General features: G+C 36.9%; 2 long non-coding RNA genes across 3 annotated transcripts; one reads left to right on the top strand and one right to left on the bottom strand.

Moving 5' to 3' along the window:
• The first annotated feature begins 13,675 nt into the window (after positions 1-13,675).
• Positions 13,676-47,248, top strand: LOC112986056 (uncharacterized). Of its 2 annotated transcripts, none has more exons than XR_003259912.2 (4): positions 13,676-13,750; positions 39,304-39,390; positions 43,885-43,996; positions 46,804-47,248. It is a non-coding gene; the product is annotated as an uncharacterized LOC112986056 (long non-coding RNA). The 2 variants fall into 2 exon arrangements; XR_003259911.2 differs by lacking the exon at positions 13,676-13,750 and adding an exon at positions 29,764-29,831.
• Positions 44,038-50,565, bottom strand: LOC135327296 (uncharacterized). Its single transcript, XR_010387399.1, has 3 exons — positions 50,388-50,565; positions 47,269-47,352; positions 44,038-44,555 (listed from the first exon to the last, which is right to left on the bottom strand). It is a non-coding gene; the product is annotated as an uncharacterized LOC135327296 (long non-coding RNA).
• Positions 50,566-72,089: the final 21,524 nt, after the last annotated feature.

The following is a 72,089-nucleotide window of genomic DNA, read 5'->3' as shown; positions in this document are numbered from 1 at the left end:
TTGAATCAGGAGGATTGCCAGTTGATAGCTGTTACCAGTGGATTTTATTGCAACTTCTTGTATTTTTTCTCTCAAATGTATTTTAACTTCTTTCTGAGACAGTATTTACATATCAAGGAATAGCTAAGTTTTGCCTGTGGTCCTGTGCAATAAATGCACTATACCAGTATTACTGTGTAATCTGTTTTTCTATCACACTGATTTAGTTTGCAATTCAGCAACTGCATTTTTATTCAGACATTTCCCAAGTCTGTTATGAAGGTATGAGGGGTTCTTTGCTTTTCTTTGTCAGGCTTTTTTGGGGGGTGGGAGGAGGGGAAAGGAGGGGTTCAGATTTAAAACAGGAGAAGTCCCTGAAAAACTATAGTGACAAGGCTGGGTGCTGTTCAAAATTTTCACTGAGCAGTTTCAACAGGTGAAACATCATGGCAGAAATAGCAAGTTGTGCAGTAAACTGAGAAAGGAAAACTAAGCAGACCGCCAGAAATATGTTCCTGGCTGAATGACAGACACCCATTCCAACATGCATGCAAGCATGTGAGTAACTACTCATGTGAGCAGTGTTGCTGAAATTAAGGGAATGTCTCAAAAGGAAAGTTACGACAACAAAGATTTTTTCAGGCTTTCAGCCTTCAGTCTGTAGAATAGTTCAGCTTTTACAGGTAAGCTTTACAAAACACTTTAAAGAAAAATATTGAAGTAAGAGAGATGGGAATCAGAATAATCGAGCAATATAGCCTCTTAAATGTATATGACTCGTAAGATTCAAACTACGAAAAGTATGTGAAGCCTTAAAAAAGGAGTGATGCAAAACCTATTTGTTTCAGTTCATTTTTTCCACCAAGAATTTTGAAGAGTGAATGATTTCACATTTCTTTTCTTATATTTTAAGGAGGAAAAGTGATTTCCACCTCCACCTTCACCACTTTGCTGAGTGAAGGCTAAGGACAAATGCAGCAGCAGAAAATCCTGGAGACTGTTTTCGTGGGCGTTGCCAGTAGCCACTAGGAGAGGCTGACTGCCTTGAAGAGAAGGCAGTGGATTGATTTACTAACAATTCCAATAAAAAGTGTTAATAAAATGGGTTCAGTAATAAAAGTAGTGCTAAGCTAAGATAAAGCTGAAGCATTTATATATTATTTACAATGGTTACATAATAACTTGTGGGATAAACGCTCTGTTTAATACTAATGTACTTCCAGGCAGCAAAGATATTCGAAGGCCTGATTTAAAAACAAAACTCAGCACACTGTCCTCTTCTAAGAAATAGGATCTGATTCATGTCAGTTCCATAAAAAGAAATGTCCTGTATTTTATGCACCAGTGGGAGACACAGATAAAATATCTGATTGGATAAGAAAAAGAAAAGATCTTGGTATGGCTGAATACCAACGCATGTTAATGGTTTAAGGAAAGGCATAGATTCTGTCTGGTTAAGCCAGGTGGTCTTGTTCATAAGCATGGATCTTGGACAAAACAAATTCTGTTTTTCTGTAATAGCCTTTTTTTCTGCATTATAGTCTCTTTACATATTTAATACCATAAATAAAATAGTGGCCTAGAAGAGAATTATAAATAAAACACTGTCACAGAGGGGATATGCCAAAAGTGATCTCTCAACTTGTTTCTTAATACCAGTGCTATAATTAAAAGAAAACTCTATTCAGTGCCATACTGAAATGAATGAAGGAACAAGTATTGGATACCTGCCCTGCAGACGGGCGCAATGGCCTGAATTGGAAAGTTACAAATACAATTGTTCTTCCTGATTCCTATCAATTAAGGCTTTTTCCTTCCTCCTTCAGAGGGAACTTACTGCTCATGGAAGATGCCAGATTGTTGATGCTGAACCATCATTAATAGGCGTTTTGGAAAAGGTTGCATACTTCAACCGGAAATCAAGTGCCATGAACAAGATAAGAGGTATTGCTTCTCTACCCTAACTTACAAGACTGGAAATGAAGAGGTGTGTTTGGCCCATGGTTATAATCACTTACAGTCTGTCTGGCAAGGTATAATTTAGGGCAAATGCATCCTGGAAATAATGTCTTTTCTTGTTTAAAAAAAGAAAGAGAAAATTTAATTTTGGAAGATAAATATGAAATAGAAACTTTTTTTTCCTTTAATTTTATGAGAATCTTGAAATCAGAAGTATTGCTGCTGCAAACAGTGGGCCAAGAAACTTGGTGGAGCAAGGTTCATTTTAGAGCTATGGAAAATGAAGAAAGGAAGAGAATCCTAGATTATCTAATGACAACTTTCAGTGATGATAGAGAAGATTGCTATGAGAAATTGGTCAAGAATATTCTTCTTTGGATAGAGGATTGTCAAGATCATGACAAAAAGGGACGGTATTAGTTGACCATCTATGTATTTTCAATATTCAAGGATACATTGTGGTGAATAGCAAGGTTTTGCACAGAAATGTAATTATTATTGGTACAAGAAACCGGACTCATATTTCTTTACAAGCAAAGCAAAAAAGTTAGGGCATGGTTTTAAAACAGCCCTTTGCCCTGTAAGAGGCAAGTTTCTGCCAATCAGCAGAATCTTGTTTCTAAGCAGGAAAGAGCTCCCACTCCTACTGAGTTCATGCAGAAGGGATCATCTGCCTAATATAGGTTGTCCTGTGACTTCAGTGCTGACTTTGGACTAGACTGAGGAGGGCTGCGAACTGCTGTCTTTTACATATGCAAATTCTTGACTTGGGGGGAAGAGGCAACTCGGGGTATCAGTGAGTTCAAAATACCAGGGTAACTAGGAGCTAGGCTCTGCAAAGAGGCAAGTGTCTGCTTTCAGAACTTGTTGGGAGCTTGTTTGAGGCAGTGTCTTACCTTTGAGAAAAAGCGGATAGGGGCTGCCAGCTCCTGCTTCATTGTCAGCTCAGCTGAAGTGCTGCTTCTCCTAGAGAACTGTCAAGGAATGCTCAGACCTTGCCAAGCTCAGAACTGGGTTAACCAAAGAAAGTTGCCTTTTTCAAGGGCTAGATTTTGCCACACTGAGAATTTAGAGACATGGTCTCACAGTTTCTATTTTATTGGGATTTCAGAGGAGCTGGGATGTGGGATCTAATTGCTCTCACTGTGCAGTATCTTGTTGCTCCGAAGGGCTTTGCTCAAGACTTCCTCACTCCTGCTGAGGTCGGGAATCCATTTTAGAGTAGCTGCTTCATGCAGAGGCATGATTTCATTTATGTTTGGGGAAGGGATCCCCTCTCCTGATGAGCTAGCGATGCAGCAAAAGCTGGTAGCTATGGAGAACTGCCAGGAGTGGCAGTGGGTCCTGAGCCATCCCATGGTACTGACCCCTAATGAATTTACTCAGATATTCTCGATATAGCTGTTTCTTCACCAGTGGCAATGTATGGAAGCTTTAAGTAAAAGGCTGCTGATACAGCATACTGTCCCACATCAGCTATTTCACCTACAAACCACAGCTGCTTAGGAGAATTCTTTGAAAAGTTACATCACTAGAAATTCAAAGATACAAATCTAGTATCCGGACTAACCATTTTTGAAAGGAGAAAAGGAACAACATGTTTTTCTATGTTTTGGTGTTTCCCAGCCATAGGAAACTAGAAAGTAGACCATTAAGTCCTGCATAGTGAGATCATATGCTCAAGCTAAGCTGGCTAAACTGAAACACACATTATGGGCAAAAGCAATGGCTGGTGTAATGCCAAAATTATTCTTTTGTTGTGAGATCTGAGAAAAGGTGTCCTTGATATAACTTGGTGCAGAAGCACGTACTTATCACCGAGCACACAAGATTCCCACTCGCTCTGTTGCCTGACCTAATGCAAGGGTACAGATTTAAGGTACTTAAACATAGTCCTGTACTGCCATTTTAGCACTCTCTCCTGTTAGACCTTGTGTCACACATGACAGCCTTGCGGGGAAGCATCAAAACCCCCAGATTGTCTAGAATGGCGCTCAGCTTCTGTGGAGTCTCCCATATTAGAATTTAGGTAAGGTGCTCTCCTGAAATGACTGGTGTGTTGTTGGCAGGTGAAAATTACTGACCCCAGATGTGGTGACTGAAGGATTTGTCATCTCTGGCTACCCCATGGCAGAGCTGGCAGATAAGAACATATCTGGGACACTTCAATCACCTGAGAGAAAAGTGGTTTGCCTAAAACTTCATTGGCTGCTCGAGTTAAGCAGCTGGTCTTTGAAGCATGAAGCAGTTGCGGGATGGGCATGCGTTGCACTCCACTGGTATGCAACCTGGAGGAGTTGTCTTCAGAACGTCTATCTGTACCTGAATGGAGTCCTTCTAAAAAGAAGAGCATTTTGCCATTTGGTAGCATAATTTTCCTTCCATAGAAAGCACCCATTTATTGTTATTCTGAATGAGCTTTAATTAAGACACAACAAAATAAGAAAGAGAAAATGATCTCCATTAGAGAGCAACACTTATCCTTTGGGGCTAAATTTACTGTTTTTTTTTTTAGCATGACACCATCCCCTGTGGATGGCAAAGGTCCTTCATGCAAAAGTGTGAAGAAAATCAGAGATTATTAACTGTAACAGAAATAAGCCATGACAACTCTGCATTGCTCTTTGGGTGAGGTTAAGAGTTTACAAAAGCTGTCAGCCTTATTTGGCTTGGAAAATCCCTTATTCTACCTATGTATATTTTTATACATAAGTTTTTCAAAATGAATCTCTCCCAGCCCAATACAAGCATATTTCTTTCCTCTTCCATCTGCCCTACAGGCAGGTGCTGTATAACTTGACAAGCTCTGTTCTGCCAAACTTTTTGGCCCTTTCTCTGCCAAAGAAAAGAGGGCAGCTGGGATAAAATCAGATAATTAAACTGTACTAAAGTCCAGTGTCAACTGTAGCTTATATGACTTTAGTCTAACACAGGGTTTTCACTGTTACAAAGCTCAATTCTGCATCTGTTCATATTTTCATAGACAAAAATGTTACTTGTTGACATCCATGATTTAAAACACCCTTGGCTTATGAACTTTTACTGGCACTTGAAGAAATAAAACTTTTAAAGCAAATACAACCTTTCTTGTGTGAAAGCTGCCTATTATAGTTAATGATCCAAATCCTAAATTCTTTGTGGGCCTTACTCAGTTAAAGCTCCTACTGATCTCAGTGAAGGCTGAATTACTGGCTCATCAGTATTAGTAATAGCAATCCTAAACACTGTTATAAGAAATCAATGCAAACTCCCTGATAAATTCACCATGTGAGCACATAAAGCTGATGGTTTGATAACTTGGGAAGTGTCAACCTTTTCTGCAAATGATCCTTGGTGCCACAGCCCCTATTGTATTTGAGAAGAGGCCTTTTAAGAAGCCAGGTAAACTTGATGCATCCAAAATCATTAAACAACTGTTCCATTAATGACATGGAATTTGTCCTGTGTACAATTGTAGCGGTTTCCACCAGACAGTTCATCTGAGAGAATTGGGCTTAATAAGGAGGGCAGAGGTTCTCAACTAATGAGCGAGTCAAGGTTCTGATCTATTAGGTTAGATAGAAACTACCCTGTCTTTGAGACTTGAAATAAGACTGGGGCTTTGGCCTTGTTTTCAAACATTTATTAATCATCAGTGGCTTAATCCTGCAGAACTATTCACCTGAAATCAGTGGAACTATTCACAAGAGTAAAGACTGTGCTATTGGGCCACAGCACTGCAGTATATCCCCCGTGACATCATTAAATCTTCCTCAACCCCTCAGCCCCTCTTCCTCAACATGCTGGTTCATCATCCAGGGAGGAAGAGTTCAGTCTTGGTTCTCTTTCACTATCTTAACCTCTCCTTTAAGTCTGCAAGAAATATAGTAATTGGAAGAGTGAGTCTTTGTAATCTGGATTCTTGACTACTAGAGGAGCGAATGGATTTTTTTTCATGAAAAGTTCTGTTCTTTGTAAGGCCGTGGCTCAACATGCTTCACTGAAATTTTTCTGCCAGAAATGGCAATATTATTGAGTTTGCCACTTCTCTTTCTGGAAAATATGAATAGAATGCCTACAAAGATTATTATTTTTATAGAAGAGCAAACAAATAGAAGGAGAAAAAATTCTAGGAAATATATTTTGCAAATTGTAGTCTCCATGTAAATAAAAAAAGACTTAAAAAATACAAAAGATTGACCCTGCGAAATACCAATTAACAGAGTTTGGGCACTGTGCTGCGGTGGTGTGATTCTGGTGCTGCTTTGGTCGCTGCTGGTTTGTTCTCTGTGTTGTGATTTCATTTCATAATGTCTGAAACCTAAGTCCTAAAAACAATAGCTGATAATGTGTCTGTGCTGAGAGCTAGATTTTTTCTGCTGATAGTGTTTAGAAAGAAACTTGATGGTTTAGAGACTTGATGGTATACTATAGTTGGGAATATCCTAATATTTTGAAATCATTAATATTTTATAGGAAGAGTAGAAAGAAGAAAATGAACTGGAGCTGCACGCATAAATAAATGGTGGTTGCTGATAGAGTGATCATAGACCCACCATACAAAAGACTCCAAAACTGAAAGTTGAACTAAAAACCAGACAGTGTGGTTAGAAAGTTCAAAAAAGACATCTTTTATGAATCAGGCCTAGTAAGGTTGATGTGATATATAGTGTTTGGTAAGTCACATGTAAATGCTTGTCCATTGTTGAACAATGTCTGAACCTCCACTGATTTCTTAATTACAATGAGCTCTTCAGCTAAGGGAGCACATGGGATGCTACAGTTTTTCTATAGGCAGCAGAAGTGTCCAGAAATCACACCAATATGATCTATAATTCTCTTAAAAGTTGTATTTAAACAAAAATGGGAATTTTGTTTTTCTTATTAATTCTCATGTGTTTGCATGTAGTAGCCCCCTGAGTACACAGCGCTGTGCAAAAATTTACCATTACCTTGCATTACCAGGCTTGAGGTGCATTGCTCTTCAAGTGCACTCCTTTGTGTTGCTATCTTTTGCCCTTAATTTGAGACCTAGTCAGTGCTAGAAAAGATTGGCTGGCAGAATGATACTGCCATACTTTCCTAATAACAGTATAATTTCCATCTCCAGAGAGTGCTTTTGCCTGTTGCTTTCATGCTGACAAAATAAGGTATACCACAAGCAGTATCTGCATGTTTTATCAGTGTAGCCATCTAATTAGAGTGTTTGCTAGATAAAAATGTTGTTAAAAATTAACCTTTAATCAACCTTAAAACTTTTGAGTGTCAGCCTAACTTCAGAGATTTATTTGCTGCTGGCCTAACTTAACATTTGCTATCAATAAATATTGTGTTATCTCAGTTTGTTGCAGTTAAGTAGAGTAGTACCATCTCCTATATTCATAGGATGGCACAAGTTGGAGACTAGCCCACCTTACAGGTATGTACTCATGCCAAGTAAAAATAGCTAATGTAGTGGCAAAGGGTTAATTTTATTTTGTATTGCTTGTCTTACATTCTTCTCTGTTCAACGTGTGACAAAAGAAATCTTATTTTGTGACTTCTAAGACTTAAAACAGTGCAAATTCTGTTTTCACTCAGTCTATTAGGCAACTCTGCTTTTAAAGTGTAAGGTAGCATTGCTCCAGCTTGTGCCAATATAGCTGACTTTGTTGCTACTCTGTACGAAGTAGTATGTATTTTTCATCTTTGTAAAGGGTTAAGAAACAGTTTGCTTTTTCTAGGCCATATCGAGCCTTCTTTCAGAACCTGCTGACTGGTGCTTCTCTGACATCAACGGCAGCTCTGCTAAGGCAAAGTAAATGTCATAAAATGTTTTGTTCTACAGCAGACACTGGCAAATAATTGGCATCTGTTTTCTGTTGTCTAGCTGCCATTCTGTTTTCTGAAACAGAAGCTTCCATTTCTCATCTAATTCCTTGTTGAATTCAATCTCTTAAGGGACTGAAAAAATTGTTAAGGAAAAAATGTGAAACATCCTGTTAAAAGAAACATAAAAAGTTCCATAGTGATTTCTATCCAGTTAATTGTTCAGATTAGCTTGGATTTCTTAAAATAATCCAAATAAAAACTCAAGAAATATTTTACCTTGACAAATGATAAATTCTTCAGCTGAACTATATAATTCATTCTGTCTTCATCTGAAGATTCAAGATAAAGTTGGAATACAGTTATTTTTGTTGTGAGCTTTAGTATTTTACCAAAATACAACATACTGTGTGTACAGTAGGTAGATTTTTCAGTTGTATCCAATTAACATTAACTGAAATTTCATATAAGAAATTTACTTACAGAATATAAAATACTTTGGAAATACACAGCTGTATTCAACTCCTTATTGCTAATGCTTTAAAGCAGATAAAATACCACTCTCACTTCAGGAATTCTTTTGGCTGAGCATAAGACATTAATACTCATTAACATGCTTTCAAATGTATTGCCAGAGTGGTAATAAAATCAACACCTTCTAATTTTTATATTGAAACTCCGCCAAAGTGCATTTGGTCTTGACACTACATAGCAATGTGCATGATACTTAAGATATCAACATAAACACTGAATAAAAGCATAATTTCTTTATTAAGTGAAAACATGTTGCAATTTTATCATAAACTGATATTATTCAACTACATAAGCAAAATGCATGGTAAGGACTAAGAGGAAGGCAATAGGATAAGAGATGAGATCAGCTTTTATTTTCATGCTTAAATGTTTTCATGGTTTGTCAGTGTTAGATACCAAATAACATCCAGAAAGCTTATTCCAGTTTTTATACTTACTGCTTGCCATTTAGATGAAGTCTCAAATAGTCGCTTAAGTTTATGGGCAATATTTTCCTAAGTAATGCATTATCAGATACATTTTCTGATCAGACCAACATACGTACATTAACAATGGAATCTGCTCACAGCATACTTAGTTTCAGTAAAATTCAAATTCTACAGCCTTATAAAATGAGTTGCAAATTTCATCACTGCTGTGAAATGAAGAAGATACAGTTGCAGATAGTGTGAACCTCTGCATATTTGTAAGCAGTATCACTAAGCCGTTAGAAGATTAAAAAAAAAAGACTGTAAACTTTTGTTTACAGATCCCTGAACATGCAAGATTATTTATCTGAGATAAGCTAGAATTTGTTGTGGGATCATTGTCTTTTCATGTGTAGTATATGTGAGACATCCTACTTTACAGCTATTCAGCAGCCTGTATGAATTATCAGATTCTTGAGTCTAGTCCCTAGTAGATTTAGATCCTTAATCACTGCAGATCCTTATTAGATAGTTTACTGCAATATCACAATTGTGGGCAAGGACTGATTGGCTGATGAAATGCAGAAGAAAAGCACAGTTACTCTCTGTGTCAGAAATCCTTGGTGCTAGCAGTGTAATTTGAAGAAGTTTTGCTTTGTAGAGCCCTTAACCGTACCAGTTATATAGGAAAATGCCAGTAATTTCACTCAGGGAACTGTGAATCCATATAATTAAAATAATGTGGTCTCTCTCAAAGTAATCTTCTCTCTCTCAAACCTCGCTGTTTTGCTTTTGGTAAAGAATAATTGCCTGATACTTCATTTTAGAGATACAGTTGGTTACCAGCATCCTGAGGTTTGTTCTCCTTCTATTTCATTCCCAGTCTCTATTTATAATTCTACTGTATGCTACTGACCTCTTTTATTCTATTTTGCTTCTTCCGCCTTTAAAACTTCCATTACCAAATCATTATGCTCTGTCTCAAGTATATTCTTTGTCAAATATTCCTTATAATGCTTTCAGCTCTTCTAATGCTGGAACACAAAATGAGTAGTTTTAAACTAATTTGATATATTAAGAATTTTTCCTATGTGTGTTTTATTGTTCTAGTTCAGTATTGAGAAGAACAAAGAAGAACAAGAACAAAAACTGTACTATGAAGGAAGAACAGGTGTTTCTTTCCGTTTTTAAAATATTTTAATGATATCCTTATAGTATGCCTTGTCATTTCTGTTTGACACCTGAAGAAGAGTTTGGTGACCAAAAGTTTTCTATTTTTTTTTCAGCCTTACCAGTCGATCTGATAAAACCATGGTCTAAATGACCTTTTATAGCAGTTTTTGAACTGTTTTGTCAGAGCACAAACATATCATTACCATTCTCTCCATCCCAGAAATAGCTGCAATCAAGCATCATAAAAAAGCTTTCCCTGTAGCAGAATCTTATTCTGTGTAAACAGTCTGGTCCATTGAAGTTTGCATATTTTTCTATGAAGTGCAAAACATGGGCAAAAACTGTTTCTATGCTGTGACTCAATAACCATTAAACTGCAGTAGGCACTTGACAGAGTGTGCTGGCACAGCTTACTTTCTAACTCAGTGAAAAGGCAGAACCTGGAGTAGCTAGGACGTCTTCAGTTTATTGAAGGAGAACTGTCTTTATGAATTTTGAGGTGTCATCACCTCTTTATACATTGTAAACGGTTTTAACAATATTATTTTTGTAATGCAGAACCTAAAACTGCTCTAAAAAAATTCTGTTAGAATATTAACCTGATGCATACTGCAGTTTATCTAGAATTCACTTTTTCCCACTGAAAATATTATAGCCCCACATGTCAGTGTATAAAAGAAATGAATTATTTTAACTCCCCTAAAACTTCTATCTGTGAATCAGTTCAATAAAACTATTCTTTTATCATGGTGCATTATTTGAGAAGTTGCTGTCTATCCCTCCGCCTTCACTCTTTTCAGGTTGTAGTCCATGCCATCTGAGTCTCCTGGAAGGCTTATAATCTTATTTCTGACTGAGTTGTAGGCTTATTCAAGGGAGTCATATGAATATGTCAGTTGCAATTGGGTAAGGTTTCTAGTGCATTAGAACAAGTTCATCAAGATTCTGAATTAGGATTTCCACAAGTGTGCAGCTATGAGAAGATGTGCCTTTAATGTTGAAATAATTCCAGACAGAGCATTTTTTATTATTTTGACCAATGTGGAAAAAATAAATTTTAGAAATTTCTGACTATTTTGTTTTAGATTAGAATATCACAATGAGATGGTTGCTATTTCCGTGTCAAAAATTTCACAGGTTTTGAAATTTGAACCTTTCCTCACGGCTTTCAACAAGGAGAGATATTGAAATGATAACATTTTCTCAGCAGCAGAGCTGAATGAATTTTAAGACAGAATGTTTTGGAAAAATACCTTTGTCCAGAATAGAACTGTTCTGTGGAGGAAGTGATGATTTAATCTGAAATTTCCATGAAAACATGTTTTTCTGCCAACTGTCTTGCCTCACCTTCAGCTGGCCAGCTGCAAGCTGCTTGTGTGTCCAGAATTTTTTAAATTTATTTTTATCTTTTCCCAAATTGGTGTTTTTCCAATTTCTTTTCCAGGGAGCTAAACAGGGTTCAATATGTTCTGCACTTTTACTCCCCCAAATTAAAGCAAACTGTTCAATATTTGAGCTTTATCCACTGTAACCTGCATTTTGGTTGTTTTGACATTATTATTATATTGTCTGACTTATTATTATTTCCTGCTGCCATCTGAAATGGATGAGTGAAGATGAAGCTTCATTTCTGACCCCAAGTAAATTCCTTCCTTTTCTGATATCTGTCTTGTAGATCAGAGTTCCAATATGGCCATTCTCTTGAAAGGGAAGCACTGAATACACAGCTCATTTATCAAGGCGAAAGTGTTTAACTATGACCTTAGGCACATGCTGCTGCTTGTTAGTTTAACTGAGGCTACACAAACATGATAAAAGGTAACTGACCTTTATTCTGTGCTCTGGGTATCTGTTTGATGATGATCTCACTTTGTCCAGAGGTTTAACAAGTGTTTATTTTTTAACTATCTCTCTGATTACATGATTCTCTTTTCCCTGACTCTCTTCCTTCATCATATGATACAGCTTTTTCTTAAGTCTCTGACATTTCAAGTGAGGGTCACTGTATTTATGCAGTGCCAAGAAGTAGGAACAGTGTCTTATGTGCTGAGTGTGCTCTTCACCATTGTTCTGCAAATTAGTCAACATGAAACCAAATAGTGATAATGTGTTGTTATGATTAAGGTTAATAAGCTACTGATTATCTCCATAGACTGCAGTTGCAGACACATTATTTAAATGGATTGCTTTGTTGAACTAATTGATAAAAGATCCAAATTTCCCTTTGCTGCATTAAAAGATGTAAATTTGTAAAGGGATAGGGGAATATCACGCAACAAAAGCAGTTTAATCTGTCCAGTACATTACAGATTTGTGTTATGGTCGGTATACTACACCATAACTCCAGGAGACATTGTCTGGTAACAAAAAGATGCTCCTCTGAGGCTAAGACATCCTAAAAAAAACAGCCTTAAGCAACCTGTTGTTACCTTCCTGATGCATACAACAAATTTAACAAGCCATGGAGTTCAGTTAAGCATGCTTTCTAGCTTTTACCAACGTGCAAGGCCACTAGTTGCAAATAATCTGGTCTTTCCTAGCAATGATCTAAATGTGAATTCAGTAGCTAGATTCAACTATCTTTCAGTAAAACTATTGAAAGCAGGGCATTTTGTAGTTTTCATGCTGTAGATCATTAAGCAAAACTATTGGCTTTTCATGGTTTTATTTTCATTTTAGTTTACCTGATGTTAAGAACATACTTTTCCCAACTTTCAGTGTAGAGTTCTAGCCATTTCTGAAACCCTGAAGTTAATGATGATTTCTACAGGCTTCACAACCATTTAAAAGGCTCATTCAATTTCATATTCACTATGCAACCACTTAAGGACTAGTTAAAAAATATATATATATATATATAAAAATGTAAAACAAACCAAGAAAAGCCCCAGTTACTCAATAGAGACAGCCTTCTCAGAAATCACATATAGAAAAGAGACATTGCTCTAGTTTTCTCAGGTCAAAATGTATTTGCCATCAGTGAATTTTTAGGCATGATTTAAAAGGAAAGAATGCTAGAATTCGAGGTCAAGAAAACCCAGAATTTGTTAAAAACAAATAAACAAACAAGCAAACAAAAAAACCCAGAAACATAATTCTAGCTGAGTCCTTGGCAAACTATCAGCTTGGAAAAAAGTCTTCCTAAGTTGTTTTTTGCTCAAGATTACCAAAAGGTTTTAAGAGAACAAGCTAAGGAAAAAAAAAACGCTATAAATATATATTTGGGGTATACGTAAATCTCGGATCAAAAATTATGGGTAGAATTTAAAAAAATGCTCTTTTATTTGCCCAGGAAGAGTTTTACATCTCATTGCAGACCATTTAGCAATTTTGAAAATACCAACCAGAATGCCCTTTTCTTCTCTGGATATATAAAAACGTAATTTTCTTTGAAAATCACAGTCAAATCTGAATTTCTTCTAATGACTAGGCCTTATGCCACGTTGTTCATGGGCCCCAGGAAATAGCATGAGAACTTGGAAAATCTTTCTCTGACTTTCTAGCCTGGGGTTCTGAGTGCTACCTGCTGGGTCACTACTGACAGGCTTGTATTTTTACACTTTATCATGCTGGCTGACACTCATGTACACCAAAGAAGAGTAGTTGAACATTGAGTTAAGAAAGGGCACTTGTTCTGCCAAAAGGTGCAATGTGCAAATGTGCTTAGACAATCTATAAGAAGCCAGAAATATACAGCTCATATGCGTGTATATAAGTCAATAACCTTTGGGCACTTAATCTTCAGGGATCACAGGAGACAGCAGGAGAAAGGATCAAGTTCAATGATAATGAAGTTGAAGTGGTGATGAAGACCAAATGCAACCCTAGTGTATCCCTGAGAAAGAAAAGCTTGCAGGGGCCTTTATTGAATTAACTCTGTAGTGTAACATGAAGCACCATATGAAAAAAAAGTAAGTTAAATCTACTTCCTCTCTTGTGTTTGTTTTGAGAAATCCTTCTTGTTTATGCTCGCCTTTTTGTTATAAAACATATACCTAAAATACCAAGTTCTTTAGTTTGGATGAGTCATTCTCAATCCTCTCTTGCTCACCTTGTCCTTCAGTAACCAGCTCCACATGGCATATATACGAGGTCATTCGAAAAAATGGCAAAAAAAGAGCCTGATACTTCACTGGCAAACTGAGAATTCCTTAAGCGTAAAAGAAAAAGCAGGTCGCATGCCTGTATCACAGGAGTGTTTGAGGGAGAAATAATAAGGTACGGTAGTTGCTTCTTTCCTTGTGCAGTTTTACAGACATGGTGAAAATTTTCTTTTTACTGAGTGAAACTGAAATAAAACATCTCACTATTAGTAGCTCAAAACAAAGTTGAAATGCAAGAGATTGTTGCAAATATTCAATTTAATGTGCTTAAGATGAGCACTTGAATAAATAATTTTATAATATCAAACGAACATGTGGCTCAGCATGTCTCTCTTCTTCTTAGGCAATTTCCTACATCTCTATATACACCAACCTATATAGGACAATGAGTCCCACACACTACCATTATCAGTGAAATGATTACCATTACAGTTACAATCAAGAAATATCCTTTTCAAAATATCAATCAAACCTTCACAGGAGGAAATTAGGGCCATAAAATGTGTGTGCCCACAAGAACTGTGTACTGGATGTACATACACAAGCTGCATTTTTACTTGTAGTATTTTTAAAAGGGTAGCCTGTTATAATTTCACTAGCTAGATTAGGAGTCAAATCAGGTCTTAAAATATATCAGACAGATATAAGCAAGTGATCTATCTTTTTCATTAAGATAATTTTCTCTGTCATTTCCTCAGAAAAAAAGAATTTCATAGAACAAATGTGAAGAGTTGTTAAAAAACTTCATATGAAAAGGGTAAAGGAGAGAGAGGTTCTGGCTCTTGTCATTTAGAAAATTCAACATAGCCATATGGTTTAAAAAGAATCAAGAACTGTGGTATTACAAGAACTGTGATAAGGTTAAAGAAGATAGTTACTCTGTGTGTCTGTCTTATGCTGCTGTTAAAAATGGAATATTCTGTCATTTTGAAGAAGTCATGTATGGTCTCTGTATGTACAGTCCATCAAGGGCTATTAAATATAAAGGCCTGAACTCTATATTAGAAATTTATATAAATTGCTGGGGTCTGGAAAAATAATTTGAAGGAGTATCATTATATGCTTGCCATGTTTTCATACTTTTTCTAACAAGCACATGCTTTTAGGCTTTGCCAAAATTGAGATATTGGGCAACATGGCTCTCTCTGTGGTCTAGACTGACTACAGCCTGTTCTTAGGATTTATCTTGTCACAGGCCTCGTGCAACACGAACAGGAGTTAGAGACCCTGAGGCACCGTTTCTGTCCGCAGTGGCAGATTTGGAGTGTAGTTGTGGTGGAAATAGACGGGTCTCCTCCTCTGCTGACTCTGGTTCTGTAAAGGGTGGAAAGAAAAAGGAAGAAGATAAGCCTATTGCCTAGGTGCACTGGGGATATAAACTTCCCCTGAAGTATTTCAGAGTTGCTCCCTGGAACAAAAGGGGAGCAGGGAAAGGATATCTCTTGGGAGTCGTAATTCATGTTCCAGTCTGCTTATTGAATGGGGGCAGCTATATGCTGCTCCTTGGAAGATTCATAGATTTTAAGGTCATTTATGATTGTCTTGCCAGCTTGCATGACACAAGCCATAGAACTTCATCCCTTCAGTGTTGCCTTCCAGCACATTAGGATTATATATTATCCCAAGTATATATGTGCTTAATGATTCCTCAGTAATAAAAGAAATAAAAAATTAATGGCCATAAACACAGCAACTTGTCTAGTGCTACTAAAGAGCAGAGAGTGCAGTATTGCCTGTCAAACTTTAAGTCACATGAGTGGAAAAATAAATATATATATATAAGTACTTTGAATACTCCTGATAGGCTTTCTTTTTGTGAATTAAAGGAGGTGAAGGGCAACAGAGCAGCTTCTCCTACTAACTCCCTGTTTGGGGAAACTGTATCCACTCCCCCATCTGTGCTGGCAGTGCCCTTTGCTGAGTTACTGCCACAGATGTAAGCAAAGGGGCACAGAGAAGAAGCAGAAGTGGCAGTATTATCATTGTAGAAGATGAATGTAGTGGCACTTCTAATTTATTTAGTATTCAGGATTTCGACTTTAATTAGGATTCTTTTGTCACATCATTCATCAAATGCACTTGAAAGAAATGGAAATTAACACCAAAGTTTCTGTTGCCTCAGGCATGCTTTTAATACTTCTACTCGTTTTGGTTTATTGTTGTTCAGTTCAGTGAAATAGTTTTCCTTGCAATACTTCACTTAGCTGTAACTGAATTTCAAAAAGGGTAGAATTAATACATGCTCTTTAAAAGTGTTGTTTTGTGAAGCGCCTGTAGCTCCTAACACCTCTTTTATTGAAAAAAAAATCTTTTTCTTTTTTTTTTTTTTGATGACTGACTTGTGTGTTGTATAATGTACGATAATATACAACTTACACCCTAAGAAGTCATTACAGAGCTAGCTAGCAGAGGAAGGCTTTGCGACTGTTGGAATGCTAGTAAGTCATGGGCTGTCTATTGCTTATAAATTACACTTGTGTATAGAGAAAAGAATATAACATATTTGCTGAAATCACTCCTGTTTAAGATGAAGCTCAATTTATCTACAATAATCCTGTTTGCATAGGGAGAAGTTCCTACATTAATTATCACTCCGACTCAATGCCTGCCGTTGTAAAACTTACATTGTTCTGGCGTAACAGCAGCTGTGTTGATAAATGGTTCTCCTTATATTCAGAGCTTCCAGCTCACATAGCAGAGGTCCAGTCAGACATCTGAGTTAAAGGATATGAGCCAGTATTACAATCTGAGGCTATGCACCATGCCAGCAATACTAGTAACTGGCAAAAATCATTAGTTGGACTCATGACTTCAAAACTCACAATTCGTTTAAAATCAAAAGGTTTATTTAGCAAGCAGTTCTCGGCAGTCTACAATTAATGAAATCTGGTTGACAGTGGTTATGGAGATGAACTGCAGAGTCTAAACAAGTGCAAGTTCTGACCATACAGCTTCCTGCAATTTTGGAATCTGAAGGTTGCTTCCAGTGTGAATTCTCTGGTGTCTAATAGGATGTGTAATTTTATGTAGCTTTGCCATAAGTAGGATTGTTCTCTCTTTTCCTGGTTGTTGATTTTCAAAAAATAAATTGAGAAGTTCATAGAAACTTTGCTCTTTTTGGGCCATCTTCTCATATGTAGCTGAAAGCTACATGGAAGAAGTAAAACCACTTCTACATGTCCACCCCCCACATACTGTTGTTTTCATAAGAAATGATGCTAAAACCCAATGGTAATACATTTGAGATAATTAGAACTTGCATTTCTATTGCTAAACCTTTTGAACAGAGCTAGAGTATGTCTCCAGCTTTCCATCTGCGTTACAGGAGCTAGAAATTACCCTTTAAAAAGACAGAAATTCTCTTAGAAAACATATGTTGCTTGGATGCATACAGAAAAGTAAGAACCATCACAAGCCTACTCAGAAAGTTAAGGAGGTGGCAGTATTGTCTGGAGACTTTCACTCTACCCAGATTTGGACGTCTACATTAGGAAACAAGGATCTCTTCAAGGAGTTTTGAGTGATTCTCTGAAGGGTGATTTGAAGCACCTGAGCTGAGTCGAGCCCCTTCACAAAGGCTTAAGTTAGAGGATGTGCCAAGCTCCCTCAGACTCTTTGCAGTGTGGGTTTCTCCCATCATTAACAGATTATTCAAGGGCTCCACCTTGCTCCTGTTCAGTCACTGTGCTGCACTGGGAATGCACACTGCCCATCCTTTGAAATTAGGGATATGTTTCTGCCTATAAAGTACTTTTTTTTTTTTTTTTTTTTTTTTGCGGCGGGGGGCAGGGGGAGCCATAAAATACTAAATAAGTAGTTAAGATAACTACAACTACCTATAAGCTAGCCTAGCTCCTGCTGTAATTAGCTAAACATTTCAAGTAACATAGGCAGGAACAACACCAAACTCCTCCCAAGTTTGTGAATACTCCCGAAGAAGCAGGACTTTTTTTTACCCCATCATTCAAATACAGGTACCTAAAGTGTTTCAGGCCCCTATCTTTACGCTGACTGACTGACTTCTGCAGTATATCAGCTCTGAAGTATAATACAGTGTTTCTAAGAACTCAAACATACACATTTTAAATATAACACAGGTAAAAAATACTATACATTTTTCAAAGTTTACGTAACCTCAGCTATTATAAAGGACACTTTTGTGTAACTGGTACACTGAAACACAAATGTGTTGGTGAAATTATTATGGAAATCATTTTAGTCTTATGGAAAAACCCTAGCAACAGAAACTGCAGTGGTGGCTAAAAGATCTCTGTTACATTAGGACATCATGAACACAGATTTTGTGGGTGCCTAAAGCCAGTTCTGAGTATAAATAAATTGTAGCTCTGAGAATATTATCTATGCCTTGTACTTCAGAGCTGTCAGTCAGTATTTTTGATCATTAGCCATCTGTGATTATTTTAATTTTTGCCAGCAGGAGAAGGAACTCTTTTCCACCAGGGAGCTCTGTTATTACAATATAATTTATATGTAAAGAGCTCATTTCATTAGAGGGGAAAAAACTTTTTACATAGGGTTTTTTAAGTTTAAAAGAAAGTTGTAGCATTAAAATATTTTATATTCTTTTTTTTCTATAGTATGTTACCATGGTCCACATAAAAGTACTTTGCATCTTAGTGGATGGGTTAGCTATGATCCTGTGTCTTTAGCCCTATATTCTTTCAACATCCAGTAAGGAAGAACTTCCGGAAACCGAGTCAGTCACAGATCTGAAATATTTAACTAGAGAAATTACTATTTTTCAGTTCCATTTGAAATTACTGCATTTTAGACTCTGACTATGTCTTTACCACATGCTAGTTAAAATCCTTACAGGGTCACTTTAGGTTTATCTCCTGTCAGTCTGTTGAAAGAATGACTTTACAATGACCTTTTTTTTATTAGGAAGTTTTTGTGACTTGGTAAAATGAAAATGTTGCATCTCTTGATTTACTAAACTGAAACTATGCCCAGTGTTGTAGTATAAAGCTCTGTTTTTACTGACATTATAAATGCTGACATTATAAACTGAGTGAAATAAAGTGGTTCATAAGAATATTAACATAAAATAAATTAGTTTATAAAATTTATTTAGCTATTTTTTCCAAATGATCTCTGTTCATTAACGGTGCCAACACCTGTTGTGACTGTTTTCAGTCTGACTCACAGGCATTTAACACTTCTTAAAATTTGGAAGTATTTAGGTGAACTTAAAATTTGCATCAGTGTGGCTTTGGTTGCTTTCTACACACTATGCCTGTGTCTGATGTCTTCAGAAAGCATTGGAATTTTGTGTATACCAAGAAGAATAGCAAATCTTCTATTTCAAGAATTATAACCGTAGTACAGATAATGTCTATATTTTTTGGTCTTCCTTCACAGCTCTGCAGGCAGCTAGTTCTAAAAACAATGAAAACTGACTACTGCAGTTGAGTTGTCCTTTCTATAACTAAGGTTTGAAGCTATAATAGCATTAAGTTCTTGAAGTAACTTACTCTATTTATTTGTCTTCTGAATTTGAATCAATTCAATGTTCTAGCATATCAGGCCAGATGAATAGTCACTGTCAGTTGTACACATACTTTAGCATTAACAGATCATTTCAGGTTTACCCTATCTGATCAGCCGGTCTGATGATATACAAATATGCTGCACATAACACAACAGTGCTTCTAGCATCTTTAATGAATCAGTTCATCATCATGAATATATAAATCACCTTTTACTTAATAAGTAGCCCAAAAATGACAAGGTGCAATGAAGATAATAACCTATTAACTTCCCCAAAGGTATGATGAGTTTTGGATAAAGAAACTTTTGAGAATTATAACAGCATACAATTTGTATAATAAATAATGTAATAGAAAAATCAATATGATGAAGAGAATTTTAGTAGGCAGCGTAGGAATTAGTTATAAAGGGCTCTTTCATTAAAAAAAAATACATAACTTTGAGAGGATATACAATTGTTCTCCATAACTATGTTATAAGGCAAACAGCAAGAAGGTGATTCATTTACACAGAAGGAAAATTTAATGGAATAATTGGTTGCTTGTGATAGCAGTTATAATTGGATTCAGTATTCAAATCTTGCATTCCAGGTAGTTTGAGTTGGCCGTATACATCACCTTAGTATTGTATCTTCTGATTCTTCACGAGGAGACCCAGAAGCAATAGAAGTAATGAAAAATGTTTCCTATTCCTTTTTCCCTCTCAGTCTCTAATTTGATGTGTAATTAGGGATGCACTTGTTAACATTTGCAATGATAGGCAATACAAGGTTCTGTTTTTCATAAACCGGTAGTAACTTACGCTATTAATGCAACTCCACAGAAGTAAATATGTGAGGAAAAACAGTTGTCTTGAGACTGTGATGACCACATTACAAATGATAGAGTGGGGGTGCAAGGAGGATGGTTACCTCAAATTATCTCTTTACTAGCTCCATGAATTAATTCTCTCTCAGAGCTCGATCCCTGAATTCATTTTTGTTCAGAAGGAGTCAACTCCATTACATGAGCCACAGCATGGTAAACAGGGACAACTGGGAGATTCACTTCAGAAATGCATTTGTGATTAAGGAAGAAACAAATGTAGACACACCTGTACCTCCTGTGAAATCTCTGCTTCTCTATCATGTTTGCCAATATTGGTCAGCAGGTCTGTTGGTCATAGGGGAGGGAATAGAACATTCACATATACATCATGAATATATCAACCACCTTTTTCTTAATAAATAGCACCAAAATGGCAGCTAAAAGACGTAATGAAGGTAATGGTCTATTAAAGTCTCCAAATGTATGATGAGTTTTGGACAAAATAACTTTTGAAAATTGTTACAGCATGCAATTTGTATAATAAATAATGTAACAGAAAAATCAACCAATACAAAGTTTTCTACATTTTCCACAAAACTGAATTCATAAACAACTCTAGTTCTGTTAAACAAAAACAAAAATATCCTTGGGGCAAGCTGGAAGTAATTCACTTTTTACCTCTTTATTGCCAAATTTGATTTGATTTGATTGAATCTATATTTATCCTCATGTGGCTCCTGGAGCACTCGCTAACTTTCATAATTCTAGTCTATCAGGGCAAATCTGCAAGTAAAAAACCTCACTTTTATCAGCAGGTATTCAACGAATGGCAGGTGGCAAATAAAGTACTTAGTGAATTGTTTTAATTGCATTTCTATACTGTCTCCCAGAACTTGAGAAAGTTTCAGAAAATTGGAGAGTAGCAAGATGGATTTATGTGCTGCCTGCATTTCCTTCTAACCCTGCTTGCTTTCAGAAAAAGCCTTGCTAATATAATTTCACCGCCTTTCATGTGTGGATAATCTTCAAATGAGTACAACAAAGGGTATATTGCAGCACAGTGGAGATGTACATCACAACAAATAGGAAAGCAAAGAGCTAATTTTGCTGCACCTACTCAAGAACATAAAGAAAGAAGTTTTTAACCTGATTCAGTTAACATGAGGTGCAGCAAAATATCCTTTTCTCTAGAGAATTAACTAGAAGTGAAGGTTGTCAGGTTAAGCTCTAGTTACGTTTTCTGCTGTTGGATCATTTCATTGAATTACGTAGGTAACTTCAAGCATAGCCCATTGAAGTTAATACAGTACTATGCAAAATCATTATCTGGAAAACTCAGCTTGCCTGTGTTCAGGTCAAAAACTGTTTTTACCATTTTACACATTGTTCTTACTGTTTCTCTGCGCTTTCATGCAACAGAGAGAGCACAGAAGAAAATGGGTACCCTATATTAATGAGTATTTGAGGTTTGGGTGGAGGTTCTTGGACAGAGCTCCATGAATGAACCTGCAGAAAGCCTTTACATATAGTCTTTGTCTATGGCTGGAGCAATTTTAAAAAAACTTAATTTCCAAAAAATCGTTTAATTTCTTTATTTTCAAAGTCTTTTGATTGAGAACTCTAGATCTTGTAAATTCAGCCTATGAAATATCAACTTTATTATTGTGAATATGTAAAGGAATTTTTTGGTTTATAGCTATGGCAAGAAGCTTTCTACTGTAATAATCTCTTACTGCTGAAGTAACTCCTTAGGGCTACAAACGGTTAGTATAGTCTGCAGATGTGAGCAGGCTGAGGATCAAGGGTTGGTAATTATACTCCATTCTTGTTTGATGTTCCAGTCACCTTACCTGCAAAATGAGATGAGCGATACCTACTTGCTCCTAAGGAAACTATGTGAAGCATTAGGCAGTAAGATTAATTGTGATAAAGGATAATTGAAGGAAAACTAGGGATAGTCAATAAAAAAGGTGAAACCAGAACTTGACTTCTTGTTCAGAATTCACATGGAACCAGCATGTCTGAGGGCTGTTTCATTTTTGAGACTGCTAATTGTCCAACATTGCACAGCATGAATTTCTGCAACAAGCAGCTGGCTTTAGATGGCATTTGGCGAGCTCAAAGGAGTAATCAAGTGCCATCTGCAAAATGCATTGTCCTGTACTAAACGGAAAATTGATTTGAGAATGCTCTTTTTCTAAAAATCAGGAGTGAACCAACACTTTGGGAGTATGTCAACACTTCAGGGTAGCTGCCTCAATGTGGAGAATCTTCTATGAAGAACAAGAGCCATTCAACTCTTCTACATCTCTCCCCACTGCCCCCCTGGCTTTGCAACTCTTCTCCCTGTCTCACTCTATATTGAACATGCAGCCATGTTCACAGCAGCGATACTGTGTTTTCTAAGATTTTTGTCAGAGGGAAATATCACATTTGAGTTTTTCTGTATTGATGTTAATATTTTATGCAATTGTCTGAAAACTAATTGTTACATTTGTTAGACTTTATAACGAAATGGAAATGCTTAGAAAAACTTTCTCTACAACTTCGCTTGTCCACTCAGTGTGCATTTGCCTCATACATCTGTGTTAACTGTCAGGTACCTAGGAAGGACCTGGAACTCCTCAGCCAGAAGACAGGCCACAAGAGACAATTTCTTTAAGAAGCTTGTAGGAGTTAAGAGATCTCTCAGGTTCTGAGACAGGTGGATGGTGTGTGAAGAGATGAGGAGTGACATTTTTCTTTCTATTTCCAATTAAAAGTATAATTCACTAAAGGTGGTAATGTGCTTCTCCCATAGTTCAAGTGCTAACCTAGGCCTCAGAAGACAGGGGTTCAATGTCCTGCTCTGCTACAGACTTCTTGGGCAAGTAACCTAGTGTTTTATTTCTCTGTCTCTGAAAAAGGCATCTATTCACTAATATTCTAGGGATTTTATTCAGGTAAGTATATGTAAATATTAATGCTTTTAAGAGGATTACATTTAAGATATAGCTATAGATATAGATATAAAAAAGACTTTTCTCAAAATGTCTTTATACTTGTTCCTTTACGTTCAGAGACTGTAGCTTATATTCACGTATGAATTTAATTATTATAACAGGAATTTTGCTTAACTAAGGATGAAAAGATGCATCATTACTCTGAAACTAAACAAGATACTTTTATTCCAACTTTATGGTAAAGTAGGAAGTTTAGTTCCAGGGCCAGTAGCAAGCAAATATATTATTTAAAGAGGAAACAAAACACAGCCTGCTGGGCATTCATTTGCCTGAAAGAGTTCTTTGTATTTACAGTCTAGAGAAAATATTTTCTGTGTAAGACATTTGGTAAATACTTTAAAGAGTATGACATTCCTGCTCCCTGAAGGGAGGCACCAGAGTGATTACTCAAAGGAAAACTGAAACAATCAATGGTAAGATAAAATGGGGAAAATTCCTGCCATTGTAGTTCAAGAGGAGACATGGTCACCTTCAAAAGATGTTTACAGACTTTGGGGAGCTGAATCACTTTCAAGAGTCACCCTGGGACATTCAATTCTGGAATTTGTGTATCTGAATTTTTTATCTAAAGTTAGGTAGTATGAGTCAGTCCATCGTCCCCCTGCTTTATGCTACCATTTTTTTTTTTTTTTGAAAATTTTATCCAGTGTGCAATAATCCATTAGCCGTTATTCTCCTTCATCTTGGGAAATTTGTATATTCTCCTCCTCCAAATTTGTTACTGACAGTTTCACTGATGAGTCATTGTGAAGGCAAATCAAAGAGATGTACTTTGAAATGCTCAGGGTACTCAAGAGCAGAATTATATGAATTTTATGGTATTGTAGGATTTTTAAAAGGCCTTTAAATTGTTTTTTAATTCTGTCTTTTTTTATTATCCTAATGAGCAAAAGCAAAAGCCAAAAAAACCCACAAACCCCCAAAACTCTTTCCTGCATGCCCTCTTTCCACATCTCCTCAGCAAGACTACAATCCTCTGGAGTCAATTTTCCTAATAGAGTCCTCCCTGTCTATGTTGGACAAATGTCATGTCCCCTGGCTCTCTCCATCTTCTAATGAAAATAGACCTGTAGCCAGGTACACCTTGCTGATTGCTTCCTACCTGCTGCTAAGGTTAATTTGTGCAGTGTAAATGAAGACTTCAGCAGTTGCTGAAGGAAAAAATGGTACAAGAAGGGACTGTTGCTCAGCATTTACATAAAATGGCCTATAAGGAAGCAGTTCTGATTAGCAGAAAACGTGTAAACTGTATAAAAGATCTTTAACTTTTTGCAATCCTAATTATACCAGACATCATAATAAGTTTTTTGACTTGAAAAATGAATCACATGTGTTTGCATCTTTTCATTTGCTCAATCCCATACCAAGAATTGGTGCACTTGCTTCCTTTTTTTTTATTTATTTATTTTTATTTTTTTTTGGCAAACGCTTATTATTAGATGTAGTGCTTATTGTTTGAAAGTAAGCACTGAAAGAATCTGCAGTTGTTACTGTGCAGAATATTGTGGTCATTAAGAAGGCTGGTGCTAGTATGTGCTAATTGCCCCTGCATATGCTTCCATATAACCTCTTTCCTCATGAAAGAACAAAGGAGACTATGGCATTATAGTGAGGAAGTCAGTTGGGGTGGGGAGCTGAAATACAGGCAGCTCCAGACAGCCAAGCCGGCTGCTGTGTATGTCTTCAGGTCCATATGGTTTGCCCCATCTCGACTATAGAACAAGTCATACTGCCTTATGTTTGTCCCATGCTAGGGAACAATATGACACATATGTGGGGAGCAAACACATTTATCATTTTTTTGCCATTCACTGTGTGTAGGAACAGGAAAGCATATGACTTCTAGCTATTGAAGTACTGCTGTTGTATTTTACCTCCGTTTTCTTGGCACAGCCTGGAATTTAATTGGGAGGTACTGGGAGTAGAGGTGAAAACAGTCAGATCTGCTAAGAGAATGCATTGCCCTTGTGCTGAAGACTAAGCTGACAAATGCTAGACACGACATTCAGTGCATTTTCTAGACCAGCAATTCAGATATGTTTGGATAATTATTTAACCTTTTATCTGCATTCTACACATAAAAGTTTCACCTCAGTTTCTGTAAGGAAAGTAACAAAGGAACTCCATCAAAAATCAATGTATTTTATATATCCTATTGCTAATTCCCCTTCTTTCTCCCATGGACTAGCATTCTCTGCACACATACATGTACACACACCCATTTTCCTTTTGTCTGTTCTGAGTAATGTTTGAAGCATCTGCTGATGGTAGTTTAAAATACCTTTGCAGTTTAACAGCTAGTATTTCATCTTGATCCTCTCTAATTATCCTTCCAAACTTGCGTCTCTTTCTTTTCACACTTCTTACCATCCCGCTCAACAAACTGTTCAGACTTGTAAAATTCTGGTCCTGCTTCCTACTAATACTGCTCTTTAACATGCCTAGACACTCTCCCTCCATCAATTGCTTTAGCTCTTTTCACCTCTAAAGACTTAATAATGTAATTCATAATTCTTTTTCTAAGTCTCAGAAAAAGCTTTTCATACACTACAGACCAGACTGTGAACCTTTGATTCATCTGAGTGCGTGGACAGCAACAGCTCACCAATGTGAATAATGGATCCGCATTTTGGTCTGCAGCTCCTAAAGCTTTAAAGCACACAACTGCAGTCTGCAGAAAGGGAAACGAAGCAAGTAGTTTTGGTTATAACCACTGAAGGTGCTGAACAACTCTCAGAGGACCTGAAAGGCCTAAGCCTACTTTGGAATTGATAGACTTACTCCATTTTCAGGCTTAAACCCATTCAGCTAATACGATTGAAAATATGACTCTGAGCTCCATGCTCTATTTACGCTACAGCGAGCCATGCTGTATTTGCTGTATTTTCCAGTTTTCTCTTGACTTTTCTACATATTAGAATTCATCAAAGGTTACTGAAGGATTTTGTTTTACCAAAATAAGGGAAAATTTTACCTTTATTTTTCAGCGTTTGCAGAGTTCTGCGAGGGGAACAAAGCAGTTTAAGTTGTTCCATTTCTCTTACAGTGAGCAGTGCCTCAGAAGGAATTCACTGCCAAAGCAGAGCTGTTGGTAGCACCGGCACTGCCGCGAGAGGTGGACTGCTTTATGATTCTATTTGAGAGTCTTTCAAGATCCCCGTGGACCAGAAGACTTGTAGTGCATTTCAGTGCATTGGATATCATTTCTGTTCAGCTCTAATCTCAGTTCTGGGTAGCTCTGGATGCCAGCAGAGAGGGATTGTGCTCCAAAGAGGGATTGTGCTCCAATTCAAAACCATCTTTCCTAGTAACAAGATCATTGTTTTTCTCCTGCTGGTGGAAAGAAACTGGCCCCAACTTTAAAAGTTTCAGTTGCTTTTCTTCTGGACTTACAGCAGTTTTTATCTGTCTCTTGATGATGATGATATTAGGTGATATAATAATAATAATAATAAAACCAAGTCAGTGACTTTGGTCTGTGTTGTGAGAAAAAGGACAGCAGCTGTCACTGTTGTTAGGAATAATTTATACATTTTCTGATTTACCCTTCTGGGGTTATAAATGCTGACAAGTTAACATCAGGGCAAAGGTAGATTAGTCTGTCAGGTTTCTATTTTCTGCTTCTTGCTCTTCCACAAAGTGCTACTGTGATTGATTGATTTGATTTTAAAGAGTTCAGTTACATCACAGTGACACAGTCTTCAATATGAATTAAAAGAGTAAAATTGTTTGTTTAACTTGTTTTCCTGTTGACAGGATCTTTGCACTCCAGGCAATCACTTTTTTCTTTCAGCTTTGCTCTTTAGCCACCCAAATGTGGAATGTCACTCAACCTTGTCATTTGTTTTTCTTGGCGTCCTCTCTTAGTCCCTACCACACTCTTCAGTGATCTAACAGATGTGGATACCCTTTTGCCAGTCAGTTGCTCTGGCTGTGTTGCCCTGCTAAGGCTGCCATTTTGGCTTTCTCTTTCAATGCTGTTGTTGAGGGAATTTGTTAGTGGACATCAGCTTCACTCTGTAAGATTTCAGCTAAGCCCTTGCGAGAGAAGTTAGCACAAGTACGATCATTTAGTTAAATTACTATAGACAGTCGAAATGAAAATTACACATCTGAACTGTGACCCACAGTTTAATTTAAACTCATATCCTAACTTTTTGAGGGAATTAGGGAGTGATAATCCCATTAGATGTCTCACTGCACTTGAACTCTTTCAGAAAATGAGATTTAAATGTTTGCAGAATAAAACTTAGATAATCATCCAAAATTCTGGGCTGATTTTGCATCCTGAGCTGTCCCATTCAACCTTTCAAATCTCATCTCTTGTACATGCGTTTTTAAGGTCTCTCTTACTCTGTCTTCTCTGCTCGTTTTAGTATGACATTCAGATTCATATGTACATCAACTGTAATTTATATACATACAGAGAACTGAGATGAAATGATCAAAAGGAATGCACAAATAAAAGATGTAATCAAGCACTGAAGATGCCAGAAACCAAAAGTTTTCGGGCAAAATAAATACATGGTACAGGAAGGTTCTTACATGATGTGGAGACCCAGATTAAGTTTCTAAAAATAAGACAAGGCAAACTCATATGGAAAGAAAAATTATTAGAAAAGGAAACATTAAATAAATAATGGCTGAGGTTTTTTTCTCTTAAGCTTAATGGTTCCTTGTATGTAAAAGCTTGAAAATGTATTGTGGAACAATCACCACTTTAAAAAAAGCATAAAAACTTTTGTATATATATATAGGCCATTATTCATGACATCTTTTAAATATCTTTAAATCCCAGTGATTTGAGTGGAGTTTAGCATGTACTTAAGTGTTAAAGAGGTACAGACTGGTTAGATAGTTCATTATTGTCTTTTCTCAAAAAATGGGACCTTAAAAGGCAAGGCTCTTTAGAAACTACAGAGTTAGAAAGAAAAATTCACCCTAGCAAGCTTCTACTCTTTGCAGCTGCAGTTTTGCTGATTCTCTGAAGTCAGAGTTAATTAATAGATGATTTGGCCTGTGGACTTTAAATAACATACTGAAAATCTCTGTTTTGGGGAGAGGCGGGTTTAAAGTTGATTATTCCCTGAAATGCCTTTTTCAAACTGATTAGCAGAGCTGGTAAAAACATAGCCATTGATTCAGACTTTTTTTCTGTGGATATATATATATATATTTATTTTTTTCGTCTGGCCTTATATCAAAAGGTGTCTAAGATGCTAAAATGTTAAAGCCCTGTTCCTACGGTAGTATCCACTTACTGGCTATACTGACAAATAAGCCTCTGATCAGCTCGTCCCTTATCTTGACTACCCAAGCTTCTCTAGTTCACTTTTCAAAGTCAAATTAGAAACCCTGGTTAAGTGGGCACTATTTCTAAATAGGAATAGCTAATTACAAGATTCCATTTTTGATCCCAGACTTTCTAGCCTCTTCAGCATTTCCGATCTAAATTTTTATCTGAATGCAAACAGCCTTTTTTATCCTTCAAGTTTGTGGCCCTCCCTTCCCTATTTCAAATCAGACTCTTTCTGAGCTGGAAGGGAGGTTTCGTTGAACACCTGAGACCCTTTGCTCTGGCCTTGTAATTAACTAATCATCCTAGTAATTTTTCCCAAAGGGTCAGCATTTATCTCAGACAATTTGTATTACTGTCTGTTTCCTTTGTTTTTCTGACTTTTTTTTTTTTAAACAATTCAGTAATATCATGGACCAGATTAGAATCTGTTTTCTTCATGCGTTTGCCTCATGGTAAATTGTTTCCATATTTTTCAGTAACAGATGCTTCTTGCTTCAAGGCAAGATTCAATTTCTATGGCAAATACCACAGCTTCTTGGAATGTTTTTGGCCTTTTTTTTTTTTTTCATCGAGCTTAAATTGGAAATTCACGTCAGTCGTTAGATATGCCCTGAAAAAAAATCTCTGTAGATCATCTTATATTTTGTCTTAGGTTCCCTCTTTTCCTCTTGGACTTGCTGGTCAGCAAGGAATAAACTCTGCAGTGCTCATGGATATGGGCCTTTTCTGGGTTGCTGAAACCCTAGTTTCTGTGAATCTTTGCCATTCTTTTGCACTATGAAGTTTTATTAGTTTCCCATTTGCTTTAGATTTAAGCAGAAATATACACATATAAGTTTCATGCAGCTATCTTAAATGAAGGACAGTGGTTAAACCTACAAGTTTCAAGTTGCTTTAATACAAGTTAAATATTAATTATTTAGTCTCTAATTTAGATTGGCAGTGATATAGCCTTAAATTTAAAAGGTGCACCTATTGAAATATGTATGGAACTACTGAAATATGTTCAGCTTTATAGCATGGAATGGGAGTAATTAATTTAATAGTTCACATGTCAAAGTTAACCAGTGGTTTGCCTTGTAGTTTCATAAATTTGTCCAAATAATGAATGACAAGGCATAAACATTAACTCTTGTAGGAATGGCATATCACTAGTTTCTAATTCTTTTTCATTATTCTTTGTTGACCTTATACAGATGGATGTTTTATCTGTACATCAGAAAGTAACTATATTCAGTTTTGGCTGCAAATTAAACTCCAGTTTTCAAAAAGTGAGTATTTGCCATAAAATGACTATGACTAAGCTGATTATCTTTACTTCCATCCACAGAAAAAAACCGCACAATAGTGTTATTGATAATTTCCAAAAAATCCATCATTATTGTTTTCAGTTTCAAGAATCCATATTTCCTTTGTGCAGGAAATAGGTGGAAAGGCCTAAGATACTTGCCCACAGCAGTTTTGATTTGAATATATGTAAAAAAGTACCAATCCTAAACTGCCTAAGAATATGTTTTGAGTGTTTTTACCTATGGAAATTAAGGATATGTGTTCTACATAGACATCCTCAAAATTTTATAGTTTTGAGCAATTATAGATAAAATAAGGCCTGATCCTGTGAGCTCTCATTTCTCAGTGAGCCTGGGTTTTCCATCTCATGTCCGGGTTTGGTAGAAAAATACACATATTTTGTTTTTGTGGTTTGCATTCATTTGCATCGAATTTGCAGTTTGTAATTAATTTTGTAGTCTATTTTTTCCTGAAGTACTTCTCAGTTTATTATTATTATTATTATTTAATATAGCCTGTGGAACACTGAACACTGATTAAGTGTTGTATGCTTTCTGTTATCTCTGAAGCATAACGGATGAAGTATTGTGAATTTGGCACTGTGTAATGTAGCATTTTGCTTGCTGTGCAGCACTAACAAACAACACATCGGTAGTCATGCCTGTCCCTCATTTAAATGCAACCTCACAGTCACACTGCGTGTTACAAATATCTGGGAGCTGTGTGATTAGTTAACATCTTGTGCATAACCCTTAAAATTATAGCAAGTTCTCAGGAGATAATTAGCTTTCTGGTACCTCTAGTCAAACGAACTATAGCTAAGCAGTGTTAGGCACTCCGTGTTCTATGACTCCAAGGAATGATGGCCTGAAAATGCCTTAAAAGCAGAGCTTGAGTGTCCTCTACATTCAAAAAAAAAAAAAAAAAAAAAAAAAAAAAAAAAAAAAAAAGAGAGAGAGAGAGAGAGAGAGAAAAGGCCTTATTTACCTTATTTATTTATTCTTGTTAACAAGCTTGCCATAGCTTCTAATTTAATGTTTCTCTTCTAATTTAATTTTCTTTTCTCTTTTAGCAGTTCTCGCAGTGTAAATAAAGGGAGTTCAGTAGGCCCCAGCCCTCCCTTATTGAAGTCAGCTCCCTTCTGCCCTAGAGGTCAGGTCCCATATTTGCTTTGTGTAGAATAATCCAGAGGATGTGCTATGGTCTTCAGGAGGAGGGGTTTAGAAAGTAAAAAGTAAAAATGTAGCGTCTAATAGTACAAATGCTTGGGAATGAAGTGCTGTTGTTATTACATGCTATGTTTCCTATATGCACTTCTTCCCATCCAAAATGTTTAACTACTCATTGCAAATAAATCTTGCTTGACCTTTTAATCTCTGCAAAAATCAATTTTTTAGATTCAGCAGGTGCTTTACAGGATGCTGACAAGCATCCTCTGGTGAAGTTTCCGTGGTGGATAATATGTTACTACTCCCTAGCTTCCCAGCTTACCGCTTTACTAGAGGGAAACCCACTTGTATCAGAGACTGTGTAAATCTTTCCCACTCATGACTGTACACTGGCTTAAATTTCTGGTTAAGATAATTTTGAGTTTATTGAGGCTGTGAATTCAGACAGTGAGGTTCAGGCATATGTTCCTTTTTGCTGTCCCTGTTACAGGAGCTCTGTGTAGAAGTGATTGATAGAACTGTTACTGTCGAGGCTTAGCAACACTTTAAGCATCTGAACAGTCTTGAAGGAATGTGTGTTTTTAGGCTGCCATGATTTCCATTTGCTTCCATATCCCTGTCAATAATGGCACGATGTGCTTTTTGAGTTAAAACCAGAGTGTACGGTGCTTTCTTCTGGCAGGAGTTCCTATCCTCCCTATTGTTTCTCTTTAAAACTTAAATTATTTCAAGGAAAAAAAAATGGGAAGAGCTTAAATTATAGCCCCTTCTTTCAAAAATCTAGCAACAAGCACGTGCACAACTTGCCACATGCCTAAAAAAGTTAAACACAAAGACTTGGTGTTACAGCATGGTACACAAGAGACTCCTTTTAATTCTCTTCTGCATGCCTTCATTAGAGTGTTTTTTCTATATGGTCTTAGCAGAAAATTGCAACTATGGTATACTCTGCTGTACACTTAGCATGCTTCTCTTTCTATACTACCTGAACAAACATTTCAAACCTGAGTCACTGTATACATTTTCTCATTTTAAAGGCAAAATATCTTTTAGAAATCAATTATTTTTATTCCCAACTGCTCAAATTAACTCGAAATTACTGTGAAATTCAAAATTCATTTCAGATTTGTGAAAAGTGCAACTGCTCTGTTTCAACATGTTTTCAACGTTCCCGTTAGTGTATTTTTTTTTGTTTTGTATTTTTTTCATAGCCAAATCTTAAAATTATCAGAACAGGCATTTTACACTTGCAGAGTGGAAATGACTCATCTACGGCATAGCCTGCAGTCTACTTAGTCTATACAGTCAATAGAGACAATTGATTTTAGATTTTTGAATCAACTGATTTTTAATTAATTGCTTCCTTTTTTTTTTTTTTTTTTGCTCTCATTCATTTTTGTTTTGTGTTTCTCTCTAAAAAATGTTTGAGACTTCAGTACTTTGTATAGATTCAGGGAAAGAGATGTTTTCAAAACTTCCATTTGTTTCATGAAATAATTTCTCAGCCATATCCATGTGCAATGTTTTAAAGCTTCTGATCCTACTCTGAAAAGGCTATTCTAAGCTTTCAGTGTTCACAATATTCTCTTCTAGCACTGGAAGTTTCTGTATAATAACTTCAGAATTAAAATGTTTTGAAGGCTTCTAAATATAAGTTATAGCTGCAGCTGTCAGGAAACGGCATTTTGACAAAATTGAACTTTTTAAAGGAAAGTATCAATTTTGATTAAATTTGCTTGAAAGGTGTTTTCTAATTTGAAACAAAGCATTTCAATAGGCTCACAGCATTCTCTACATTTATTGGAGTATAATGTTGCAATTTGTTTCAAAATTACTTTTCGTTTTGAGATTCACTGAAGACTATGATAAAATGCATAGCCGAGAGTTGAAGTCTGTTTGAAACATTTCAGTATTATCAAAATAAAACATTTCTATTAACCTTTAGATGCTTTTTTCCCTTCAAAAAATTTGTGTAAGAAACTTCAAGTTTCATTTTAATTGGATCTATTTTGAAGGGCTAAAATTCTTATGGAATTCCAGCTTTTAATCAATTCTCATAATAATTTTTTCTCTGGAACAAAGCCAGTTGGACTAGCTGAGCTGATTATGGAAAGATGTAAGCATGGAGATATCTTTAACCATGTTGCGCTAAAGGCTAAAGGCTCCCACTGATTGAGTGGAATTTGGTCCTACTGTCTTTCCCAGTGCTCATTTTGCCCATCCAATTTGGTCTTCAGACTTCAGCTTTATTAGCTGCCATCTCCCAAAGCGAAGAAGGCTTGTTTAGGTTTTTGAAGGGATGTTGGTAATGCAGCTGTATAGGACGGTCTGAAGAGCCCTGAAAGCCCTTCCATGTATCACAGAAGAAGGCCTGAAGAAATGGCCTGTGAGAGATGAAAGAAAGGGAGAAATGACACATAACCAGTTTCTTACCCAGCGAGAGAGAGAGAGTAATAAACAACACTCAAGTGAATAGTTGTACAAAACAAACAAGCAAAAAGGAGTTACCTCTTAATATCTAATTGTTTGATTGAGGATCCCATTGGCTTTTCAAGAATCACTCTACTGTGTTGACTGTTTTTCCCAAGGAACGCAGATGTTCAGTCTCCTCCTCTCTACAAATAACTGTAGAGGAGGTTACTACACTATCTTAAGAGGCAGAAGATGGAGGATTTGGTCCACTGTTTTGCCACATAGTCACCTACTATGACATCTAATAGAGTGTGAAGTCAAATATGCCCTCTAGCCTCCCCCCCCCTCCCCCCCCCCCCCCCCCCCCAGGCTAGAAGAATCCTTCCTGGTTAGTCAGATAGGCTCTTTCCCCAGGGTACTAGGGGACTTAGATACTTTGGAAAGGGAAATAAAATCTAAGAGGTGTGTGGCTGTCTACATTTACGGAATTAGTGAACAGACAGGACAAGTCTCTGAGCTTTAAAAGGCATCAGGAGAGCACAACTCCTGTGTTCTTCTGAAGCCCAAAGCCACCTCTTACAAATAAGGTAATGTCTATATGCTCTGTTATGAGGTACCTGATAAGGTTCACTTATGCCTATTAAAATGCAACTAAGGGGAAAAGGAGCAGTATTTCCCTCTGTTTATGTAGTTCTAAAGTGAATGGTTGTTAATTCCAATCCAAATAGGAGACTTGCCTGAGGGCTTCCCGGATCACATCACTCAGTTCCCAGGTTGATACTCTAGCTGTGCCCTTCTTGGGAGTACTTTCAAATAAAACTCAGGTAGTGTGCAGAAGACAATTCAAGATACTTTGAGCCAGAAAGAAAGAGAAGAAGAGGAGGCTTAACTCTCTGGCTTAAAGGCCTTGTAAAGGGGATGACCTCATAGCAAGGCCTTTCTCTCAGGACTATTTCTCTGTTGTAGGATAGTGAGATAGTCCTGCCAATGAGAATTGAAATCCCAGAATCTTTCTTTGGCACTGCCATTCTCTCCATGGATTCCTATTCTCCAGCCTATATGCATTATCTCAATTCATCCTGTTATGTTATAAAAATACTCTACTGTCAAATCATACTATGAATTAGATTGAACCAGCTAGCATGTGTTAGGCATACTAAATCATTCCCCATAGCACCTGGGAACTTTTAATTTAAACAAAGCAAAACAAAACAAAAGGCATTAATGTAAGAAGACACAGCAGAGCTCTTCAGGATTGGATGGAAATTTTCAGCTTAACAGTTTTGCATTAACAGTTTTGCATTGTAGCAGGTAAATTCTGCATAAATCCCATTTTAAATGTTTAAGTCTCTACTGGGTCTGAACCTGAGGCTCAGTTATCTAAAGTTGACTGATTCCTATCAAAATCAGTGGGGCAGCCACCTAATTCTTTTAGAAATACAATCATTTGTCTCCAGTGCTTCACTTTCTTCTGTGTTCCTTTCCTTTATGGAGGAGTTGGTATTCATTAGCTTTGGTAATGGAGCTATACATGAACGTAGAATCATTTTACTTACACTCATCACAGAGGTCAGTAAGATGAGTGACAAAATTATTCTTTACTCTCCAAGCTTGAGCTGAATTGTTAAGCGAGAGGACACACTCTCTAGTCCATTACCCAGTTCTCTATATTTTACATTTTTGTCAATAAAAAATACCATACAGCTCGAGTGTGAAATTTTCTTGTGTGTGGAGGGCCAACAAAAGGCCCATGCCTCACCAGCCTTCCAGAAGAGAATGACACCTCAACAGAACAGTCAGTGTTAATGGTTAAAAAATGAGACATTCAGAGCCTATGTGTCAAATATGTAGGGCCAAATTCTTAACCCTGACTGACAGTCTTGCCTGGTGGAAGAGGGCACATAGGGCAGAAAGCCACATTTGGCTGAGGCAGCCAAGGATAAATTGTCCTGAGAGAGATGCAGAGTCGATAAAGAGTTTGTTTACTCGGCTAAAGAGCCTTCTACCAAGATGCTGTGATTTTTTTTAAAGGTGTCCTTCTCTGGGCAGCATGCTTTCAAATACTCTTTAATGAAAGTTAAGGCATTCCCTGTCTTGACTCCAAAATAGGTTCCACTGTTTCACTATAGAAACACCAAACACACACAAGCTTGGTTTGGCTTCCCATGGAATGTTTCAGAATATATAGTCACAATGACAGAAATGAATTTTTCAAGTAGTTGCCTTATTTGTAGGTAAGATGGTCACAAAATAGTATAGTTCTTCAATTTGGCTCCTCATCCTTTAAGGTAAAATCTTTTATCCTTTTTGGTGAAAAGGAAGGAGAAAATCCTCTGAAGTTTTCCACCAGGAGGACAGCATTTGTATAAAAGAGTCCTGGCTGGAATTGGACAAGTAATGTTCATTCATACACTTCCTTCCTTCCTAATGCTGAAGATGCAGGAGAAAAAAAGCAAGCAGGAAAAATAGCCTGATACAGATGTTCTGCCTAAATACTCAGGGTGTCCTAGTGATTCCTCATCCAGCTGGTGCAGTTTATATTATAGCTTCCTTGCTGCTTAAACTGGACTTTGGGTTAGAGAATGGAGTTATCTGTAGGTTTAGTTTCCTGGGTTTGCCTGCGTAAGATACCATATAAATGGGCTTTGTCAGGAGCATTAAAATAGTTGACCCTTCTGCATCTTAAGTTTATTTAAATTCTGCAGTAGGAGTTAATAGGCAGGATTTGCATATGGGAGAGTCAGGCCTCTAATGAAAAAAAAAAGGTGAGAATTTAGTAAATTCAAAGATTGGCAACACTGTGCTTTAACCTGGAGCTTGAGTGGGTTTCTTTGGAATAGTTATGACTGCAACAGGGTGTCTTGTCTTGTCTTGCAGCAAAAAATAGTAGTGTCCCATGTATTCTAACCTGGTCACCAACTGCTCTTCCTGGATAGCACTTCTGCTGTTGTAATGGAGATGTTGTTTTGGCCATTAATGGAGGAGATGATTCACTGCAAAACGCCATTTGTGGCTAATGATCACCTGCAGTGTTACAGGGTTTTAAACAAATGTAAAGCAAAGAGAGAAGAGCCACTGCTGCATTAAAATCGCCAAAGTTTTTGCTCTTAAATCTGTAGCTATATTGTTTGTTTTTTGTGAAATGATCTGACAGTTCAAAAAAGTCACATGGAGAAAGGGGAACTATAATAATTGACACAATTAGTTCAACTTGCTGGAGGAGTTTTTTAATGGAATGCCTTGAGTTTTCTAACTGATCTTCCCCTTGCAGATCTCAGCGGTTTGAGAATTGGGCTCTAAGTTGTCTTTTCACAATTATTTTGTTTTTGTAAATTAATGATCTAAGTGATTTATTATTCAGTTCTTCCACTACTGCTGCTTTATTTCTGTTGATCTTTGTTTTTCTGCTTAATTTCTATAAATTACTGTACAGTTTCCCATAAGGTATAATTAGGCAGAATTGCTAAAGTTTTAATTATTGTGTATTATAGATGTTGAAAGCAGCATTAGCACTTAGCTTTTAAAAATGTGATAGTATATTTATAAGAGAGCATTTATAAACACATTTACATATAGTTAAGATGAAAAAGGTATTTGAATTGTAGTCATTAGCATTTCTTCAAACATATGGCATACCAGCAGAGGCCATGGGCCATGCCTTCATTAACTGAACACTGTTTCATCAGTATCTCAGCTTCCTGCTGTGCCACCCTGTGGCGTACCCTTCTGTCCCTCAGGTTTCAGTGACAAGGGACAATATGTCCCCAAGGTGAAAATCTGGGAAATAACGTAGATTAGCCCTTAGAGGAGTTCTTATGATTATTTAATCATACTTAGGAAAGAAATACATAGTACCACGAAAGAAAAACATTAAAATCCTACCAGTCGGCTATTTTCTGAGTTGCAGGGTATCAAGGTCTCTTCAGCTCACCATGAACATGACAGCTTTATGCGCCCCATTATAAGGCTGGCCTGTTTCAAATTTGCTTGTATAATGGGCAAAGCCTACATTGGTACTAATAGGTATCATGGGTCAATTATCATTCATTGGCCATAATGTTCAGGTGGTGGATCAAAATTTAACTTCTCTTAACGATAGCACATGCAGCCATTTAATTTTATTTCCTAATAAAAAATGAAAAAGGAATAAAAATATTCATACAAATGTCATGGTCATATTTTATTTGTGCATTTCTCAGGTATATAAAGAGAGGTTAATATGATATGCAAAGACATTTGTCTAAAGTCATTAAGTTCTTTAATGCTGTCATGGTCATATGATATTCTTTGCTAAAAAAAATATACTTTAAAAAGCTGTAAGTATTGTATGAATTAAAAAACAACTTACATAATGTATTTAACAAAATGACACTTTTGAAAGTAAGGTTAGTTTGGTGTGTGTGTGTTTTTTTTTAAGATGTATCTTTTCAATATTTCCCAAATCAGCTTTTCTTTCTAACTGTGATGATGGAAAGTAGGAAAAGCATCAAAGTGGGAAATCAGTGTCAAAAATATTTGTGCAGTTTGTTGTCTATATTGTTCTGGTCTCTTACATTTTATGCATCTAAGAAGAGTCAGAGCTCTACAAATGTTAGTGAATACATTCAGTCTTTGGAATCCAATCAGTAAAGTCTGTTCTTGGATTTAGAGGTGGCAAATAACGAGTCAACATATTTAAAGTAAAACTATAAAACCAGCTATTACAGGAATGCTTTTCTAATATTAAAACACACATTATGTTATAATCTGGTCTACTCTTTTACCAATAGAATGAGCTACTTTTCAACATGCATTTAGGCAGAGCAATATAAAATCTTTTGGAGTTTAGCCTGGTACAGATGGAGAAAGTGTAAACTTTTAAAGCAATCTTAATTTGTATTGTTACAAGCATCTGATATAATTTATATATTTTATATACTTTCTCAGTTTTGGTCAGATGTAATTGTGATAGAAGGTTTAGAAAGTTTGGCAGGCAGTCAAGCTAAAAGTATTTAAATTGGCCTAAGTCAATTTTTACCTTCATTCTTTTGATAAAGGAGGGACCTAAAAATCTCTCCTATTGCTAAAGTATCCACTATTAAACAATTGCGCAATGGAAAGCTCTCATTAACTTTATCCCTCAGACCCTGACATTAGTCTAGTCATCACAACAATCATTAGCAAAATGCAAAATACTCAGCCAGGATATCTACATTCTAATAATATTAATGCTTTCACTCTATTACACACAAATGTCAAATGTGACAAAAATCACTGAACTTCAAATGTATACATAACAGATTTTGATATATAGAAAGCACCAGTTTTTGTTATTCTCACTCAACAGCAAAATTAAAGATACAGTGCCAAGGGGGCCCATACCATTTGCAATCTGTAGCGTTTCCAATGTATTTTCAACAATATTGTAAATATTTATGGAGTTTTATAAAGACTCTATGCTTCCTTCTGTTTGTGATGCATCAACAAGACGCAGTAGGATATCATAGGCAGATAGTTACTTCTGGGAATTCCCTTTTGGACTCTTTTTTGTTGAAAACCGCTTCATGACATACAGTATTGCAAATCCTCAGAAATGTACCATGCTATTATTGCCAGCTGAGTTCTTCCAAGTAAAGATGACATCAGCCATCTGTCATGTTATGCTAATCCTAGGAAAGAAAGCCAGCTAAAGAGAAAATAGATACCTTTCGTATCCATTAGCCAAATATTTATATTAAAAAATGAAATGATTAAAATCTCACAAGTGAAGCTAATTATTGTAAGTGAATAATCCTTTCTGAGTAAACTACGTACCTAAAATGTATTTGTCTTTTTACTTACCTGAAATAAATTATGTCATGAACATATGTTTAAAATGCTGGTCTCTTCCTAGGTATTGGTAGATAAGGAAATACGCCACCAAGTAGTGATTATCCTCCCTTCTGCTCACATACTGGACCTGCTTGCTGAACTCTGCCAGGTACTGGGTAGCTGCGTGAATGTTCTGCCATGTTTTGCTGAGCTAAATGGAACTTGCCCAGCATCTAGCAGAGAAGAAATGACATCCTCCATCACAAACAACTCTGCTGATCAGTAGCAAGAGTGCCTAAATTAGCAGTAATTTCATAATGAAATGTTTAGAAAACCTGATTGGTATCAGGTACCTGCTACCCCAGAGAGTAGGAAAAGTGTAATGAGGAAGCCTTTTGGGTAAGCTGTACTATTAATTTATGGGGAGACGAACTCTGTGGGCTTTTGCCTTGTTTCCTTGCCATGGAGAGGTGCTCAATAGCACATTTCCAGAAGTTTAAATGCGAAATGAGTCGTCTAAAAGAACTGTTCATGAGAGCTCATCACAATATGATTAAGGCTAGAACAATAAGTGTCAAGAAATTAAAAAATGAAGATTCGTTAAGAACAGCCAGCTAGCCCTTTCCCTGATAATTACAAATACGGTACAGTCATAAGAGGGGTCCTAAAGCACATCCATGCTTACTTAGCATGATGGTGAAGACATTGACTCTTTGAGAGCTGTAGAAGCTCTTTTAGCTCTTTTGAGAGCAGTACAAGAAGGAGCACACAATGAAACATTCTCACATACAAATATAAAAATAAATAATCATATAATATTCCATTTGCCCACAATATTTTTTTCCTCACTTTTTGGAAGCTAAAGTTGTGATGCAACAGGCTTTCCTTCTAGTCAAAAATTGCATTTTGGGATGTAGATACACACAAAATGGAAAATGAAGAAAATGAAAGAGAGAGCTTTTCTCGGAATATATTCCTTTCATTTGTTTGTAATAATTTAGAATAAAAGATAGATGGAATTAAATCTTTAATTAGATAATTCATTAATACAGAGCTGAGAAGCAATAAGCAAAGGATTTTCTTACAAGTTCTTCTTCTTTAGCTACTCAGCTTGTTGAATCTTCTAATGAGTCTAGCTGATTTCTAATACACCAGTTTGTGGCACTTGGAAACTGATGGGGAAATATGAATTGATTTGTCATGTTGGCCTGCTTGATTTTTGTCTTGAAAGATTGCTGTAGCATATTTCTTTTAACCACAGGTTTCAATTTAATCATCCATATATGATGCTTAGAATATGTAAAGGATGATCAATGTTTATATTCCCTAGTAGCAATACTGCCATTTCAGTGTGTACTATTTGCTGTAACAGCTTACAGCATCCTATCAATTCTGGAATCTGATAGCATATTTAAATATCTATTAAAGCTTTGACACATGCTTGAAAATATGCATAGCAAACAGTTTATTCAAAGCTAGACAGATTTAAACATTAAAAACCATGCAAATCTATCAACATCAAATCAGAATTAAACCTGTCAGGGAAATGTCTTGTGAACAGTCTTTCTTGCACTAATATTAATTTGCCAAAAGTCAGTACTTCTAATTAAATGTAATAATGGCAACAAAAGGTTTGGAGAAGGCTGTTCAGTTCCAAGATAACTTTTTTAATGAACAGAGGGGAAAGAATAAAAAGTCCTGTCACAAATTATTGTAGAGTGATTCAGCTGCTCATGTCAGATATCAGAAATCCTGGTTCAAATCTCTGCTTTCTTTCACATTGCCAGGATATCCCTGACCACTTCATGTCTGGACCATCTTCAATAAGTCTCTTTTGCTATGTAGAAATAATTTAATATTCTGACAGAAAGAACTAAGTCTGGGTCTCCTGCAGGTGAATGACAGAGATTAATCAGCTTCATTCTCTTTCACCTATTTTAATGCCCTGTTTTCATGTGCATAGCATATTTATCTCTCTCTCTCAAAAAAGTGCACTTTTAATATTTGTAAATAATCCAAGAGAAAATTTACAAAGCAGAGATTGTTTTCACCTTAAGAATAGTATAACTGATACTTTCTTAATAAGAGAAAGCCTAAAGTTGGAAAGGAAATAAGAATGTTAGCTGTACTTGATCACGTGATGTAATGGCTCCAGCAGAAAATTATCACTGTTCATGAATTATGTCTTCAAGTTATCTAAGGTTGTGATTGTCTGAGCACTTGTTTTCTAGAAGCAGTACTTTTGAGAAGATGCAGAATATCTTAGAGGTTTACATGCATGAAGATAAGTAGTCATTTCTTAAAAAAAAAAAAACCTATGAAAATTGGAAAAAAAGTTTTCATGAGGCAAATGTAGTTTGCAAACTTCTTTTTGCAGTGATTTGGATGTGCTTAGGTGGGAAACTTGAGATCCAAGTCAGAACTCCAAGTCAGGCAAACACTTGAGTCAGAATCTGCTGCTCCCAACTCCCAAATTTTCTAGAATGTCTTGTTTATTTATTTTTATAATATAAAACTTTGAAAAGTCTCAGGTTTGTCCTGACACAAAGCTTTTGAATTTATGGCTACATATATAAAACTGAGGCAGCTGAAGTTTTAGTTTAGTGAATTCACTTTAGCTAGTGAATCGGTTCTGAAATTCCAGTTACCCAATCAGATATATAAACACATTCTCTGTCACTAAAATTACTAAGATTTCTACTTTTCAATAGATTTTTCTACCATTTCTGATACTGACCATCAGACAGCACTTTCTTTGAGGGAAAATTAGCCCTATAAAGTTCAATTTAATATTTTCAGATTATGAATCTCTAACAAAAGCTCCCCTTCTGTTTTTTTTCCAAACATGTCCTTAATTTTGATGCTGACAGAACAAATGTTACTAACTTAAAAACCAAATCTCTGTATGTATTGTCTTTTTATAGTAAGTGAGCCCTGTTTAAGCAGGGCTCTGAAAGCATTTCTCCCTGACGGAGTTCCTGAATGCTGTTATGGAGTACTGTGGAGCTGAAATTGTGTAGTTCTATGGAGGATGTCCCACGAGGGTTTCTCTCCCTTTGTTCATCTTGAAATTAAGCCTAAAATAATTTCCATTTGCTTCTGCTCCTGTAAAAATCCTCTTATTCTCCTAGTTTTTAATAAAAATGACTTCCAAGAGGATCGAAGTGTGATTTTTCTGCTCACCTTATTTGGTTGAGGGGAGGGGAGGTAGGGCAGAGTACTCATTAAGACCTCCATTCTGGAGATATTTCGTTGCATTGGAATGCCCATTTTGCTCTGGTTTGCATTTTGGTTTATTGCTCAGTTAAAAAAAAATATTCCAGACATCCTTGCCGAACAGAATTTCTTAGAAAGTGTGACTCAGTTTCAGAGTCTGCAGCAAAACGTGCATGGCCCTGCAGAAACAGTGAGAGATATTTACTGCCTTATGAAACACTAACAACATGATTGCCAGTGCTAGCCTACCAAATCCCCACCCAGAAAGAAATTCTGTGGGACTGAAGAAGAAAGTTATGGTGAACCATATCCAGGCCAAGAAAAGGGAATGTTCCTTCACTGCTGCCTCTCTGAAACAGGGAAAATTCCCTTTCCTCTGATCTTCCATCAGTATTCTAGGAGAGAGTAGGCAGGGTCAAATCAAGGTATATGCAGAGCATCAGTCTATGAATGCCAAAGAATTTCTTGCGTCTTCCAGTTTAAGAAATTATGTAATTAACAGTAATAGCATGACTGTGATTTGTTTTCTTTATTATTTCTAAAATGTTGGTGTGGAAGGAGTAGAGGCAGGAGGTGAAGGGAGTTGCATTGTTCTGAATTGTTCCTTAAGGCCTTAATCAGATCAAGATCGTCTGATCTTAGGAGACAAGAGCTGTTCCAGGAAAAACAGATATTGAATACACAGATTACATTTATCCCCTGCCACTGAAAAAGGCAAAATGGTCTTTAACCTCCTGTGCATTATGTAGCACTTGGATAAAAAAATCCCTTTGGAGTTCTTGAGTGGAAAGTAACTGGATAAAAGTTGATCTCTCCATCAGCACCTGAATCGCTCTTCAAGGAAAAAGACAAGTTGGTGCTGGCAGCAAATTGGATCAAATGCAGACAAATACAAGAACAAGATAAAAGGCTGTACTTCACTCATAGTAGCAGAAATTACATTTATTTATTTTGGAGTGATTACTTCAGCTAACTTCTTTTTTGGAGGATGAGTGTCAACCTGGGTAACCACTGTTCTATCTCCTATGACAATCCCATTGAAAAACAAGATGTGATTTTCAAAACAGCATTTCTGTGACTTCAGCCCAGTTACAGAATCAGGATCTCTAGAATTTTTTAGTTATTGCCTCTCTCAGAAAGAGAATATCTGTCTGCTTCTTTAACCCCTTAAGATTTGGAAAGGTGATTTATTACCTTTGCCAGATAAGTGTCCAGTCACAATAAGTCATTTCTGAACCCAGAAAACCTTTAAGACTATCCCCTGGAATTTAGTGTCTCTTTCCTGAAAAACTCAAATGAAGCTGAGGGAAAAAGACAAGTGTATCTTATTAAAGATAAATCAGAAGAAGTCATGATTTGTGATTCTTTGATTTCCAAATAAAATTTATGCAATATTTTTAGTAAAAATTTTCAGATTAAAATAAATCATACTTTCTTTTTATTTTAGCATATCCATTTGCTAATGAGGAAAAGAAGTAAAAACTAGATATTTCTTCCCCTCCTTTTTTTCCCTGTGAGATTTAATAAGAAAGAAGAAGCAGCTTGGAATTTAAGCAAAGGTAAGAGAAAGATTTCTTTTTTCTTTTGGTGGAACAAAATATTTTATTCTTTTTTTTTGGATCAACTTTACAAATCTCCACATTTTTAAACCTTGGTTTAAATGAGGCCCTTTCTGATGAAGTAATATTTGATGAACATTTCATAAGCCGGGTCACTAGTTGTAGAGTCATCCTTCTCCATTTTGAAGGACTTTCAGCTCCATATATGGTGCATGTATTTGTTTAAATAGGAAGTATCTTTGTGCTTCTGCAAGAACATGAAAGTAGATCTGAAGATCAGGGAGTGAACTAGTTCAGTCCTTCCTTGAAAACCAGGATTCACTAATGGTCATCTCTTCTCATATGCTCACTTGTGTCTGGAGCACCATAAGGCTTGTGTTGCTCCTATTTTAACTATCGTGGTGAGTGAGGTCTTTCACAGTATCTCTGGAGGTTGTAGTCTCAGAATGACTGCTCATCATGGTGCTTGATGAAAACCTTCGTCTTTGTTTGATGCAAATACCTCTCAGTAAATAATGAGAAATTAGTGTCTGGGTAAAGATAACTGTTGAAGCTGACCCTGAAAAGATAAAATGAGATATAGATGGAATGACGGATGTAGTCAGATCATCTTTGAAATATTTTCCCCCCTTAGTTCAGCACAATGATGTGTATTGTAAAAGCCTGCTTCAATTCTATGCTGCTGCTGCTGCATGTTCAAAGAGATGGCAGATAGAAAATAGCTAGTGTTCTTCTGCCACTGGCTAGAAGACTGTTGCCAGCCTGATAATCCATTCTGCTCACTTAGGCATGGTCGTCTTCACCTTTCTAGCTTCCACTTGGACTGTTACATTTTCAGCTAATTTCAGTAGAAAAGTGCAGAAGTGCAGTTAGTGCAGCAAGCAACAGCTATTCCAAGAAGCCCATGGTTACAGGAAATTTTGACCATCATAGATATCTGTTTTCAAAATGGAGGAAAAAGCCTAGTTTTGATTTTTTTTTTTTTACCTATTATTTTTTAGAAAATAAATACAATTAAGAATGAGGAGGGAAATAATTGTGTAGGGGTGAATTTATTCAGAAAGAGATCTGAGAAAAAGAATCAGTAGGTAGATACAGAAAGAAGGAAAGGAAGGGTAGGGTAACGTAACTGAGGGAAAGTAGAAAAAAAGATGTACCTTCATCCTAGCATTATTTTGGCTATATACTCATTAGAAGGAACTTGTATACTAAAAAGGCTTGCTAGACAGATAAATAGCAATGTGCAAATATATACTGCTGAATAAATTTTAGAGGAAAAAAAGACATTACTGAAACCTGAATTCCTTTATTGAATAATTTACTTTGTCATCATAAAAGTAGTGCTATATTGCCTTCCAGTGCAACTACTGGAGAGATGCGTTGGTGAAGCCCGGTCCCAAGAGGGATGGCTGAAGAATGATCAAAAGCTTTGATTAAATTTATGATTTTTTTGCTTAGGTTGTTTTTTCCCATTTTGTTTTGGTTCCCTGAATTTTTTATTAATATTATAAAGTGTCATAGACTGGTTTTTGTACTTTCTTCCTGTTCATTTCGTTTAATGGGTTAGTAAATTTTTTCCGTAGGAATTGTAACAGTAGGAAAAGTTAGTAAGAACCATAAGTAGCAAACTTCAAAAATATGCTATCCTGCAAAGGGCCTGTGATGAATTCTGACATTTTTTGGATCCTTAATGCAGAAATCATTTGACACTTTCATCATGTACTACGAATAATGTTTAATGTAGGTAGTCCTTGACAATGAAATCTTCTCTTACTGGAGTCAAACTCCTGTGCACTTATTAACTGAAGTGTACAAAGTTCACTGGGGAAAAGGAGTCTGGGGAAAGACTGGAGTACTTCCTTGAGCTTGGTGAACTTCCAGAACTCAAAGTTACACATGGCCAGTTCTTCCTGCTTGCTGTGTCATTAATCAATTCACAAAAACTCAGAATTTTTTTTTTACTGGTTTTCCTAAGCAGTAAGACTTTAATGCTGATTGTGCTTTAATTGGGCCAATTTAACAAAAATGAGTAAGACCATCCTCATTTCCCGTATTCCAGAGGAAAAATCTAAGAATGAAAGGCTTTTCTTGGTAAGCTAATTTGTATTTCAGCAAAATGGCATGACCTTTATTTTTATTTTATTATTTCATTATTTATTTTATTATTTATTTATTATTATTTTAATGTGGTGATGTCACATACATTAGGCCATTATGATGTAAGGATTTGATCTCAAAGAATAAAGTTAAAAAGCTGTAACTCTGGTCCAAAGTTTTCCCACAATTGTCATGTATAAACTGACCGTAATTGAGGTCAGAATAAAGCAAAGAATACGAACCAATTTTAGAGTATTTTGTCTCAAATTGGCAGAAACAAAGATGGCTGGCTCACAGAAAAACTGGGATTTAAGCCTAAATATATTTCCTAGGTCTAATCTGCATACCAGTCCCTTCACTAATATGAATAATTGACTAGCTCCACATGATCTCTCTTTTGTATGCCAAAGTGAATACATTATTTTATAGTCAAATATGGGTATATACACATAAATCAAGATAAACCATTATCTCTGGCTTTTAGAAAGGATAACAATTTTTATTTCAGATAGAAATGGCAGTCCTCTGAAACTAGCTACCTCCACAGTGCAGAGAGTTGCACAGCAGACTGGCTGCATAGGTGATCTGCTAGAACCTGTTAGGGCTCCTAGGCTTTAGGTTTTCTGTGTGAATGAAGGATTATGGCATGATTACTTTTTCTGGGCTTTTGGTGCCAATTATTGCTTTTTTGTGTGCTGTTTGATTTCCAGATATCGAATGTTTCATCGTACATGGAACTGGACTCTGATCAAAGACCTTGGCTTTCTGGGCTGTTTGGATGAAAACTGCAAGCAGGGCTATCCATGCACTGTATGAAGTGCTACAGGAGATTTAATTTCATTCTTAGTTAAGAAGAGTACTTTCCTTGATAGTAAACAAAACACTGTACATGTTCTAAACATGAAAGCAGCCTTTTTTCAAAACCATACCCCAAAACCTTGCATCCATTGGTTTCTCTCAGCTGAAATCATATTAGATACAATAAATAAGACTTGGCTGTAAAATATAACAATGTTTTATTCTTAAATGAAATAAAAATTGGTAAGGATTGCTTTTGATAAAAGCAAAATATTTACATATTGTAAAATAAAATATACTTCTTTGTATGTGGTCATATAACAGCATATATTTAAAAAATGCACTTCTTGAGAACAAAGAAAAATATCTGAACTTACCTGCATATTTTAATAAAGAGAGAGAGACATTTCTATCTTCTTTCAGCCTCTGAGGGTGCCACTTTCATGGACATCATTCTTCTCCTGTAGGGATTAAAATTATATACCTTTTTACTTTTTGCATACATGACCAAGAGACTTTAAATACGTAGATCAGCTTTAAGATAGGGAATCATACAAGAAGTGGATTTGTAATTGAGTGCTGTAGGACGGTGCAATAACTGTTACCGATAATATTTCAAAAGTTCTTTCACTCTAACCTTCATTCCCTCATAACTTTCTAAGTCTTTAAATTTAAGGGGATGTTTTTAGATGCAATCTCCTACATCCTTGCTGTTTTCTTTCTGCTTAGCATTTTGTTTTAAATTTGCTGTTGTATGTGTTTAATTTTACTTGGTTTTAGTAGGGAGAGTTAGAGGGGAAATTTGCTTTCTTCGCAGTTAAAGAATAATCTTGTAGCATTGTTTTTCTAAGCATGGAAAACTGCTAGTGGTAGAAAATTGGCATGCATTATGTTACTGCGAAGAGAAACACCTCTAAGTGGTCTGATGAGAACTGATGTTGATTTGACAGAACTCTCAGCCATTGAAAGCTGTTGTCCCCATCTGAACACTGTATTTTTATACATTTCTTCAGTAAGTTCATGGGGTGCTTTGTTCATACCTTCTTTGCAATGGAAATTTAATTGCTGCTACTTCAGTGCGAATAGCACTGGGCTAGTACTGAGCAGTTTGGAAAAACTTCATTGTGAGAATATGTCATAGAGATGCACGCCATGTGAGCGTCTGGAGCCATCAGCTGGCAGCGCCTTTGGCCTGTTAATGATGTGCCTTTCCTACGTGTCCATGCCAGGATTTGTTGATTTCAGTGAAACAAATATTCAGAAAAGTGGATTTCTGCTCCAAGGATCGGGTGAACCCTTTTGTGACTGACTTATAATAGGTAGGGTAGCTTAGGAGAGAGCGTAAACTGACTGTGCTAATATTTGATATCTATTCCCAAGGAATGTGGTAGAGTAAGAAAAAGCTGGCCGGGGCATTGCAGTAGGGCTGTAATTAAAACCAACCCTCCCATGTAATTAGGCTGTGGAAGTGTGGGGGAAAAGCTACCATAGAAAAAAGATAGAACTTAGTTGTAGGACAAAAACTGTAAACATTTTGGCAAAAGTGTCTGAGGCAGAGTCTGGTGCTATTTTACAGTACTTTGGTTTAATAACGGGGTACACTAACTGAATAGCTGGTGAGGCTCCTAGTAGTTCTCCCTTTTACGCTGCTGGACCCACCAAACCTGCAGGAGAATCAGAGTGCATTTTCAGTTAGACTGTACAAGACTAGTAAGCACACTTTTAGGACCCCTTGTTCACTCCCATTTTATTTGATCTCTAAAGAGCGTAAGGCACAGCAGCTAAAAATCATGTTCATTTTATTTGCTTGTATACAAGTAGTTTTAAACACAGATTGTCAGAACTGAGAACTGTTGTATGAAAATTTGGCAAGCATGTTGCTCTGTACATTTGAAATATCCTCTTTCTGAAGGAAATCAGGCCTTTGTGTACCTGTTGTGAGCTTGAACAGATTATCAACAGAAAGACATAAGTTCAAAGCAACAGCATAGTGTCATGTATTTTTAAAAATAAAAATGTAGCCTTTTATTTTTATGCACCTTTCTTTATAGTTTCATGCACCATTTAAAATTTTGTTGCAGTTTTAAGTATGATCTACAGTGATATATCGTATATGTTCTCCTTTGTTTCTCTATTCCATTTCCACTATAGCTGACCAGATACTTCAAGTAATTATATGTCTAACATAGACAAGTAACACTGATAAACGGGTGATCCTATCTCTCTCTGACTCTAAAGGATTGTCAAGACGTTAGTTGATAGATCGAAGCTGAATTAAAAAAAAATCCTCTCCTGTGTAATTTATAAACCAGGACGTTTGGTATTAATCTGCCTTCTGTAAAATGAACCAATCCCAACTTTTGGGAAGATGTCCACATTAAACATAGACATACTCTGTGGAAGCCACAATACACAGTTACAGCCAGCTTGGGTTCAAATCCAAACGTTAAAATGTTCTTTATCCAGCTAAAAGGGGGACTTTTTAATAAATTCTGGAACGTTTTCCTGCAATAATCTCCACATGTACTTTTTATAAATGTAAACTTCAGCTGTTGCTATGCCCTGATTTTATTTTAACCTGAACTGTATTTACTATACCTAAGGATAATTCACATGGAGCAAAGAGCCCTAATATTTGTATTTTAGAATAAATATTATGAATATCTCTCTCAGGGGAAGAAAATGTTTAGATAACCTGCCTTTCACACAGAAAAGCTGGCTGCTGAACCTTCAAGCCAGCAGTACTTCCCTGTCTTTCTAACTGAGAGACAGTACTACATATGAAAATTCAGTGCCTCCTGGCCATACTTAAGAAACCTGATTTCTTTGTGAAAGAGGGAGAACGTATGGAAGCTGTAAATAAATTATGATTGCCAAAGATCAGAGGAATTTTTACACAAGACCAAAGCAACTTAAGCTCGTGCTTTGATACAAACCTTTAATAATTCAACACAGTGGTAATTTTGGTATTGCTAGAACTCCTAACAATTGAACTGTTCTCCAGGGTGTTAGCAGATGATTAACAATTGTTTTAAGTCATTAGGAGCTGACCTCTGCAGAAGGCATAAGGTTCAGTGTTTAATTTAAGCAATAGATTTAACTTTCTTTCTAAGAGGTCCTAGAAATCTCCACAAAAACACCGCAATACTCATTTGATGACGACACACTATTCATTTCTTTAACTGGTATTTCTTGCTCAGATGTCAAAGGCTAAGTAATTCTGAAGCATGATTTCAAAAATTATGCTTTAATGAAATATCATGCTGAATATCAAAGAGAAGAATCAGCAAAACTATCTTCTGTCTCCTATCCTTTCCAAGAAGAAAAACTATATCAAACTTATATTCGCCCAGGTAGGCTTATCCCATTTAAAAACATTAACATTTCAGTCATGTATTATTTTTCCCACTTAGAGTCCAATTCAAAGAGTTATAGATTATGAAACGTGGACACTGGTTTCTCCTTTTCAGGAACACTATTGCTATTTTGTACTGACCTGCCAAGTCCCAGGAATTACGAGTTTGACCTGCTGGAGAGGGTCCTTCTCTTGCATTCTCTGCTGTCATGCCTGCACCTTACTCATTTGCAGGGCAGCACCCCAGCGCTCTGGCCCCAGTAGTGTCTGTGCTGGCTCACAGAACACAGCAGACCCCTTGCTCGTGAAGTAGGAGAGATTTTTTTGGTATTTGACAAAGCTAGAGTTGTGTGCTGCCTAAGGGGGAACAGAGAGCAGGGAGCATACTTCCTCCTACCCTCTGTCTCCCTCCCTCAGTGGTTAAACACCATGGCCCTCCCTCTGTCATGCGAGTCACCATGCCCATCAGATGATCCTCAGCACCCTTGTTAGGCAGTCCTGCCTGCCACATCTGTGTCTTTGTCATAAGACCAGACATGGGGATCTCGCCCATCAGAAGCCAAGTACTCTGAGAGGTCCACGTATGTGAGATGGATAAACAACTTGAAGTGATAAACTTCCACATGTGAACATAGCAACAATCCCAAACTCAAAGAGTCATTAAGGCAAAATATTGAACAAGGGAAATCAATAAAGCTATGATCAAATCCACTTAACAATCTGATCTTGCTTATTATAGATAACATTGTTTTACTGTTTTTTTTTTCTTAGCTGATGTAAACAGCATAACCTCACCGAAGCCAGTGGAGTACCTGATTTATATCAGCTGATGATCTGTCCCCGCAGTTATGAGCTGGCTTGTCTTCCAAAATATTTTCTTTTTTCTTTTATTTGCTTACTGCGTATAATAGTCTGCAATTTTTGAATGACTGGGGGATAGACAAATGCACTTTTAATAACAAGTAAAAATTTGAATTCAAACTGCTTGTTTAAAAAAATAAAAAGACAGCATAAACAGTAGTGAGCTGGCAAAACAGTGAACTTCCAGATGTGCATTAGTTTATTTTCAGACAGGGTCAGTTAGCATATTTCTGTTCTGGCATGTGCATTCATCTTCTGAACAGGGTGGAAATTCAATATAATGAGCACCTGATAATCCATTACTAATGAGCCAGATATGCCCTGTTATTTAATTTGCTCTTTCATAATTTCATACACTACATATTGTGCTTAACACTATACCAGTCAGTCTAATGCAGAAATCTGTGTCTTCATTCTTTTCACTCTCCCTAGTAGTAAATGGCTTTAGAAAAAGGAATGCAGTCTATTATTCAAAGATGGTTTCTAAGATGGTTCACAACAGGTTAATGAATGATATCTAATACTCGTATTAGACCAATCATATTAATAACAGAGAAGAGCATATGAGGGTCATAGTGCTAATTACATAGGAGGTCCAGCCAGAAGGCATCTTTATCTTAGAATTCAAGATGCACCAAGTTTGACTAATCACCCACAGTGTGTTTGCAATTAAAATAACACTGTATTAACCCTGCCAATGTGAGGTATCAATATTTTATGTGTGGCTTGACAGTTCTAAGCTGAACATTTGTGGTGGTTGATATCAAGTTCATATATAAAGCATGCAGCTCTTACTCTGCTTTAAATTGTAGCTGGGGAAGTTACACAGGCGAAAATTCAAAGGAGATTTTTTTTTCCAGAAATCTCATTTTCTTCTATTATTTTCCAGGATGGTGTTAAAATCTTAACAAAGAAGGATTTTATAACTTAAGTTGCTTTGTTCATCAGAAGATAAAATCTGAGATGTTTTAGTGTTAAACAAACACCTATTGAAATCAATGGAAAGACCCCTCTGACTGCAGGAAACAGAGAGTAATATTTTTATTTTAGTATGACCCTGGCTGATTGTTTGACAAAGAAGCTCAAAGTAGGCACAACGCATGATACATTAACAATAGCTCTATGTATGAGGCAGATCTTCACCTACTTTAAACTGGCATGCTGGTCGTAAGCATGTGTATTCTGCTAATCACATGAACCTCTGGTTTACACATGTAAAACCTATAAAGCAGTTTAACTTGCAGACTGAGCTTCATTTACAAGTCTTGTTGTCAGAAGAGAAAAGCACTGGTCCTTCCTCCTCCACCTGCATCCCCCAGTTCTCTCCAACACGCCGTCCAACTGTCTTCTGTAGATCTGGTATTCATTTGCTCCAGTGCTGTTCTATTTGTGATAGTTCATCTATAGCAAACACAGCTGCCATTGTCTGAAAGCCCACTCAACGTTCTCCATCTACTACTTAAAAAAATAAAGAGCCCAAGCATCCCCTCTCCCACCAAACTTTGGTGAGTGTTGTGGGTACTCCAAATGCCCAAACCACATGCCCCAGAGTTATTGCATAACTTTCTAGATTTTCTTTAAAAGAAGCATTATGTCCAAGAGCCAAGTGGTTTTTTGAATTCCACTAAGGATGTTACAAAACAAAATAAAAACTGCAAGACTCTTGAAACCGTCTGCTCACAATGAACCAGCACTAGCTTCTTTGTTAGATCTCAGGTGTTTTATGATGTGTTTTCTTGTCAATGGATTTTTTTTTTTTTATTCTTGTTGGCAGTCCTAACACTTTCAAATGTTTGTCAGTTGATGGTCTATACATAATGGGTACAATCCATATCTGGGTCAGACCTTCTAGTTCAGGTACAATAGCTTTAGCTCCCTGGAGCTGAGATTTTTTTCATGTAATAGATTTGTAAAGAACTGAAATGATGCCAAGTGGACTTAAATGCTTTTCCTCAACTTTTGCAAACAGTTATGCTTCTACTTGGATCTTCTACAGACAAAATTATATAAAGTTATTTCAAGTTTGAAACAACCTATTGAAGGCTTGTGAGACATAAAACTAGTAATAGATTTTCCTTTTAGTTCTGTTAGGCCTCTACATCCTTTTATCTTATACCTATGTTCTTTAGAAATGCCCTATTGAAAATTCCTGCACTTAAAACGTAATCAAAGTTTTTAAACTATAAACAACGTAACATAATTTGCACTTTTTAAGAAAACACACAAAGCCAACAAACAAAACCCTTATATAGTAGGAGCTACTAGGTCACGCTGGACAGTAAAAGAAGGTCCCAATTAAAATGTGGCAGAAACTAATTATTTCTTTTTCTAGAGTACTGACATTTTGAAAAGTGCTTGTGTTTTTGTCTGCACAAAATCCTAACCCTTCCAAAATGTGAAATAGAACTATGAATCATCAGTTTTCAAAGGGCCATGGTCATGTTTTTTGTAAGTCAGACATCTGGAATTGACAAAAGGATCTGGTTTCCTGGATCTCAGGGAACTTTTCAGCAAAGATACCAATTAAATCTTCATACATCCACTATGGATTTCAGACACAATGGAAAGTCATGCACTGCCCAAAAAGCAGACAAAATATACTGGCCAAGTTGGGCACCTGAATCCCAAAGTGGCTCGAGTGGAAATTCTGGGAATGCAATGAGCATCTGTGCTCACCCAATCTATCTTCAGAAACCAAACTTTGATAATGACCTGTGTACTTTCATCAATGGCACCCTGATTTTCTGCTCAGCTGCTTTTGGTGCTTTAACAGCCTGAAGTCTCTTGAAACAGTGAACTCTTAACAGTGAACAGAAACTCTTAACAGTGCCAAATTGTGGAAAGGGATTTTTATATAAAAGTTGTCCATTATTATTTTTGATGCACAAAAGAAAAATAAGCTGTGACACACAGCAGTTCAAAATAAAAGCGTTGTTATTCTATTTTAAAAAAACACAAAGTTTTGCTACTCTCAATTTGATTGTTGTATTATATAATGAAAAACAGGTTTTCTGTTTGTTTCCTTAGTGGTGGGAACTAGAGATGTGTGGGGTAGTGCAGTTTTTTTGGGGGGGAGCTTTTTTTTTGCAAGAAGAGAATTTTATATATAAGGTATGACTGTGATCAGTATATATATAAGTATACAGGAGAAATGAAAGATGACATTCCTCTACATTTTGTATACTGAGACAGGCCAGATATAGGTTTGCAAACCTTGTGTCCATCTAAGGATAAGCACTTCCACATAGTCTCACATACCCTTTCATATTAACAAGGAGAGCAGAGGCAGCAAAGTAGGAGAAGTTACGATTCAAACCTTTCTTTGTCCATCAGTGCCAAAGTGTGAACGCCAGAGGTGGATCAGAGATGGACCCTGCTAGAAGCATGCCTCATCCAAAGAGCTGTGGCCGTGCTGTGTTTGAAAGCCACAACTGCAGCCAAGGAAATATTAATCTACTAAAGAATATGATCATTTTGAGAAGAAATTGAGACTCAAAGACTCAGTGCAATTCATACAGGTAAAGTTTATATTACCTTGTCAGAGAAGGTATTTTTGGAGGAGGTTTCTTTGCTGGATTTTGTTCTGTAAATGATACAGGTCTAGGTATGGTCTAGGTTTGGTTGCCTGTTTTGATAAGTGTTTTGCTGAACTGCAAAAGCTAAAAGGTAAATACAGAGTTTCTTATTGTATTTCAAAGAGTGAAGAATCTATAGGACATACTACTGGGGTCATTTTTATTTCTGTTTCTAGCCACTCATTGTTTTGTGTGCTAATCATATTAGTTTCGTAATAGTTTTTCAGACTGTCATATGTGCCCTTTTCTTCTGATGAATGACTACTAAAGTTTGCTAATCCTGACAGGAAAGAGACTGAGTCACCAAATGAAATGTTTAAGCCTCCAAAATTCCTTGTGAGGACTCAAAAGCTACTACAGGAATATGCAAGATCTAAAGTCAGTAAGTGAAGGAGAACTGAGGGAAAACAGTCTTTCTCTGTGTATATGTGCGTGTGTGTATCTGTGCATTTGGCAGCACTTTCAGCCTGCTGTTCATTGTGAGTTTCTTCCCAAACAAAAAGTCCCAGAGAGTCAGAAGAGCAGACAGCAAGCTGGCAGATATTGGGCAGCAAGAGGAACAGAGTAGAAGAAAGGGAAAGTGCACGTGTATGTGCAGTCACAACGGTAGTGTTCTCAAAACTTTTCAAAAAAATAAGAAAAGGGCACAGGAAATCTCTCATTACCTTAAAGGCACTGAAACATGTGCATCAGAAGATGTTATTCATCTACAGAATGCTTATCAGGGCATTTAATTATTTAAAATTCATCTTTTTTTAGATTTTTAACTTCAATATTGTTCTTCTTGTCCCTATTACTAGAGGCAAATGGTCCCCCAACAAACGGGAAAAAAAAGTCCATTAGGCAGTCTGCCGGTGAACTGCAGTGGTGTTAACATGTCATTTATTGACATGTATTTGGTCTACTCAGTCCCTTTAGCCACAGCTGTTCACAATAAAAAGAGCATACGCCTGGAGCTAAAAAATTCCATGTGTGGCTGTCAATGAATTGATCACACTGGAAAGTGCCTGATGAATTAGGCATAAAGATGTGCATGATGAGGAGGGTTCATCAGCATGAGCTCTCTCTCACCGTTGCAAATTGTATATCCCTAAACTGCTAGTTGACTAAGGGGAGAAAGAAGTTGGCCAGCCAACTGCTTGCCAAACCGGTGGTGAAGGCAGAGAGCAGGGTTGTGCTCCCTCTGCGACCTTTCATAGGGTGGCAGACTGTGGCTCGCTGCAGATGGTTCAAGTCCTCTCTCATTAACCCTGCAGGAAACTGAATGGGGTAAATATACAGAGAGGCTGATAGAAATTGTTTATTGTTAAAAACCCACTTGTTTTGCTTCAAAGTATATACTGAGAACTTATTTAAACTTCTGCCATCTGGAAACAAATCCATATATGACTTTCAGAGTTTCCTGGTTTTCTTTGGCCAAGAAACACTGTCGTATAAGAACAAGGTTTGGGTTGGATTCCCCCTGTAAATGATGGGTGTGTGTTCTCTGCACCAGCACTGGTGAACCCTGTAGGACTTCATCACATGTGATCTCCATCAGCAGTCACTTGTGACAGTGACTCATGACAAGTGCATCTCCAGAGACCGTGATTATATTCCTTTTCCTAAGGGGGTTAGACTGGCTGCACATGTGTAGATATGGTCTCTGCTGCTGCAATCCAACCTCAGCCCTCCTAGAAAGACAATTTGATACCACTGGGGGTCCTGAACCCTGGGATAAAGTAGAATCAAGCCATGTATTATTGCTTACTTCCCACTTCTGTCTAAACATGTAAGTTGCTTATAGAAGCTACTTTACAATCTTGTTAGCAGTGTATACACTGCATTTATATACTGCAGTGTTCTATTAGATTCAAATTTTATTCCCAGTCATTAGTAATAAATATTCCTCAAACTATCTGGTAAATTATAACAAAGTAGTATGTGTCTGAGCTTTACCTTAGACATATAAAAGGGAATTTTGGATTTAAAAGTAGGCAGAACAGAGTTGCTGAAACAGCAGTCACCTCAAATGCACACACTTTCTTCAGGGAATGAAGACTCATAATTTATTTTATTAAAAGGATTTCATAGAGTTTAGTACTGAACTTTCATACTCTTTAGTACTGAACTTTCAGTCACTGAAAGCAGTTTGAAATACTGTATTCTATGCAAAAGATCTTATGCTAAAGTTGTGTGGAAAAACAAATTATTCTTTTACCTTGATCAGCTTGCAGTTCTGAATGAGAAGAAGAGGATGGAGGGGTCACAATATTGTTTGGGGTTAAAGGAAAAATTTGATTTTCATACTTCTTTGGGATTTTTTTCTTTTACAAATGTCCTTAAAAAAGATGTAAGAAAACTAAAATTAATGTTAGCTTGAAGCGAAAACTAAAACGTTTGTTTTAAAAATTGTGAGCAGAAACATTTAAACTCCATTTGCATTATCAGAAGAGGTATGGCTTTATAAGGTAATGATAAATCTTTGCATTATCATTGTCTTGTCATTTGTGTGGATTGTATGTCATTCCCTTCTTTTTAAGTCACTTAGGAACTGCATTCCTTTGAATTTCATGCAATGCTTAAGTCAGTGTTGAGAACCTTGATTTCTAATGATTAAATTCAAAGCACCTACCTAGCTGTCTGCATTGTCTTGCAATGTCTTGAAAGCTTCTAAGTACACCTAATAGATAATATATATGCTTAGTACTCAATTATTATACCTAACATATACTCAATAGCCCCTGTGAAGAAATAACTTGTGCCAAGATGTGTAGAAATTTTTGAGCTCCAAATGTAAACAGTCTGCTTTGCTTTCTTCAGCCTTTTAAGTAGCTTAAGGTCATTCTGCTGCTGTGAAAGGGACACTCCTGACTTCTTCCACACACTCCTGCCTTTCTGTGCCTACAGATTAACTGAAAAATAATTTTGCAGAAAACTTTTTTTTTTTCCCCAATTCCAACACTGTTGCGGAGGAGTGAGCACACCATCACAAATGCAAGAAAGATGCTGAGAATAAAATGTGTGGTCATGGGGTAGGGGAGGGGCAGGAATAGCCTTTTTGGCAGAAGAACAATCTTAAATTGCCTTACGTAGGTTACAAAACCACACTGTTAGATATCAATGGTTGAATACTGCCTATCTCTCATAAGTGGCTTTGGAAATCTTCCCAGGTAACTTAGACATGTTTTAAAGTACGATCTCAGGTGTTGACTATGACTACAGTTAGGCATCTAACTGTCTGTTGTACATTTGAAAATAGTTCCCTTTTATTGTAGCATAAACCTAAAACAGAAACTCAGTAGAAAACCCCGGGATCCAGGGGTGCTTTTTGTCATGATGACAGAGTTTATATATACTGTATTAGCCTCATGTTTCCAAGAGCGATTAGACTGTTCTGAGTTATATCAATCTGTGTTTACATTTAGATATTTTTACTCGTGGATTTATTTTAGCATTGTATTCTGCATTGCTAAACATAATTGGCTTTTTTCCACCCAATTTAAATTCATTGGATGAATATGTAAACTTAGCAATTGAGGTTTTTCAATGATACCTTTTGGATTTGGACCCCATGGGAAGTATTCATGCAATCTAATGTAGTTGTTCTGAATTGCATCCAAGTTAGAAGCTGAAAGTAGGCTAAAGTTAGGTGCCTACATTAAACAGAGAGACATAGGCATTTCCAGAATATGATTCAGACAAACTAAATTAGATGCCTGAAAATGGTTACATTAAACATTTCCTCACCATTTGGCATCTCTTTTCACTTTGAATGATCACATTTCTAAGCAAATTTGGAGAAAAACATGGCAAGAAGTTTAAGTCTTCTTTATCAGGTTCACAGGAACAGCAGCATAAGTCTACCTTACATTTCCTTGTGCTTTATCTCGGGAAGATGTTGTATCTAGAGGTAGTAGGCGAGTCATTTACTGTGCCCCTGGAATTCAGCCCACTATGTAGGAACATTATGGTCCTGAATTGGCTTGCTGTTCTAATGCTCTGGCACTACCTAGAGCCAAATGCAGCAGTAATTTTAGGATCAGAGTATTGGTTACACCCCTACTGGGAGAGAAAGTTGGTAATGCTGGACTGAACGAGGAGTGGCCCTTCCCAGGGGTGTGGCTGCTTTCCCTTTTGCACTTGGGCCACCGCAGTGCATCTTATGGATGCAAAGGACAGGTCTGTAGGTTGTAAACAGTATCCTTCTTCCTCTCCCAGCATATGCAAAGTATGTCCAAACCTATTCTGGAAAGCACGAGAACTCTTACCAACGAAAGGACTCAGTCTGTTTTGCTTATTATTTGCACCACTATCTGATGATCACATGGCAAGCCTGCAGGTGGAATGGACTCAATACTGAATTTTGAACTGAGAGAAAAGTAGCAAAGCTTTAAAATTGGTTGGTAGAATATAATGCCATGGAGGAGCTTTCCAAAATGGCCAGCCCTCTTCTTTCTTGGCACAAAGGTACTTGCCTTTGAAGAAACAACATTAGGAGCTGTTTGAATAGCTAATGCTGTTCCAATGAAATCTTGAAATCCCTTGAACCTGTGTTCATATTTTTATTGATAAAATGTGTAATGCTTTAATTACCTGGATGAAATTTTTGTGTTTCTGTCCAAGACAAATAGTTGTAGGATGGTATTGGTGAGTGTAAATGAAAAATAATGAAGATTTTTTAATGTAAAATATTTTAGTCCAGTAGTCAAAATACTGAGAATTCATCTGCAGTGTCTGTTTGGACAGCAACAGGAATCCGAACAAAATTTTTGGAAGAGAGTATTTCAAGACAGCTCTCTCTCAGATTCTTCTACTGAAATAGTTGTACAAAATATTCAAATAGTCCTGGATCTTGAAGCTGGAAGTCAGGTATGCACATCCAGGGGACTGCCCTGGCTGCAGAGATAGAGTCATTCTACCTCTTTTTCATTGTTTGAGCTGAAACAAAGTATTTGATTCACCAAAAACATTATATTTTTTAGTTTGGCCATCAAAATTTAGTTACTCGTGCAGTCCCAGTCACCCTGAAAATGATCTGTCACACCATAACCAAATTAAAGCAGTAGAATTCGTGTGCTGTCTCATAATATGTGTATGAAATACAGGATTCCTCAACTCTTCCTAAAATAAGTAGAAGTGCTACCACAAATTCTTTTTTATGTGTGAAGATTTTACATTAGTCTGTATCTGAAAAATCAGAAAGGGAATAGGAAAAGGTGATTATGGAAGAGAACTCAAATAGCATATTAAATCTTGGAAATAAGGTTTCTTTTTTATTGTATCTAATACTGGTCTGAGAGAAAGAGTGTGATACCTTTATTAAACTAAAGCAAAGCAGCATACATCCATAATTCTGAGCTTAATGCAATGATTTCGAAGTGCCACAAAGAGTATCTTAAGTATTATTTTGAGTTATCTTCTAAGTCATGATGTTAGTAGTAACATTTCTGTCTGACTCCATAGACTTTACTAGAGTAGCTGCCCGCTATGATACCTGATAACTACCTGTGCTGTCAAAACACCCTCAGCAGGCAGTTCTTCCCAACACAACTCACAATATATTATTATAACAGCAAATTTTCCTAGTATTTTCTTTTCCTGCCCTTATTGAAAAATAAAGTAGGGCAATATTCCACTTCAATTGTCCAGTACAATAAAGCTATTGTAGCTACCACTGCAATAGTGATGCTGTAGCGTTGTGAACAGCTGTTGTTGAAGAGACACAATTGGGAATTTTCTTCTGAATTGCTTTTGTCAGAATATACCAGTTTGGTAAAACTGGAACTTTTCTGCAAGATTGTATGTACCTATTTTAACACAGCAAGAATTTCTGGTCAGGGAAAAAACAGAGGTACCACTATTCACATGGCTCACTTAGGATATTTAAATCCATGAACTGAGTCTAGGGATGGATCCACATTCGGAGTGCCTTTATTTCACTCCGTATGCACTACTGCGCTGTAGAACTTGAATCAATAATTCAGGGTTTATTGGGTTTTGCAGGAAGACCCTGACTGTGTGTCAAGGTGTAGATGTAGAGTGAAGCACGGTGCCACCAGCCTACAAAGCAGCATGGTCTAATCAAACGTGGAAGCAGTACAGCTGCGTCAGTGTGCTGCTGGGCCTGTTTAGCTGTGTCGTGGACTGCAGTATGCAAGCTCACGTGCACTGCCATGCTCTTACATGGCTGCACTAGTTTGGGGTGGTGTCGCTGTGGAGTACACCACATCAGTTAGGTCAGCTGTAGCTCAGGATCTTTTCACCAGTATCAAAAAATCCTGCTGCTGTGGACTGTGCTTTACTGCTCTGATCTTCTCTCCCTTCCCCCCCGCCCTTTTTTATTTTAAATGTTTGGGTTATTTTCCTAGTTCAGAGCAAGAAACCTTAAAGAATCATGTAAAACTTTCCTCGGACGAGAAAACAGTTTCCCAGCCAGTTCTAAACATTGCAATATCTGGAAGGAGAGTGGGGAGAAGGTAGGAAGGTGCTAAGGATTCTGCAATGCATATTTATAACTCAAGCCTGTTAACCATAGCTTGAAGTTTGATTGAAAACATGGTTTAAACCTGAAAAGTGCAGAGCAAAATCCTTAAAGCAGCATATTCTTATCTTCTATATGGTGATGTAAGTACATGATGTCTGCAAGCTTCAGTGATATTGAATCTGAAATATATGGTAAGAACAGAAAATAATGGTAACAAGTGGTGTTTTTCTCTGTACTCTGCAGAACCTAAAAACTAACAAGAATTCTAAGATCTAATTATGAGGCTGATGCTGAGATGTTCTCTGCTTTGGTGGCAGTGCCTCCTTTCATTAGACTACTGTCCAGCAGCATCTTCCCTTGAAAACATATGTGATAGAAATGTTTAAACTCAACCCAAAGGTAAAAAGATATAAAACACAGTGAAAGTATTAATAAAAAAATCGTACTGTCAAAACTGCCAAGATTTAAAGAAACTTTACAATGTCCAATTCTTTCCATTTTCTCTGGCAGAGCCAGAGCCTCCATTGCTATCCCTTTGCCTTTTAAAGCATAGAGAGGTCAGACTGAACATTTGCCAATTTTGATCAACTTTGAATTAACTCTTGTTTTTTAAAAATTTTTTTTTATTCTCTGTTAGATAAAGTATATACAATTTATGTGACTTTCTTAAAGACATACAATATATCGGTGGCACAACCAGGAGAGAATCTGAATCACCTGATTCTCAGAACTAATCTCTAAGCAATAAATAAGTTCTTGACACGGATGTTTAGAAAAGCTCATCTAACTAAAAGCCCTAAACCAAGGCTTAATGTTCTTGGCTCCAGGTACTTGTAAGAACTGATGCTGTATACTCTTAGATGACCTTTATCTTGACTACTGTGCATCCTTTTCAAGCACTCACCAGCAGTCTTATTTCCAGCCTGTGACCGATTTAAAACCTAAAGAGCAGTGGACAGTATTACTTTTTTCACTTCTCAAGTCCCTGTACCCATCCACTTACAGGGATGTGAGCTTTTAGTTCACTGCCATGTTATTATTAGTATTTGTCTACTTCTCCATACTTTGTCAAGTCCCAAGAATGGTCTTGGATCCCTGGTTGACTGTTTTTCCCTTTTCTAAAACCCGGCCTTCTTATGCTGAGAGAAAACCCTGTGCATCGGCGTTCACTGTCACAGCCTTCAGTTTATCCCCTCCTTCTCAAAAACGTGTTCTTTTCTAACCTTTAACTGTATCTGCCAAAGAGGCAAGCTCTTTAAAATGAAATGAGGGAGGGGAAACCCACCACCAACAAAACAACTGACTTGTTTTCTCTGGCTTTTAGCTACAAGTTGAGCCCCTTGCTTTGTTTTCCCCTAATCGGATGCTTTGGCATGAAGCATCCAAAACGTAGATTGCTGGACTTGTTCATGGCATTTCAAAGAGAGCATCATTCGGGCTATACATTAGCAAGCAGCCGAATAATTAATAACAACACACATGGAAGCAAATGAATGTTTTGCTTGTTGAAAGAGAATGAAAAAGTCAGACAAAGGCCTGGGCTCTATGTCCTTGCCCTCCACAGCAGTAGAAGAAATAATGTTATGAATAGCATTTAACTTGAATTTGTAGCAAACTGCTGCTTTTATCATAAACAATTGCCAGATGGTATACATTATCTTCCTTTTTTCTCCTTTCACAAAAGCAGCATTAATTGCAGAGCAGCCCAGGGCTCCACTCAGCTCATCAGTGTGATAACACTTCATGACCCTGATTAGCCGTCAGTCTACTCAATTAAAAAGATCATTTAGACATTCACCCAATCATTTGCCTATCGAGCCACCTGGGCCTCAACCAGGGGCTCCATTTTTAACATTCTCCTGCCCTCTCTCATCTCGCCTAGCTTTTTTACATATCTCCAAAAGACGTAATTGAATTAAATAAAGCGTCTCAGGGGCAGCTGCAACATCTGCTGTTTGTGGTATGTCAAGCCTTCAGCATTAAAAACAGTTACATATGCTCCAAATTAGCAGGTCGCAGAGATGAAACAGTCGATGATAGTGTTTTTGTGCCAGCGTGAGAAGCAGCTCACAGCTGTGTGCAATTTACAATTAAAGGCTTTATCAGAGCTCAATTGTACTAGTGAATCAAGTGGTGAGAGGTCAGTTAGTGAATTAGACCAATTAGAGCTTGTACAGTTAAATTATCTGTCTTATTACCTACTGATAAACAGCCTTGTCATATCTTTACTGAGATGATGAAGCTTGGAAGTGTTTTATGAGGTGATATTGTACTTTGTGTGTGTGTCTGTGTAATGGAACTCAGTAGCTCAGCAGAGTTAGTCTGGTGCAATAAGCATGTTGCAGATGACTTCTTAAAATGTGGAGGAAAAACCCCAGCCCCTACAGTTAGAACCTTTAAGCAAAATTGAGTTAGAGCATGAGTTAAGATTACAAATGTTGGTTGAATTTCAAGAGGTATTTTTCTGCTTGGTAAAGTATAAATTCATAAAGCTAACTGAGGAAAATGTTATGCTTCTGATTTCTAGCCTTTTTTTTAATTACTCTCCTGCTCTCTCTCACTCCCACTCTGAAGGAAGGATGGGAGGCAAGGGACAGACTCTAATAATGTCAGGCTTGGATTTCATACTGTAAAATAATGCAGCAATAATGGATGAGCACAGAAACTCCTGCTTTTTAGTCTCAGGATTTATGGTTCTAGAAAGCATCACCTGTAATTCTGGATACAGATGATTGAAGATGAGTGAACTGAACTAAGGTGAACCACTATAGTCTTTTGAGAAGTCTTATGCATACCACTGTGTCTGCTTATAGCTGACTAGCAATAAAGATCTGTTATCTCCAGGTTTTACTGCTGTGAAAATGCCAAAAAGAGACACAAGCTATACTAGGTACTGCAACATCAATTTTGTAAGCACCTGGCTGTAAGAAAGAGCAACCTGCTCTCAGGGGCCATATGCAATTCAGGAGGTGGTCGTGGTTCTAAGATTAACCGGCATTCTAAAAAATAACCCATCCTTTCACCAGGTTAGCTTATATGGAAATGCTAATGCCAGCGTGGAAGGGCAAGTTCTGCCTTGTTTTGGTGCTTAGGGGGCTCTCGGAAGCCTTCTCTCGAAAGGAGATATCTGTGCTTTGCTCCTGAACGTGAAGTAAGGCTCATGCCTTTCTTTTAAAGCTCAGTCAAAGACTGGTAACATGGTGCTGCTGTTCTTTTTACAGAAAGTCCTAGAGATTAGATCATCTGCTTCAATTCCCTTCTCTGTAGAAGAGGATCAGTGATCTGTTAGGCCATAGGGATGGACTTAACATACACCTGTTGGTGTAACCTGGTAGTCAGGGAATTTGGCTTAAAAAAGAAAAGTTGGGTCCATCCTCTAAATTGTATTTCAGTCTTTAACTGTGATTGGATGGGATGCATAAACAGCTATGCATCCCTCCTAAATGAGTGTCCTGAATCACTCTTCCCTCTCTTTGTTCTTCATGGTAGCACGCCTTCAGGAGGAGTGGTGGCAAACACATGCCTAGGCAGCTTGTAGGCTATCAGACCGCGTGATAGGAAGTTCTTGGAGACTTAGCCTTCTGGGTGAAATCTCTGTGAGCAAAGGAGAGTATCTTCCTTCGAGGTCTGTAACTGGAGACTATCTTATGTAACCAGGTAATACAGAAATACATCTCTTCTAGCTACATTCAAATTTTAAAAAGTGGCAACTATTGTACATGCTGTAGAGCTGGACTGTTCAGGTGTGTTCATGGGATATCTACTGGACTGAGTCCGAACTGAGATATTGAATGCTAGTCAATAACTAAATGGAGATTTTCAGGGTGTGAGTAGGTAGGTGTTGGGTGCGTTTTAACATATGCAGGTAATTCCATTCAAATCTCATGCTGGTGCAAATGCACATTTTTGGAATAAGCTCTTGATTGTGTTTATTGCATAGCTTTTCTTTATTCAGGCATACAGACCTATAAAATGAAGAGGGCAAGCTTTAAGCAGATGTCTTGAAATGTCTTAATTTATTTCAAATATGATCTTTAACTAGTTTGTGGTGCTGGCTTTTGAGGGGTCCAAATCAGTTTCTGTCAGCAAGTAGTGTTGGCTCACTTTCTGCAAGCTTCTGACCTGCATTTAAACTCTAATCAGCATGGAAATGACCCTCTCTGAAACAGCAGATTTAACATTTCAATATTTTCCTTAAGTGCATTGACCTCACTGCCAAGCTTCAAAGGCTTAAAAAAAATAGTTGAAAGAGAAGTTTTTGAACTTCTTGTGGGTGAAAAACAAAACAACAGAATGTTTTTTCGTGTGTTTGTTTTTGGTGCGTCAATGAATGCATTTTTCAACACTTTTCCTTCCAAGTAATAGAGGGTATTTACTGAATTCCTCAAGAGGAGAAGGGAAACATGACTTAAGTATTACCAAAACTAACAAGCTTTGAATGTGCAGGGTATGCTTGGTTAGGGCCCTGATCTCTCCTACAATGCACCTGCTTCTTGCCAGTTATGGAAATTCTTCATCCTCTCCTGATGTTGCTATTTCCAGCTTCTGAGTGTCATTGGCCCCTTGATCAGGCAAAAATCAAAGTTTAGCCTTAGACAACATGTTTTTCCCTTTTCTAAATGCTAAGTTGTACGTGACTGTGTTGACCTTAAAATTATGTTTGCTGTGGAAGGGAAGAAGAATGACCCACAGTGGCAGCACTAACTCGAAACAAAGAATTAGGACCCCACCCCCAACCCACCCCCCAGCTCTTACTTTCCTTGCGTGATTACTGATAAACTGCTTCAGCTCCAATTTTTAAAAGACATAGGAGTCTCGGTGGCATTCTAAAAAGTGATTTTTGAGTTTTAAGTATCTTTTGCCTTCCATTGGAGGTTAGGCTCTTCTACATAGCTCATTATTTAACATAAAGATGATATTACTTATATACCTTAGTCTTTTTCTAAAATAGGGAAAATGAAGGAAAGTTGGTTAGAAGCCAAGATACTACAATAACAAGGCCTTGTTATGCGGACAGACTGATTTCTTGAAAATTCTATTGCAAGAACAAAATCAGTTTATGTAGGATATAAGATCTAAACAGAGACACACTTGGAGCATCAGCATATCATAATTACTATTTATCATCTGTTTGCTGAGAAAACAGGAGCAGTGAGGACATTACCGCATTTATTGCACTTATTAACCTCAGCTTGGCAAGCCAAGCTCTTCACAGTGCAAGATAATGAAGATGACCATGGGCTTAAAAACACCATTAGAAGGGGCACTGCCAAGACAAAAATCTTTTAACATTTTGTCTTTCTCTGTTACTAGTTTCAGCTTAAATTATTAAAACCAAAAGAATTTTGACAGCTATTATTTATTTCTATCCCTTTTGTACTTTGATCATTTTAGAACTATGTCAATCCATTACGTATTTAGCTAGTTTCGTTTGAGCTTTTGGGGCCAAATGAAACTATAGTCAGCTCCAGACAACCACCAATAATGGTACGTAATGTATAATCATATCTCAGTATTGTATTAACCATTAAAAACATACAGCCAGCTCAGAGAAAGGTAATGAACAGGGACGTTTGCATGATGCAGTCTATTTGCTTGATTTTGTGAGAGTGCTTTCTATAACTTACCATGTTTAAAGTATCACACTGTTCCCTTACACATCACTGCAGGACAGACATGTCATTGCAAATAAAAAGTTCACCCTGTTAATGGAAGGCACTGCCAGTTTCCTGATTCTATAAAGCCTTGTATTTTGTAGGTCTGAGAGCCATGGCACGTGTAGGGTGTACCTTAAAGAGTCAAGGGAAGTGCTTTCTTCTCAGCTGTTTCAGCTTAGCCGGCATCTGCCGCTAAGCCAGACACAGCACAGCCTCTGTGGCTGTCACATAACACAGCCACAGGACTCCAGCTGATTTGAATGGCTCACAAGCTGCAGGGGACTTGGCTCACTGGTTGGGCATCTCTGACCTATGGAACCAGCCACTGCCTTCTTCCAAGAGTGCCTTATAGAAAACTGTTTGGGACTGTTAAACATTTAAGAGTCGGTATGTAGAGATGGATATAAATGTTTAAATCATGGATATAAATGTTTAAAGAAGTAAAGCACAAATGGCACAGCAGCGTTTGTCACAGGAATAAATAAATCACCCACCAAGAGAGTGTCGCTCATAAATTCACTGTAGTCCTCTTAGTTTTCACAAATAGTGTGAGTTTCTTTTTAAAATCTCTGCTTACCCATTTCCCAAACAGTGCTACTACAGAGGTCATATGAATATTATGTAATAAAAATTTCAATAAAATACAATAAGATGTTGAAGTAAGTTAGTTCTGCTACACGTATTTCTTTTGCATGGTAAACTGGGGACTTATGACTTGGTTTTACAAGTCTGTGTTCTCCCACTGCACTCTGCCAAAGCTATACCTTCCTTAAACATTAGCTATGGTCAATTTTTTTCTAGACTCCAAACCTCTTTACTTCTTTTCCTGGGATAAAGCTATTGCATTTTTAAGCGCAAAGCCGAGTTTTCTAAGGTCTTGTAACTGAAGGCAAAGTCTTCATCTCCACTATCTATAGGCATTGATTCATGACTGTGAATAGCTTTCCTTTTTTGGATAACCGTGGTGGTTACTCCCTCTAATTGTCCACCCTACCCTATCTTCAGTTTCCTGCCTTGTCTTGACTGCTAATATAGAAGCAAATAAATCACCACAGTTTACAATTTAGATTGTTCATTTAAAATAACAATTTCAGTATTTTCATTAGCACACAGGCTCCAATCTGTGATGTTTCGCTGACTGCTAGATGAACAGTTCACCTGCCTTTGTGCAAGGGACAGGGTGAACAGACAGAGGCAAGAGCCACACAGTTGTCCCAAAGTAATTATTCCCAGTGATAGATCAGAGACCTTCATTTCAGCCTCTGAGATTGCTTCCTGTTGTTTTTCTTAAACCTTCCAAGCAAGACACGGGCATGTCTCATGCCCATTTTGTGTCTAAGTTATCTTAAAGTATTTGCTTTCTAGTCTGTGTATTCTTATCTACTCATATGTTGTTTTCACATTTCTTAGCTGCATACAGTTTGTGTCAAAGATGAATAAATACAGGAATTTGTAGGGGATGAAGTTGTATAGGAAAGCCAGTGCAAAATTTCTTGGTAAGCTGTTAGAAATAATTGGCAGGAACTTAGTGTATTAGAGGTCTGGCAGAAGTGGCGAGTTTCCATTGGAACGGTTTGGAATGCAACTGCAGGAGATCATAAAGACACTGGAGGTAGCAATAGATGTATTTTTAATTAAATGTACATACAGCAGTTTAAGCTGCAGCGCTGGTACGCCAAAGCAAATATATGCCAAATAATTGCTCTGAAATAGGGAAGCTTTACCTATTTCTGTGGAAACTGCATAGAGTGTTTCACTGTTGATGAGACAGGCAGAAGTATGAACTCTGAACTTCCAAATTGTCTTTCTGGTAGCTTCTTAGCTATCTCTGGCCCTCTACTTTATGAAAAAATATAGTGAGTCATCTGCCTATACTAAATCAGTCCTCTAAGAGTAATCCCTGTTAGTTGAAATGGTTTCACAAGGCATGAAAATAGAGAAGTTGCTTAAAAATTTTGTAGCTTTATTGCCTCTCTTTTTTGTAACCCTCTTACTAAGTGACTGTTCAGCACTTATACTTCTTTCTTTTTCCTTGGCCATTACCGAATATGGAATATGCATCAGAGGGTGATAGTTTCCTAGAGTAATTTTTAGTTCCCAAGATAACTTGATCAACAGTGTAGCTTCTCAGACTACTTGATAGTTAATTCATGGATTAACTCACCCCATATGTTTGCAAAGTGCATTTATACACACTAAAGTGTCTTTTATTTCCAGTTTTCAATTTTTACGCTAACTTAAGATTGTGTCCAACTATTAAAAGGGGAGGGGGGCAAATGGGAAAATGATTTAAAAAGGTCTTTGGACATCCATCACACTTTTTAGATCTACTAGTCCCCTGTTTAAAATGCATCAATTAATTTAATCCTGCAACTAACATAGCTATTCTGTACCATTTACAGTACTTACTCTCACAATGAAAGTTTTTTTTTCTTTCTTGGTTATTTGCTTGAGAAGGAAATCTCTAGCTCTCTTTGCTAATTTAGATAAATGCATTTTTTTTATAGGCACAACACCAGACCTTGATATTGCTCATGAAAGATTAATTCTCGATCCATTATTATTTTTACTTTGTGTTAATAATGTATTAGATGTGCTTATTGCATATCTGTGGATGTATAGATGGGTACACTTTGGTTAGACCAGTCAGAAGTGTTGCTGAGATCACCCTCACTCCAAACGGAATCTAATGCTTATTGGTTTCATGTTTTAAGAAAAATGAGTCAGTGTATGAAGGAATTTAATTCAAGATGTACTTATTAGATGTGTTGCTTTAGTGAAGATTATACCTTCTGTATTGATCAAACCATTCTCCCCTGGTGTACAGATGATTAATTCCCTATTAACTCTTAAGATATGACTAACCCAAAGAATACATTTTAAGAAGTGGCATTGCTTCCTCCAAAGTGCACACAGAAAGCCTATATTAAAATTGACTCCTGTACAGGCATGTGTGAGCATTTGTTACCTACTTATCTTGATATGTTGTTTCTCCTGATGTAACTTTTTTTTCCTAATTTTGCTGAATAGCTCCCATTTACACTTGCTTTGAGTAATACTAGATAAATGCTCCTTGCATTTTTTTTCTATCTCTTATTATGTTGAGATGTTTAAACCTGGTTTAGAAAGTTGGATGAAATGACTTTTTTCAATCAAAAAAGGTGATTCCTCAAAACATGGGAATATAACTCTCAATTGTTGTGTTGGAAATTTCTGCCTTTCTGCCCCAGATTAACTAGCAGCCAGTGGGAACAGTATGCATCTAAATTCCACAAGTCCTTGCTCTGCCCTACTCAAACAAGTTTCTGAACCAAATACCTGAACTTATGTTTCTTATTCTTCAAACACAATATCTTGACTGTTGGCTATTTTGAGTGAGATTCTTCCATTTTCTCCTGTTGGAGAGTTCTACTTGATAAGTAAAGCCAAGAGGAAAGCCTGTTCTGTAGCCAAGTGATTTAACATTTTATGTAATATGTGAAAGACCTAGCTTGGTTCAAGTATGAACACTGATGAATGCTTTCTCATACCGATCTGTAACAGGAGACTGAGAGGGTTTTAATCCGAAGTAATCTACTGCCCAGAGAACTTGACTTGCTCAGAGAAGTGACAAATTTCTGCCAGCAAAGCAGACACCTGAGCCTTCATGTATGCGTCTTCATGTACGTGTGGAAAATTTCAGAACGGCTGTAGTTTCATTCTTCTGCAAAATAGAAAAAAACAAGTAAACCTGAAAGTGTCATCGGGTAGGGAGACTAATACTCTCCCACATTCCCAGCTGTTCATCAGTTTGCCAAGGAATAATACAAGCTATGAACTCAGTGGCAAAGTGCCCATAATGGGCCGTGGTCAAATGCAATCAGTAAATGGTAACTTCCCTTAAAGCAAGCTCAGAAACAAATAATGACTTTTTACGCTAACCAAATGACAAGGAGGGCAAAAAAATAGGAAGAAGTTTAGTTCCTCCACTCTTCCTAGCAGATAGCATTTTCATTCGTACAAGCTATTTTGGTTACTTTGACTGGTATGTTACCTTCCCACCTATGGATGGGACTGTAGCAACCCAGTAGAAGGGCTTCCTCTCCTTTGCCATTATTGATCATATGAGAACCTTGAGCTGGAAAATAATGTGTGTCTTGTAAATTCTCGTTGATCTGCTGAGAATTCACACAAGGACTGCAAAAGTGTTCCTTATAAATGAAGTCCCTGATAATTGAAAGTGCTTAAGAAACTGCATTTTTCAAATGCTATCCAGATTTTTGTAATAGGTATTCAGAATTATTTGCAATATTCCATGAAGTTTTTATATCTCTTCCAGAAGACTTCAGAAATAATCCTTTGTTGTCAGGACCCCTCTGCGTATTTAGTCATAACTCATGATTCAACCGATATTGAAATTACATATTCAGTTTTCTACTTATGATATGGACTCTCTTGCTATTATATCTTTCTTCTTCTGACAATTTATATTTTTAGTAGTTTTTTCTAGCTTAGTTAATACGGACATTTTTACTAGATTTCACATTAGCTTCTGTCTGTAAGGCCACTCCTGCAAAATGTGCATATAGAAGAAAACTTGATCACGTGATAAGTCTTCTAACACAATATACAACTTGATTAGTGCTATGATCAAAACTCCTTTTGTGCCAGTCTTTGTAAGATTTAGTTTTGAATTATCTAACTATACTAAAAGAGATCTAAACTTGCCATCCTTTCTCTGTGACTGGCCATGATCATGTCTTCACAAATTAGTGTTATCTATGAATTTTACAAGCATGCAGTTTGGGTTTTTTTGCAGAACATTAATGAAGTGTGAATTAGTCTGACCACCATGACCTCTCATGAGACACAAACCCATTAAACAGCAGGTCTCTTTCTATGGACAATTCCATCCAAGGGTTCTAGGTTCACAGGATGATTTGAGGGCATCAAAGGCCCAGTGCACCCTACAACGTGGATTAAATAAATACAAATCAAGATAGGTTTTCAGTAGCATTAAAAAGCATCAAGGGAATCCTTTTTAAAAAAAAAAAAAAAAAACAAACCATACCTTTGTTTTAAATTTTGCAGTATCTCAACTTTTTCTGACAAGCTGCTTACTCGTATCTTATTATTTCAAAGTGTTTGGGCTGAATAGTATTGGAAGTTTCAGATAATATGTTGCTTGGACTAATAAAGGCCCTATCCTTTGTATGGAAATATTTTTAGTCACAAAGCAAAATGAAGGGAGTCCTACTTATAATGGCAAACTTTTCGGGCAATACTGGTTTCCCCTATTCAAAGT

Source organism: Dromaius novaehollandiae, chromosome 2, assembly GCF_036370855.1.
Source record: "Dromaius novaehollandiae isolate bDroNov1 chromosome 2, bDroNov1.hap1, whole genome shotgun sequence".
Classification (NCBI taxonomy): domain Eukaryota; kingdom Metazoa; phylum Chordata; class Aves; order Casuariiformes; family Dromaiidae; genus Dromaius; species Dromaius novaehollandiae.
Note: the sequence above shows the minus strand (reverse complement) of the source record. Positions and strands in the feature narration are given on the sequence as shown.